At 48.4% G+C, this 72,089-nt stretch overlaps 1 long non-coding RNA gene across 1 annotated transcript; it reads right to left on the reverse strand.

The window, feature by feature from the left end:
- Positions 1 to 38,224: 38,224 nt before the first annotated feature.
- Positions 38,225 to 52,309, reverse strand: LOC140427507 (uncharacterized). Its single transcript, XR_011948532.1, has 3 exons — positions 52,199 to 52,309; positions 49,049 to 49,168; positions 38,225 to 40,120 (listed from the first exon to the last, which is right to left on the reverse strand). It is a non-coding gene; the product is annotated as an uncharacterized lncRNA (long non-coding RNA).
- Positions 52,310 to 72,089: the final 19,780 nt, after the last annotated feature.

Consider the following 72,089-nt stretch of genomic DNA (forward strand, 5'->3'; position numbering starts at 1 on the left):
GGCGTGGCCAACAAAATCCAGCCCTCAGTGTCGTTTGATAGCGGTGGGGAAGCCAGCAGAGATCACGGGAAACTCCCTGAAAAACACAGCAATGTTTCCATTAAACTCCACCCTAAGCCTCTATTTATAAAAGGCCACAATCTACCCGTGTGTTTTCTGAATCCACATTCGCAAGCTGCCCTGCCACCTTCAACAATTTGTACACGTAAACCCCACTTCTCTCAGTTCCTGCACCCCCTGCAGTTTAATACTGTCTCTCCTCGTTCTCCCCAACAAAGTGTATCACGTCATTCTTCCTGCATCAAATTCCATCTGCCGTACATTTTCCCGTTCTAACAGCTTGTCTATTTTCTCTTGAAGTTGACCGCTATCCTCCTCACAGTTCATCAATTTTTGTGGCTTGTGTATATTATGTGGAGAACAGAATGTTCTGTGTAGAATGATGTTTTAATTATCAGTAGGAGTTAGCATCGGGAAACTTGAACGGCGATTGATGGACGTCAAATGCACAACCCCTCTGATTATTTCAACTGTGGCCCAGGCCTTGGGCGGGATTCTCTGACCCCCCGCCAGGACGGAGAATCGCTGGGGGCTGGCATGAATCCCGCACCCGCCGTGTCCCGAATTCTCCGCCACCAGAAATTCGGCGGGGGCGGGCGGGAATTACGTCGCGCCAGTCGGCGGGGGCGGGAATCGCGCCGTGCACGCATGCATGGACTTCTGCCGATCGGCGAAGACCTTTCAGTCCCGGCTGGCGTGGCGCCAAGGGCCTTTCCCGCCATCTGGCGGCGCGCCAACCACTCCGGCGCGGGCCTAGCCCCTCAAGGTGAGGGCTTGGCCCTTAAAGGTGCGGAGACTCCCGACACCAGAGTGATTCCCGCCACTCCATCCTGTCGGGACCCCCCCGCCCCGCCGGGTAGGGGAGAATCCCGCCCCAGATTACTGGGTGATGGTAGAAAACGTTATGAAGAGTTCTTATTGTATTGAGCACTGGCCCAAGAAAACATTTTCATCGAAGGAGGCCACTTGGCACATCGTGCCAATGTTTGCTCTGTGAAAGCGCGAATCAATCAGTCCTCTCTCCCTTTCTTTCCCCATAAGGCAGCTCAATAAATAAATTATTATTTTAAAAACAAGTTCTTTTCTAAGGCCCTGGAAACATTTTCCCACTTCATGTATTTATTCAATTCCCTTTTGGGAGTCACTATTGAACCTGCTTCCACAGCCCTTTCAGGCGTCGCCTTCCAGACCACAGCTCGGTGCATTTCCGCCCCTCATTCCTTCGTGACCGATTGCCTTGCGTCTGTGCCCGCGAGATTACCAACTAATCTGCCACTGCAAATAGATTCCCTTAATTTGCTCCACCAAAACCATCAACCACTTGAATACCTCCACTAAATCTCCCATTAACCACAGCATTCTAAAGCGAACTATCCAAGTTTGTCTTGTCTCTCTACTTAACTGAAATACCTCAGCCGTGGTATAGTTCTGGTAAATGTTATACAGAACGTTCTTTCAGCTCGTGGGTTGATCATCTGTATTGTAATTAAAATGGGGACTCAGAGAAGCACTTGGATTACATAATTTATATAATAATTTATGTGGTCTGTTAAGGTTCTTAACTGAAGGAGATTTGCTGATCTTCCCCAGGCCAAGCTCTATGTGACTCCAGTCCACACCAATGTGGCTGATTCTTAACCGCGCTCTGAAATGGTTCAGCAAAATGTCTCACTTATGAAAGGGTATCTAGAGGGGTGTAGTAAATATCGGTGAGGTGTGGTGACCCTCAGGTTAAATCACCACCAGTCAGCTCTCCCCCTCAAACGGGAAAGCAGCCTATGGTCATCTGGGACTGTGGCGACTTTACTTGAGTACAATCCTTCACAATGAATTACAAATACAAAATTTTTTTTAAAGCCTTGAAACCCTTTAGCTCCCACAGTCTGAATTTCTCCTACAATCCACAGACATTTAAAACTTATTGGTGAACCATTACTTCGTGATTGTTTTTGTCTTTTTCCTTATTTTTTGATCATCAGTGATGTCCTGCTCCATTGAGGTATCTCAATGAATTAATTATTTGTTTTACAAAACAACTTATTTCCTCAGGCCCTAGCCGGGATTCTCCGATTAAGCGCCGGGTCGGAGAATCGCCGGGGGGGGATCACGCGAATCCCACCACGCCGCTCCGAGGCCGGGCCGCCGATTCTCCGCCGACCGATTTCAGCGGGAGAAGAGCTGGTTAGTCAATTTCAGCGGGAGCAGTGCGGAAGTGATTGCTGGGAGGTAAGTCTCTCCTTTAAAAACACTTGTCTTTGCAGGGGCAGGCCAGTCGATTTCAGCGGGAGAAGAGCTGGTTAGTCAATTTCAGCGGGGGCAGTGCGGAAGTGATTGCTGGGAGGTAAGTCTCTCCTTTAAAAACACTTGTCTTTGCAGGGGCAGGCCAGTCGATTTCAGCGGGAGAAGAGCTGGTTAGTCAATTTCAGCGGAGGCAGTGCGGAAGTGATTGCTGGGAGGTAAGTCTCTCCTTTAAAAACACTTACCTGGCCCCGTTTTCGGTCCCTCTTTTCTGTTTTTTTTAAATTTCAGTATTTAAGGCGGGAACAGGAAGTTCGACCCGCGGACGTCTGGGAAGACCCTCACCAATAAATTCTGGTGGAGATTTATTTTTATATATATTTTTTTAAAATTAAATTTTAATTTTAATTAATTGACGCAATGTCAGTTAGAGGGGTGCAGTGCTCTGACTGTGAGATGTGGCAGGTCCGGGAGGCTTCCAGCGTCCCGGATGGCTTCATCTGCAGAAAGTGCACCCAACTGGAGCTCCTCACAGACCGCATGGTTCGGTTGGAGCAGCAATTGGATGCATTTAGGAGCATGCAGGTGGCAGAAAGCGTCATAGGTCGCAGTTATGTAAATGTGGTCACACCCAAGGTGCAGGCAGAGAAATGGGTGACCACCAGAAAGGGCAGGCAGTCAGAGCAGGAATCCCCTGTGGTTGTCCCCCTCTCGAGCAGATATACCCCTTTGGATACTGTCGGGGGGGATAGCCTATCAGGGGAAAACAGCAGCAGCCAGAGCAGTGGCACCACGGCTGGCTCTGATGTTCAGCAGGGAAGGTCAAAGCGCAGAAGAGTAATAGTAATAGGGGACTCTATAGTCAGGGGCACAGATAGGCGCTTCTGTGGACGTGAAAGAGACTCCAGGATGGTATGTTGCCTCCCTGGTGCCAGGGTCCAGGATGTCTCCGAACGGGTAGAGGGTATCCTGAAGGGGGAGGGCAAACAGGCAGAGGTCGTTGTACATATTGGCACTAACGAGATAGGCAGGAAGGGGCATGAGGTCCTGCAGCAGGAGTTCAGGGAGCTAGGCAGAAAGTTAAAAGACAGGACCTCGAGGGTTGTAATCTCGGGATTACTCCCTGTGCCACGTGCCAGTGAGGCTAGAAATAGGAAGATAGAGCAGCTAAACACGTGGCTAAACAGCTGGTGTAGGAGGGAGGGTTTCCATTATCTGGACCACAGGGAGCTCTTCCGGGGCAGGTGTGACCTGTATAAGAAGGACGGGTTGCATCTAAACCGGAGAGGCATAAATATCCTGGCCGCGAGGTTTGCTAGTGTCACACGGGAGGGTTTAAACTAGTATGGCAGGGGGGTGGGCACGGGAGCAATAGGTCAGAAGGTGAGGGCATTGAGGGAGAACTAGGGAATAGGGACAGTGTGGCTCTGAGGCAGAGCAGACAGGGAGAAGTTGCTGAACACAGCGGGTCTGGTGGCCTGAAGTGCATATGTTTTAATGCAAGAAGTATTACGGGTAAGGCAGATGAACTAAGAGCTTGGATTAGTACTTGGAACTATGATGTTGTTGCCATTACAGAGACCTGGTTGAGGGAAGGGCAGGATTGGCAGCTAAACGTTCCAGGATTTAGATGTTTCAGGCGGGATAGAGGGGGATGTAAAAGGGGAGACGGAGTTGCGCTACTGGTTCGGGAGAATATCACAGCTGTACTGCGGGAGGACACCTCAGAGGGCAGTGAGGCTATATGGGTAGAGATCAGGAATAATAAGGGTGCAGTCACAATGTTGGGGGTTTACTACAGGCCACCCAACAGCCAGCGGGAGATAGAGGAGCAGATAGGTAGACAGATTTTGGAAAAGAGTAAACACAACAGGGTTGTGGTGATGGGAGACTTCAACTTCCGCAATATTGACTGGGACTCACTTAGTGCCAGGGGCTTAGACGGGGCGGAGTTTGTAAGGAGCATCCAGGAGGGCTTCTTAAAACAATATGTAGACAGTCCAACTAGGGAAGGGGCGGTACTGGACCTGGTATTGGGGAATGAGCCCGGCCAGGTGGTAGATGTTTCAGTCGGGGAGCATTTTGGTAACAGTGACCACAATTCAGTAAGTTTTAAAGTACTGGTGGACAAGGAGAAGAGTGGTCCTAGGATGAATGTGCTAAATTGGGGGAAGGCTAATTATAACAATATTAGGCTGGAACTGAAGAACATAGATTGGGGGCGGATGTTTGAGGGCAAATCAACATCTGACATGTGGGAGGCTTTCAAGTGGCAGTTGAAATGAATTCAGGACCGGCATGTTCCTGTGAGGAAGAAGGCTAAATACGGCAATTTTCGGGAACCTTGGATGACGAGAGATATTGTAGGCCTCGTCAAAAAGAAAAAGGAGGCATTTGTCAGGGCTAAAAGGCTGGGAACAGACGAAGCCTGCGTGGAATATAAGGAAAGTAGGAAGGAACTTAAGCAAGGAGTCAGGAGGGCTAGAAGGGGTCACGAAAAGTCATTGGCAAATAGGGTGAAGGAAAATCCCAAGGCTTTTTACACGTACATAAAAAGCAAGAGGGTAGCCAGGGAAAGGGTTGGCCCACTGAAGGATAGGCAAGGGAATCTATGTGTGGAGCCAGAGGAAATGGGCGAGGTACTAAATGAATACTTTGCATCAGTATTCACCAAAGAGAAGAAATTGGTAGATGTTGAGTCTGGCGAAGGGTGTGTAGATAGCCTGGGTCACATTGAGATCCAAAAAGACGAGGTGTTGGGTGTCTTAAAAAATATTAAGGTAGATAAGTCCCCAGGGCCTGATGGGATCTACCCCAGAATACTGAAGGAGGCTGGAGAGGAAATTGCTGAGGCCTTGACAGAAATCTTTGGATCCTTGCTGTCTTCAGGGGATGTCCCGGAAGATTGGAGAATAGCCAATGTTGTTCCTCTGTTTAAGAAGGGTAGCAAGGATAATCCCGGGAACTACAGGCCGGTGAGCCTTACTTCAGTGGTAGGGAAATTACTGGAGAGAGTTCTTCGAGACAGGATCTACTCCCATTTGGAAGCAAATGGACGTATTAGTGAGAGGCAGCACGGTTTTGTGAAGGGGAGGTCGTGTCTCACTAACTTGATAGAGTTTTTCGAGGAGGTCACTAAGATGATTGATGCAGGTAGGGCAGTGGATGTTGTCTATATGGACTTCAGTAAGGCCTTTGACAAGGTCCCCCATGGTAGACTAGTACAAAAGGTGAAGTCACACGGGATCAGGGGTGAGCTAGCAAGGTGGATACAGAACTGGCTAGGCCATAGAAGGCAGAGAGTAGCAATGGAAGGATGCTTTTCTAATTGGAGGGCTGTGACCAGTGGTGTTCCACAGGGATCAGTGCTGGGACCTTTGCTCTTTGTAGTATATATAAATGATTTGGAGGAAAATGTAACTGGTCTGATTAGTAAGTTTGCAGACGACACAAAGGTTGGTGGAATTGCGGATAGCGATGAGGACTGTCGGAGGATACAGCAGGATTTAGATTGTTTGGAGACTTGGGCGGAGAGATGGCAGATGGAGTTTAATCCGGACAAATGTGAGGTAATGCATTTTGGAAGGTCTAATGTAGGTAGGGAATATACAGTGAATGGTAGAACCCTCAAGAGTATTGAAAGTCAAAGAGATCTAGGAGTACAGGTCCACAGGTCATTGAAAGGGGCAACACAGGTGGAGAAGGTAGTCAAGAAGGCATACGGCATGCTTGCCTTCATTGGCCGGGGCATTGAGTATAAGAATTGGCAAGTCATGTTGCAGCTGTATAGAACCTTAGTTAGGCCACACTTGGAGTATAGTGTTCAATTCTGGTCGCCACACTACCAGAAGGATGTGGAGGCTTTAGAGAGGGTGCAGAAGAGATTTACCAGAATGTTGCCTGGTATGGAGGGCATTAGCTATGAGGAGCGGTTGAATAAACTCGGTTTGTTCTCACTGGAACGAAGGAGGTTGAGGGGAGACCTGATAGAGGTATACAAAATTATGAGGGGCATAGACAGAGTGGATAGTCAGAGGCTTTTCCCCCGGGTAGAGGGGTCAATTACTAGGGGGCATAGGTTTAAGGTGAGAGGGGCAAGGTTTAGAGTAGATGTACGAGGCAAGTTTTTTACGCAGAGGGTAGTGGGTGCCTGGAACTCGCTACCGGAGGAGGTGGTGGAAGCAGGGACGATCGTGACATTTAAGGGGCATCTTGACAAATACATGAATAGGATGGGAATAGAGGGATACGGTCCCAGGAAGTGTAGAAGATTGTAGTTTAGTCGGGCAGCATGGTCGGCACGGGCTTGGAGGGCCGAAGGGCCTGTTCCTGTGCTGTACATTTCTTTGTTCTTTGTTCTTTGTTTGTTGACCGGAGAATCGGCAACAATCGTGCCGGTGCGGTCTCCATGGCTCCGATCGGGGGGGGGGGGGGGGGGGGGCGGTACAACGCGGCCCCCGCGGCGATTCTCTGTGCTCGAAGGGCCGGGTTCCGCCGGCGTCATTCGCGTATGGTCCTACCTGGCGGGATCTCCGCATTCTGGCTGCGGAGGCCATCCTGGGGCGGGGGTGGGGGGGAGCCGATTCCAGGGGGGCTTCCAGTGGCCACGGGGGCCAACGATCGGCGGCGCGCTAATTCCAGGGGAGGCCTATGTTCCTCCACGCCGGGCCCCTGTACGGATCCACCATGTTGCCCGGGGGCCGACGCGGGTCCGCGCATGTGCACCACGGCCGTCTCCGCGCCGGCCCCCGGGCAATAGGGCCCGCGTGCGCGGACCCGCGCCGGCCGTGGTAGGCCGGGTTTCGACACCAGAGCAGCGCCAGCACTCCGGCGCCGTTCTAGCCCCTGAGGAACAGGTGAATGCCTGGGCCCGGAGGCCCTTTGACGCCACAGCAACAGTTGGCCGGGATTTCGGAGAATCCCGGCCCCTGTCTTCAAACCCAGCCAACAGATTTCCTGCAATAAGAGGTCAGGGTGAGTGTGGAGTTGGGGAAAGTGATGCTGGAGCGGAGGGAATTTAATAAGAACGTAAAAGGGACTAGGAGCAGGAGTCGGCCATCTGGCCCCTCGAGACTGCTCCACCATTCAATGAGATCATGGCTGGTCTTTTGTGAACTCAGCTCCACTTTCCGAACACCATAACCCTTTATTCCATTATTCTTCAAAAAACTATCTATCTTTATCTTGTAAAGCTTTATTTAGAAAACAAGATGAGGTGAGTGAAATCAGGGGTCATTAACGGATAGAACGGCAGGAAAACAATCGTGGGGTGTGGCAGATTCACCTGCAGCGGACTGCCTGACATTCTCAACATTTTCCAATCTCTTTATAAATGCTGATAATTAACAATGAGCAAGCAGTTACTTCTGGGGTGACACGGTAGCACAGTGGTTATCACTGTTGCTTCACAGCGCCAGGGTCCCAGGGTCGATTCCCGGCTTGGGTCACTGTCTGTGCGGAGTCTGCACATTCTCCCCATGTCTGCGTGGGTTTCCACCAGGTGCTCCGGTTTCCTCCCACAAGTCCCGAAAGACGTGCTTGTTAGGTGAATTGTGTGGTGATATACATCACTGTAGATACACAAGGGGTTAATGTTAATACACATAGACTAGCTAGACACTAGAGGGAGCACCAGAGACATGACGCACAGACATTCAACCAATAGGTCAGTAAGATAGGACACGACCAATGGGCAGTCACGATACACACAGAGGTGACACTACCACAGGAGGGCCTTACCCCAACCCATATAAAAGAACACATCACACATGCTCAGTCTCTTTCCAGTGGAAACACTCAGTGAGTACAGACACAGGGCTGATTGAATATCACACCCATCACGTGGATTGTAGCAGACTGGTTCGTCAGTCTGAGTAGCTATAGCAGGATTAACAGTAGCGTCAAATCCAAGTAGGAGAATTGTTAATAGTTTAATAAACCTGTTAAAGCTATCTCCAGGTCTGAACCTTCCTTTGTCAGGGTACACATCAAGGAAGCAGCTTATGCTATGTCAAGAGCATAACAAAACAAATTGGACATTCTGAATTCTTCCTCAGTGTACAAAGAACAAAGAATAAAGAATAAAGAAAAGTACAGCACAGGAACAGGCCCTTCGGCCCTCCAAGCCCGTGCCAACCATGCTGCCCGACTAAACTACAATCTTCTACACTTCCTGGGTCTGTATCCCTCTATTCCCATCCTATTCATGTATTTGTCAAGATGCCCCTGAAATGTCACTATCGTCCCTGCTTCCACCACCTCCTCCGGTAGCGAGTTCCAGGCACCCACTACCCTCTGCGTAAAAAACTTGCCTCGTACATCTACTCTAAACCTTGCCCCTCTCACTTTAAACCTATGCCCCCGAGTAATTGACCCTTCTACCCTGGGGAAAAGCCTCTGACTATCCACTCTGTCTATGCCCCTCATAATTTTGTAGACCTCTATCAGGTCGCCCCTCAACCTCCATCATTCCAGTGAGAACAAACCGAGTTTATTCAACCGCTCCTCATAGCTAATGCCCTCCATACCAGGCATTCTGGTAAATCTCTTCTGCACCCTCTCTAAAGCCTCCACATCCTTCTGGTAGTGTGGCGACCAGAATTGAACACTATACTCCAAGTGTGGCCTAACTAAGGTTCTATACAGCTGCAACATGACTTGCCAATTATTATACTCAATGCCCCGGCCAATGAAGGCAAGCGTGCCATAAGACCATAAGACATAGGAGTGGAAGTAAGGTCATTCAGCCCATCGAGTCCACTCCACCATTCAATCATGGCTGATTTCAACTCCATTGACCCGCTCTCTCTCCATAGCCCTTAATTCTCGAGAAAACAAGAATTTATCAACTTCTGTCTTAAAGACACTCAACGTCCCGGCCTCCACCGCCCTCTGTGGCAATGAATTCCACAGACCCACCACTCTCTGGCTGAGGAAATGTCTCCTCATTTCTGTTCTAAAGTGACTCCCTTTTATTCTAAGGCTGTGCCCCCGGGTCCTAGTCTCCCCTGCTAATGGAAACAACTTCCCTACATCCACCCTATCTAAGCCATTCATTATCTAGTAAGTTTCTATTAGATCTCCCCTCAGCCTCCAACTCCAATGAATATAATCCCAGGACCTCAGACGTTCATCGTATGTTAGGCCTACCATTCCTGGGATCATCCGTGTGAATCTCCGCTGGACCCGCTCCAGTGCCAGTATGTCCTTCCTGAGGTGTGGGGCCCAAGGTTGCTCACAGTATTCTAAATGGGGCCTAACTAATGCTTTATAAAGCTTCAGAAGTATATCCCTGCTTTTATATTCCAAGCCTCTTGAGATGAATGCCAACATTGCATTTGCTTTCTTAATTACGGACTCAAGCTGCAAGTTTACCTTTAGAGAATCCTGGACTAGGACTCCCAAGTCCCTTTGCACTTCAGCATTATGAATTTTGTCACCGTTTAGAAAATAGTCCATGCCTCTATTCTTTTTTCCAAAGTGCAAGACCTCACACTTGCCCACGTTGAATTTCATCAGCCATTTCTTGGACCACTCTCCTAAACTGTCTGAATCTTTCTGCAGCCTCCCCACCTCCTCCATACTACCTGCCCCTCCACCTATCTTTGTATCATCGGCAAACTTAGCCAGAATGCCCCCAGTCCCGTCATCTAGATCGTTAATATATAAAGAGAACAGCTGTGGCCCCAACACTGAACCCTGCGGGACACCACTCGTCACCGGTTGCCATTCCGAAAAAGAACCTTTTATCCCAACTCTCTGCCTTCTGCCTGACAGCCAATCGTCAATCCATGTTAGTACCTTGCCTCGAATACCATGGGCCCTTATTTTACTCAGCAGTCTCCCGTGAGGCACCTTATCAAAGGCCTTTTGGAAATCAAGATAGATAACATCCATTGGCTCTCCTTGGTCTAACCTATTTGTTATCTCTTCAAAGAACTCTAACAGGTTTGTCAGGCACAACCTCCCCTTACTAAATCCATGGTGACTTGTCCTAATCCGACCCTGCACTTCCAAGAATTTAGAAATCTCATCCTTAACAATGGATTCTAGAATCTTGCCAACAACCGAGGTTAGGCTAATTGGCCTATAATTTTCCATCTTTTTCCTTGTTCCCTTCTTGAACAGGGGGGTTACAACAGCGATTTTCCAATCCTCTGGGACTTTCCCTGACTCCAGTGACTTTTGAAAGGTCATAACTAACGCCTCCACTATTTCGTCAGCTATCTCCTTTAGAACTCTAGGATGTAGCCCATCTGGGCCCGGAGATTTATCAATTTTTAGACCTCTTAGTTTCTCTAGCACTTTCTCCTTTGTGATGGCTACCACATTCAACTCTGCCCCCTGACTCTTTGGAATTGTCGGGATATTACTCATGTCTTCTACTGTGAAGACTGACGCAAAGTACTTATTTAGTTCCTCAGCTATTTCCTTCTCTCCCATCACAAAATTACCAGCGTCATTTTGGAGCGGCCCAATGTCAACTTTTGCCTCCCGTTTGTTTTTAATGTATTTAAAGAAACTTTTACTATCATTCCTAATGTTACTGGCTAGCCTACCTTCATATTTGATCCTCTCTTTCCTTATTTCTCTCTTTGTTATCCTTTGTTTGTTTTTGTAGCCTTCCCAATCTTCTGAATTCCCACTACTCTTTGACACATTCTAGGCTTTCTCTATTACTTTGATGCATTCCCTAACTTCCTTTGTCAGCCATGGCTGCCTAATCCCCCCTCTGATAACCTTTCTTTTCTTTGGGATGAACCTCTGTACTGTGTCCTCAATTACTCCCAGAAACTCCTGCCATTGCTGTTCTACTGTCTTTCCCACTAGGCTCTGCTCCCAGTCGATTTTCGTCAGTTCCTCCCTCATGCCCCTGTAGTTACCTTTATTTAACTGTAACACCTTTACATCTGATTCTACCTTCTTTCTTTCAAATTGGAGATTGAATTCTACCATATTATGATCACTGCCTCCTAAGTGCTCCCTTACTTTAAGATCCTTAATCAAGTCTGACTCATTACATAACACTAAGTCCAGAATGGCCTGTTCCCTCGTGGGCTCCATCACAAGCTGTTCCAAAAAGCCCTCCTGTAAACATTCAATGAATTCCCTTTCCTTGGGTCCACTGGCAGCATTATTTACCCAGTCCACCTGCATATTGAAGTCCCCCATGATCACTGTGACCTTGCCTTTCTGACATGCACTTTCTATTTCGTGGTGCCTTTTTGCCCCCGGTCCTGACCACTGTTAGGAGGCCTGTACATAACTCCCATCATGGTTTTTTTGCCTTTGTGGTTCCTCAACTCTACCCACACAGACTCCACATCATCTGACCCTATGTCGTTTAGTGCTATTAATTTAATTTCATTCCTAATTAACAAGGCAACCCCGCCCCCTCTGCCCACCTCTCTGTCTTTTCGATAGGTTGTGAATCCCTGGATGTTTAAATGCCAGTCCTGAACCCCCTGCAACCATGTCTCTGTGATGCCTACCACATCATACCTGCCAGTCACAATCTGGGCCACAAGCTCATCTTGCCGTATGGCTTCATGACTACCTTCTCCACCTGTGTACCCAAACAGGCGGCAGAATATGGCGACTCGGGCTTTTCACAGTAACTTCATTGCGGTGTTAATGTAAGCCTACTTGTGACACTAATAAAGATTCTAAAATATAATAAAGATTATATTATATTTTTGGCGTGAGTCTGGGTGTGTACACTGTGCGGTTACTTTGAGATGCTTCATTTAACCTGAGATAGGCGTGTATATATTATAAGTGAAGACAAAGAGATCTGGTGGAGCAGTGGATAGTGATCCTGCCTCTGATCGAGGACCTTTGCGTTCAAGCCAGACCCCAGGACTTAACGACCAAGGAAAGTGCATTGATAATGCAGCCAAGCAAGTTGAGTATCAAGTTGCAAATCTTTCCAGCGCAGGATGATACCTGGTGGTATAAGCAGGGGAGATTCCTGTTCAGCCGTATGATGGACAGAGACTGGCTCCTCTGCCGTCACTATCCACAGCTGCAGGTCACAAAAATGCATGTGAAAGTGTATGTTGCCATAGTAATTCGGACTTCTTGGCGGGGGCTGGGTGGCTGGTGTAGATCAGATTGGGCTGAACAGCACTGGGTTCAATCCCTGTTCCAGCTGGGGGTCAGACCTGCCTTCGGACAGAGAACTGAAGAAGAAGTGAAGATAGCATTTTTGTTCCTGCAAAAGGAAATAAATTATAATGGAGACGTTTAGAGGAATGATGAATGCATTCCCACCAGATTCCTCTCACTGTCATTGTCCACATCGATTAGTTCCTCAACTAAAATGATGGAGAGAACAATTTGTTAAAAACACATTAAATGTGTGCATCATAATCTCACCCTCAGACATTTCCAGCTTCGTATAAGATTTGTGATTGTTGACCTGTGATTCCCCTTAGTATCACTGAGTAAATTCTTTGTGATTCAAGCATTTTCTTAGTACAGTTTAGCTCTGGTTTGTGGTAAGGCGGCTGGTTCGTGATGCAGGGCGAGGCCAGCAGCGTGGGTTCAGATCCCCGTACCGGCTGAGGTTATTCACAAAGGCCCCGCCTTCTCAACCTTCCCCATCGCCTGAGGTCTCGCGACCCACAGATTAATCATCACCCGTCAGCTCCCCTCCTCAAAGGGGAAAGCAACCAATGGTCACCTGGGACTGTGGTGACTTTACTTTAGTACAATCCTCTGTTGCTTCACAGCAAGAGAAGATTTGATAGAAATTTGTAAATCATGAAGAGTTTAGACAGAGAGGTCATTTCGAATGGCTGAAGTGTTGATAGTCAAAGAGCACAGATATGAGGTGACAGGCAAAGTAACACAGGCAACAGGAGAAACAGCCGGCGTGATTCTCCGTTCCGGAGACTATGGGCAGGATTCTTCATTGCCCGGTGCCGATATCGTAATCTGCAATCAGGCGGAGAGTTACAACAGGATCGGGGGCGTCGCCTGTTTTCGGATGCTCCGCCCCCTCCAAAATGGCATCTTCGAGGAGTACGCTACACTCGGTTGGGACGGCCTCCAGACGTTACCTGAAGGCCCGCCCCTGATGCTCCGCCCCCGAAGCTCCACCCCTGATGCTCCGTCCCCGATGGGCCGAATTCCCGACGGCGCAGGACAGGTGTGCTCTCAGTTTTCGTGAACCCGGCGTGGTAGCTGCGGACTGGTGGGGGGGGGGGGGGGGGAAGAGCCATGCTGCTGGCCGGGGGGGGGGGCTTCGGCGAGGGCTGGGGGGACAGGTGGGGAGTGGCCAGCGGGTGGCGAGGGGTGTCCACGGGGACACTATCTGGCAGGTGAGGTCTGCGCGCGGCCGGCACCATGTTATATGGCGCGACCGCTGCAGGTCGTCGCCGTGCACATTCCCGATCATGGATCCGGCCATTCTCCAGGCGTTTATATCGGGAAGGCCGTGTGTTTTACGTGAAGCGGCTGCTAGCCCCTCACTGGTCAGAGGATCGATGCTGGGGCCCCGCTGAATTTTTCATCGTAAAACCAGTCATAGCCTCAAAATCGGAGTCTCCAGCCCGATGGGTAGCACGGTGGTCAGCACTGTTGCTTCACAGCGCCAGGGTCCCAGGTTCGATTCCCGGCTGGGTCACTGTCTGTGCTGAGTCAGCACGTTCTCCCCGTGTCTGCGTGGGTTTCCTCCGGGTGCTCCGGTTTCCTCCCACAAGTCCCGAAAGACGTGCTGTTAGGTGAATTGGACATTCTGAATTCTCTCTCCGTGTACCCAAACATGCGCCAGAATGTGGCGACGAGGGGATTTTCACAGTAACTTCATTGCAGTGGTAATGTAAGCCTACTTGTGATAATAACGATTATTATTATTAAGTGTTGACATCGGGGCGGGATTCATCGACTTCCATGATAGCAAAACTGGTGCTGCACCTGGACCGATTCCACAACCATTGAGGAACTAGCACCAGCGCTGTATGGAACTCAATCGATTCCAATGTGAAACAGTGCAGGATTCGCTGGGTCCGTGTGTGGTATTATCAGGTATTGCAGTACCCGAGAGGCTGTAGGCCATTGGTTAACCGAGGAGTTTACCATTGGCTGTCTGTATGTAGCTCCGCCCTGACAGGCTACAGGTGGGCTACATCCTAGAGTTCTGAAGGAGATAGCTGAAGAAATAGTGGAGGCGTTGGTGATGACCTTTCAACAGTCACTGGATTCAGGGAAAGTACCAGAGGATTGGAAAATCGCTGTTGTAACCCCCCTGTTCAAGAAGGGAACAAGGAAAAAGATGGAAAATTATAGGCCAATTAGCCTAACCTCGGTTGTTGGCAAGATTCTAGAATCCATTGTTAAGGATGAGATTTCTAAATTCTTGGAAGTGCAGGGTCGGATTAGGACAAGTCAGCATGGATTTAGTAAGGGGAGGTCGTGCCTGACAAACCTGTTAGAGTTCTTTGAAGAGATAACAAATAGGTTAGACCAAGGAGAGCCAATGGATGTTATCTATCTTGACTTCCAAAAGGCCTTTGATAAGGTGCCTCACGGGAGACTGCTGAGTAAAATAAGTGCCCATGGTATTCGAGGCAAGGTACTAACATGGATTGACGATTGGCTGTCAGGCAGAAGGCAGAGAGTTGGGACAAAAGGTTCTTTTTCGGAATGGCAACCGGTGACGAGTGGTGTCCAGCAGGGTTCAGTGTTGGGGCCACAGCTGTTCTCTTTATATATTAACGATCTAGATGACGGGACTGAGGGCATTCTGGCTAAGTTTGCCGATGATACGAAGATAGGTGGAGGGGCAGGTAGTATGGAGGAGGTGGGGAGGTTTCAGAAAGATTTAGACAGTTTCGGAGAGTGGTCCAAGAAATGACTGATGAAATTCAACGTGGGCAAGTGCGAGGTCTTGCACTTTGGAAAAAAGAATAGAGGCGTGGACTATTTTCTAAACGGTGACAAAATTCATAATGCTGAAGTGCAAAGGGACTTGGGAGTCCTAGTCCAGGATTCTCTAAAGGTAAACTTGCAGGTTGAGTCCGTAATTAAGACAGCAAATGCAATGTTGTCATTCATCTCAAGAGGCTTGGAATATAAAAGCAGGGATGTACTTCTGAAGCTTTATACAGCATTAGTTAGGCCCCATTTAGAATACTGTGAGCAATTTTGGGCCCCACACCTCAGGAAGGACATACTGGCACTGGAGCGGGTCCAGCGGAGATTCACACGGATGATCCCAGGAATGGTAGGCCTAACATACGATGAGCGACTGAGGATCATGGGATTATATTCATTGGAGTTTATGAGGTTGAGGGGAGATCTGATAGAAACTTACAAGATAATGAATGGCTTAGATAGGGTGAACGTAGGGAAGTTGTTTCCATTAGCAGGGGAGACTAGGACCCGGGGGCACAGCCTTAGAATAAAAGGGAGTCACTTTAGAACAGAGATGAGGAGAAATTTCTTCAGCCAGAGAGTGGTGGGTCTGTGGAATTCATTGCCACAGAGAGCGGTGGAGGCCGGGACGTTGAGTGTCTTTAAGACAGAAGTTGATAAATTCTTGATTTCTCAAGGAATTAAGGGCTATGGAGAGAGAGCGGGTAAATGGAGTTGAAATCAGCCATGATTGAATGGTGGAGTGGACTCCATGGGCCGAATGGCCTTACTTCCGCTCCTATGTCTTATGGTCTTATGGTCTTATGGACAGGCGGGGTATAAGAACCGGTGCCGTCCCAGCAGTCCTCATTCTGTACCGAAGCTGCTGGGGAACAGTTCTAGTCTATTAAAGCCTTCAGTTATGTTACTACCTCGTCTTTAATAGTAATTGATCGTGCATCAATTTAATAGACTACAACTTAAGCTGAAAGGATGGATCACCAAATCAAGCCAGAGTGTCTACAACTCAGCCCCCCCGCGGAGAACTCGGCGGCGATATTTAAGCACTGGCTGGCGTGCTTTAAAGGCTACCTCGAGACGGCTGGAGGCACCCCCTCTGGAGAACGTAAACTGCATCTCCTGCACTCAAGGGTAAGCCCTGGGATATACACCCTCATCGAGGAGGCGGAGGACTTCAATGCTGCGATTGAACTGTTGAAAGGACATTATATCCGCCCTGTAAATCAGGTCTACGCATGTCACCTGCTTGCAACTAGATGGCAAAGCCTCGGGGAATCATTGGAGGAGTTCTACCGTGCGCTACTGGTGCTGGGCAGAAACTGTGGCTGCCCGCAAGTTTCGGGGAGCGAGCACACGGAACGTCTAATCCGGGATGCCTTCGTAGCAGGTATGAGCTCCTCAGATATCCGCCAGCGACTCTTAGAAAAAGACACTCTGGGACTTAGAGAGGCACGGGCCCTGGCAGGGTCCATGGACGTTGCCTGCAGAAACGCGCAATCCTATGCTCCCGACCACGCGGCGGCCCCCTGGGCAGTGTGGCATCCCGCAGCGGCAGCCCGACAAACTTTCCCCGTGTCCCCGCAGGCCTGCGCTGTAAGGCGGCCCGCTAACTCCGTCGGGCCCCGCTGTTTCTTCTGCGGGCAGGCGAGGCACCCCCACCAGCGCTGCCCGGGCCGCACCTCCACCTGCAAAGGGTGCGGCAAGAAGGGCCGTTTTGTGGGGGTCTGCCAGGCACGAGCTGTGGCCGTGGTCTCCAGCGACTCCGGACCGCCGTGGCAACCTTCTCTTCGGGCCCCAGGGGGCCAGCACTTACTGCCACCCCCCTATCCTAGAGCCATGTGCGACCCACGGGCACGGCCATCTTGCTCCTCGGACACCACGCTGGATGGATGGGTGCCGCCATTTTGTCCATCCCCGCCGCCATTTTGTCCATCCCCGACCACCATGTGAGACCCATGGGAGACGCCATCTTGGATGGGGCCCCAGGACCCCAGCACGGCCGACTACACGCTGCCCGATCGAAACCCGCAACTACTTCATCTGGCCTCGGTGACTCTGGACCAAAATCGACCTCGGACACTCGCAACAGCAACGACGACGATCTTCATCAACGGCCACGAGACGTCTTGCCTGATCAACTCTGGGAGCATGGAGAGCTTTATACACCCCAACACGGTAAGGCGCTGTTCACTTGTTACCCACCCTGTAAACCAAAGAATCTCCTTGGCCTCCGGGTCACACTCGGTGGAGATAAAGGGGTTCTGCCTAGCAAACCTCACTGTCCAAGGGAGGAAATTCAACAATTTCCGCCTTTATGTCCTGCCGCACCTCTGCGCGGCTACACGCCTGGGGTTGGACTTCCAATGTAACTTGCAAAGCCTAACCTTCTAATTCGGTGGCCCTATACCCCCCTTACTGTCTGCAGCCTAGCGACCCTTAAGGTCGACCCGCCTTCCCTGTTTGTGAACCTCACCCAGGATTGCAAACCCGTCGCCACCAGGAGCAGACAGTACAGTGCCCAGAACCGGACCTTCATCAGGTCAGAGGTCCAAAGGCTACTGAAGGAAGGTCTCATTGAAGCTAGCAACAGTCCCTGGAGAGCTCAAGTAGTGGTGGTAAAGACCGGGGAGAAACATAGGATGGTCATTGACGACAGTCAGACCATCAACAGGTTTATGCAGCTGGATGCGTACCCTCTCCCCCGCATATCCAACCTGGTAAACAGGATGGCGCAATACAAGGTCTTCTCCACGGTGGATCTCAAGTCCGCCTACCATCAGCTACCCCTCCGTACTAGTGACCGCAAATACACTGCCTTCGAAGCAGATGGGTGGCTCTATCATTTTTTAAGGGTTCCCTATGGTGTCACTAACGGGGTCTCGGTCTTCCAACGCGAGATGGACCGAATGGTTGACCGGTACGGCTTACGCGCAACGTTTCCGTATCTTGATAACGTCACCATCTGCGGCCATGACCAGCAGGACCATGACACCAACCTCCGAAAATTTCTCCAGACCGCGAAAATCCTGAACTTAACATAGAAGGATAAATGCGTATTTAGCACCGACCGTCTCGCCATTCTCGGCTACGTAGTGCGAAATGGAGTGCTAGGCCCTGACCCTGAACGCATGCGCCCCCTTATGGAGTTCCCCGTCCCTCACTGCCCCAAGGCCCTGAAGCGCTGCCTCGGGTTTTTCAGTTATTACGCCCAGTGGTTCCCTAACTACGCAGAAAAAGCCCGTCCCCTAATCCAGACCACAACCTTCCCCCTGTCGACGGAGGCCCGCCACGGGCAGACCCGTGGCCTTCTTCTCCCGTACCCTCCATGCTTCCGTAAAAGAGGCACAAGCCATAGTAGAAGCTGTGCGACATTGGAGGCATTACCTGGCCATCAGGAGATTCACTCTCCTCACTGACCAATGGTCGGTGGCCTTTATTTTCGATAATGCACAGCGGGGCAAGATTAAAAATGACAAGATCTTGCGGTGGAGGATAGAACTCTCCACCTTCAACGACGAGATCTTGTACCATCCCGGGAAGCTAAATGAGCCTCCTGCCACCGCACAGGTGGACCGCCTCTGAGCCCTCCACGAGGACCTCTGCCACCCGGGGGTCACTAGTTCTTTCCACTTCATTAAGACCCGCAACCTGCCCTACTCCATCAACGAGGTCAGGACAGCCACCAGGGACCGCAAAATCTGTGCGGAGTGTAAACCGCACTTCTACCGGCCAGAGAGGGCGCACCTGATAAAGGCTTCACGCCCCTTTGAACGCCTCAGCATGGACTTCAAGGGCCCCCTCCCCTCAACAAGGTCCCCGCAACACGTACTTCCTGAACGTGATTGATGAGTACTCCCGGTTCCCATTCACCATCCCCTGCCCAGACATGACCGCAACCACCATCACCAAGGCCCTCCAGGGTATCTTTACACTGTTTGGTTTACCCGCGTACATACACAGTGATAGGGGGTCCTCCTTTATGAGCGACGAACTGCATCAATTCCTGCTCAACAGGGGCATCGCCTCAAGCAGGACGACCAGTTACAACCCCTGGGGAAATGGGAAGGTAGAGAGGGAGAACGGAACGGTCTGGAAGACCGTCCTACTGGCCCTACGGTCCAGGAATCTCCCAGTCTCCCACTGGCAAGAAGTCCTCCCGGAGGCCCTATGCTCCATCCGGTCACTGCTCTGTACAACCACCAATCAGACACCTCATGAATGTCTCCTTGTCTTCCCCAGGAAGTCCTCCTCCGGGACCTCGCTCCCGACTTAGCTAGCAACACCCGGACTCATCCTGCTCCGAAAACACGTGCGGGCGCACAAGTCGGACCCGTTGGTCGAGAGGGTCCACCTGCTGCACGCTAACCCCCAGTATGCCTATGTGGCATTCCCTGACGGCCGGCAAGATACGGTCTCCCTTCGGGACCTGGCGCCCGCCGGAATCCCACGCGAGCCCGATCAGCTACCCCCCCCCTTCCACAGCACGTCACAGGAGGGTCAGTCCTCCGGCCGTTCCTGCCTAGTCCCTCCCACCCACTGGCACCCCCTACAGGCGCCCCCTCTCTTGTCAACCGTTTGCCCCACCAACGCCGTCTAGGGGTGACGAAGCTGCCATGGAGGCCGAAGCCACGCTCCTGGAGTCACAGACGCCCCGGCCCCCACCAGAATCACCACCAAAGCTCAGACGATCCAGGAGGACTACCAGGCCACCCGACTGATTGCTTCAGTATAACCGAACTGTAAATAAACGCTGAATGTATATATCTTCCACGCTTGTAAATATCCTCGACAACCCTGTAAGGAGGTATCACGGTACCTCCATGTCTGATTATACCATGTTAAGTGCAATTGAAACCACTGGCCACCACCCCCGCCGGACTCTTTTTTAACAGGGGGTGAATGTGGTATTATCAGGTATTGCAGTACCCGATAAGCTGAAGACCATTGGTTAAACCTAGGAGTTTACCATTAGCTGTTTGTATGTAGCTCCGCCCTGACAGGCGGTGTATAAGAACCGGTGCCAACCCAGCAGCCCTCATTCTGTACCGAAGCTGCTGGGGAACAGTTCTAGTCTATTAAAGCCTTCAGTTATGTTACTACCTCGTCTTTAATAGTAATTGATCGTGCATCACCGTGATTGACACTCAGGAAGCTGACAAGCTGCAGCCGCACATACACAATACATTCCCCACACACACTCATCCCAGCCAACAAGATGGCACTGGTTGTGCTGGAGCGCGCCCATATGGCTGATGGGTTGGCTGGGACCAGAGGGCACCCTGGGGGTTAGACTGGCAGGACAGCCACATGACCTGTGCTGCCCACACTACTGCCCCCAGCCCTGGCAGAAGCCCCTCAACCAGCGACACAACTGCGTCAGCAAACTATGGCGATGCTGGATGCTTTCCCTACCTCCTCTCTCCCTCTTCAGCCACGACAGCAATTTCACAATTTTTTAAGGCACAAGTGAACCTCGCCGTCGGGAATTCGCCCCGGTGGAGACGGAGAATCGCGGAGGCCCCAGAGAATACCGGGTCAGATCCACTAATGATATGTAAACGGCGTTTAATGTACATGCGTTCTGGAACGCATGGACGCCGCTGTTGAGGCGACGGAGAATTGCGATTTGGCGTGAAACCGACACCCGCCATGATTTCGGCGTCAAAATCGATTGTCTGCCCAATCGCGTTTGCCGATTCCTGCATCAGCTGATGGAGAATCCTGCCCAACATTTTTATTCAGAGAGGTTAAGGTTAAGCAACTCACAACTTGATAAGGTGGTGGAAATAGATTCAATAACACTTGATAAAAGAACTTGGATAAATACTTGAAGGAGAAAACATTGCCTCGGTTTGCTGAAAGAGGAAGTGAGTGGAACTCATTGGACTGCATTTCAAAAGGACCAGCACAGACTTGTTGGGACAAATAGCCATCTTATGTGCTGTACTGTTCTATAATTTTATGCTTAGTCGCTGCTAAAGAATTCACATGTTTGCTGGAGAACTACAAATTGAAAAATGTGAATTCCAACTTGGCACGACAAAAATGACGGCTTGACAAAAATGGCGGCTATTTTGAATTGTTGCCCATATGCAAATAATGTCTCCTTCAGACTTTGTGTGGTAAACCACTGTATTGTACTGTTGTATTGTTACATGCCTGGGCTTCTCCCTGCTGGCTCTGAACCACTGTGGTATATAATATGTGTATTGTGGTAAACTGCCACTGTATTACATGCAATGTGGTAAACCACTGCCTGATGGCTTCGTCTCCCCTCGGGCTCGGTATAAAGGTGGCTGGTCTCCGCCGCTGCCCCAGTTCGGGATCAGGGGCCAGGAGGCTTTCTGTTTAGTTTATTAAAGCCTCAGTTACGTTCACTACTCGTCTCATGTTCATCGATGGCACACCACTTTGTAAATTGGGAAGCAACCAGATTAGACACCTCCCTTTCCAGAGTCTGAAACATCATGAATGGAAACTTTATGATTCAAGGTCGCTCTGATAGAAATGATGTTTTTCAGAAACACAATACACAATCAAAGTTGTTTAAAATTCAGCTGGAATTGCTATTGAAAAGGCTCTCCTTTGGACACAAGGACATGAGGTCCATTGTTGAAATTCCACTCCCTGGGTTCCCTTCCCTCTCAGCCTGAAATATATTTTGTGTGACAAATTGTTGATAATAACGCTGATTGTGGGTCCTCTGCAACATTGGTAAAGAGCAGGAGTAACAGTGTTCGTAGATGCCCTCCAGTGCTAGTCGGCCCATCGAGTCTGCACCGACCCTTTGAAAGAGCAGACTCCCTAGGCCCACTCCCCCACCCTATCCGTCTAATCCCACATAACCTGCACATCTTTGGACACTGAGGGGGAATTTATCATGGCCGGTCCACCTAATGTGCACTTCTTTAGACTGTGGGAAGAAACCGGAGCACCCGGAGGAAACACACGCAGACACGGGGAGAAAGTGCAAACTCCACACAGTCACCCAAGTCAGAGATGAACCCGAGTCTCTTGTGCTGTTAGGCAGCAGTGCTAACCACTGTGCTACCGTATCGCCATGCCATCCTTTCTTTAAATATCATGATTTCAGAATTAAGAAAGGAACAGCAATAACAAATAAGGAAATAGGCAAGTTGGACACAAATTAGACACTGAAGTAAAGAGAGAGAAAGAAAGGTTGAATTAAAAGAGTGTTATGGGCCAGGGTTTAGAGAACCCCAAAGTGTATCATGGAGTTCATCTGACCCACAACTTTTAATAGATTGTGGTATGGGGAGCACACAGTCCACTCTACAGGTGTGGGACAGTGGAAAATGGAAAAGTATTTTTAAAGCAAAACAATGTTTATTCTATGAACTCAAGTTGACCTTTTTAAAACATACAGTGAACATCTTAGCAACCATTAATTCAAATCTAACCCCCAAAGAATACAACACTAGGTAATGCCTAATAACTTCCCAAACAACGTCCAGAAGACAAAATAAATACCTTTTAACAGAAGCACATTAGGTTTACATTCACTACTGAGAACATTTATAATTCTGAATTCACCAAATGATCAAGAGATAGTCTTTTCATTGCAGAGAGATCAACAGTGCACCTGCTCTGTCTGGCTTCAGCTCCAACACTGAAAACAAAACTAAAACACACCGTGCAGCAAGCAGCCTAAAATGAAAGTAAAAAGCTGACAGACAGCCCAGCTCCACCCACACTCTGACATCACTGATAAACACCCATTTCGTAAAGGTATATTTCTTAAACACCCGTTTCTTAAAGGGACTCTCACATGACAAGAGGGAAAGAGAGAGAAAAGGACAGATAAGAAAAGTAAGAAAAAAACTGGGAAAGCCAGAGTTTGGGCATGTCTCCTCGGAACCGGGGACTGGCACGGCCAGTAGATCCCGCCAGAGACCTTCCCTGGGTTTCCTGATGGCTATTACGTCTCATGAGATATGGTTATGGGCGGCTCTCAACCTCAAATGGGCAGGGCACACCCTGGCCCGATACTGGCATGGGTAAAATGCCAGCCTGGCACCCTGGCAGTGTCACCCAGGTGCGGCCCTGAGTGCCGTCAGGCGGTCCGACACCATAAGACCATACGATATCGGAGCACCATTCGGCCAACGGGTTTTCTCCTCCGAGACTGATGTGGTCCTGATCCCCATTCTCCTGTCTTTTCCCCATAACCCAAAATTCTCTTATTAATCATGAATTCCCTTTATTAAATCAAGAACACCAGATTTGAGCTTGAGGTGTTGTTATTTACAGGGCTACAGACCAAAAGCTGGAAAGTGGAATTAGACAGAATAGCTATTTCTTAGAACTTAAGAACTAGGAGCAGGAGGCGGCAATTTAGCCTCTCGAGCCTGCTCCACCATTCAATATGATCATAACTGATCTCATCCTGGCCTCAACTCCACCGTCCTGCCCGTTCCCCATAACCCTTCAACCCATTGCCAATTAAAAATCTAACTCCTCCTTGTATTTGTTCACTGTCCCAGCATGCACCGCACTCTGGAGTAACAAATTCCACAGATTCACAACCCTTTGGGAGTAGTTTCTCCTCATCTCTGTTTTAAGTTTGCTACCCTTTACCCTGAGACTATGACCTCTCGTTCCAGAATGCCCCACAAGAGGAGACATCCATGCCACACCTACTTTACCCATGCATTTTGCCATCTTGTATAAGTCAATTTGATCTCCCCTCATTCTTCTAAACTCTATAGAGTTTAGGCCAAAACTACTCAATCTCTCCTCATATGACAAACCCCTTGTCACTGGAATCAAGTGAACCTCCGCTGAACTGCCTCCAATGCCACTACATCTTTCCTCAAATAAGGGGACCAAAAGTGTGCACAGTGCTCCCGGTGTGGTCTCACCAATGCCTTGTACAGTTGCAACAACATTTCTTACCGTCATACTCAATTCCTTCAGCTATAAATACCAACATTCCATTTGCTTTCCTTATTACCGGCTGTACCTGCACGCTCGTTTTCTGTGACTGATGCACGAGGACACCCTGATCCCTCTGCATTGGAGCTCCCCGAAGTCTCTCCCCATTTCGATAATAAGCTGCCTTTGCATTATCCTGACCAAAATGGATGACCTCACACTTACCCACGTTAAACTCCATCTGCCACATTTTGGCTCCCTCTCCTCACCTATCTATATTGATTGCAACTTACTATGCCACCTATTTTAATGTTATCTGCAAATTTGGCTATAGAACCTTCTATCCCTGTAACCAATGTCACTAATATAGATTGTAAATAGTTGGGGCCCAAGGACCGAACCCTGGGGCACCCCACTAGTTACATCTTGCCATCCAGAAAAAGACCCATTTATCCCGACTATCTGCCTTCTGTCCATCAGCCAGCCTTCTATCCAAGCTAATAAATTACCCCTAACACCATGTGATCTCACCTTGTGAATTAACCTTCTGTGCGGCACCTTATCAAACGCCTCATGGAAGTCCAGATATACTACATCTACAGGATCTCCATTATCCACTTAACTTGTTACATCTTCGAAGAACTCTGGTAAATTAGTCAAACATGATTTGCCCTCCATAAGACCATGCTGACTTTGATGGATAGCGCTTTGACTTTCCAAATGCCCTGACATTACTTCCTTAATAATGCATTTCAATAATTTCCCAACAACAGATGTTCAACTAACTGCTCTGTAATTTCCCACATTCTGCCTTCCTCCCTTTTTGAATAAGGGTGCTACGTTCGCATTTTTCCAATCTACTGGAACCTTTGCTGTGCCCAGGGAATTTTGGAATATTATAACCCATCGATCCACGATCTCTGCTGCCACTTCCTTTAGTACCCTAGCCCTGGGGTCTTGCCTGCCTTCAATAGTTTGTTGAGTGTCATTTCCCAATTGATGCTGATTGTTCTAAGTTCCTCCCTTTCTCTTACCTCTGAATTACCCGTTCCCACAGGGATGGTACTAGTGTCCTCCACAGTGGAAACTCAGAAAAAGTAATGATTTAGCATTTCCTCCATTTCTGTGTTCCCCTCTGTTAACTTTCTGGTTTTATCTTCCAAGGGACCAACACATTCACTTTAGTGACTCTCTTCCCTTTTATGATCTTCCTGAGGCTTTTTGCTATCGTTTTTTATATCTTGCGTTCGCCGGAGCTCAGTGCAGGAAATGATGCTGAGTGTGGCCTTGGGGAGGGGCGGGGGTGATGTTCCCCACCAGGGCAATAGAAAGCTCCCCGCCGGACTCTTAGATAGCAGACTCATTCCCAGAGCCCTATTTTTTTTAGTTAGATCGTATCCTCAATTCTTTCCTTTCTGGGTAATCATGGGTGGTGGTGAGGGACTAATTGGTGATTAATCATCCTTGGGCTACAAATTGGCTTGAGGAGGGACTAATTTATGGCTATCGTCAAGCATATTTTGCCTCCTTCCCACCATAAATTGATTCCCCAATATATAACTGCAAGTGCCATTAAACAAGCTTTTAATTTGTGGTCAGGTTCTAACTTAATTACTTGTTGAGGGTTGAGGGCCCATTTTCCACCTCTTCTTCATCATATATTGTTAGTTTGAGCACTATCAGGTGAAACATTGAAGGACCTGTAGCCATCTAAAATGGCCACCTGCAAAGGACGAGATTTGTGGTCAATTTGGACAAAGACAAGCACACAGCCTCTGTGTATTGTGCAAAGAAACCAGACCTGACCAAAACTTGCACCCATTAAAAGTCAATCACCATTTCACCCAGAACAATAGAGTTTGAATCAAGGAGCTACAACAGTAGCAGACTAACCAGCGCCACTTCCCCTTGTTTGGAAAGGCCTACGTACCTAGGACAATGATAGCTGGGACCCGTCCAGCCACCGAGGTATCCGGCCCCTAATTGGCCAGGATCAATGAGGGTGATCAAAACCCTATTGATCCATAGGAGCTGGAGATAGGACCGCCCATAAGGGCGCAAAAGAGAAGAAGGATAAGAAGTCCTGCACACTAGGCATCGGCCTCTTTTGGACCGGCCTGTGTGCGACCAATAGCAGCGTATCAACCAGCCAAGTTCAAGGACCCGTGATCATTACCTGAAGGACGAACCCAGCCGAGACGAACCTGAAGACTTCCAAGCGACCCACGTGGACACAGATGAAGGCCTTATCTCGCGCACAGAGCCAGTCACCCCGAAGTTAAGTAAAGGTCATCTCAATTATTAAGTCTAGTTTAGTGCATAGTCGGGTGTATCATTGCATATAGAAATAAGCCTTGTGTTATTAATAAACTGTCTTTGAACTAATACACTAGTTCTGTGGTCATTCGGTCAATATAAGAAACAGCTTGTGGTTCACATAGAAATAAAGAAGTCAACAGACCTTCCATGGAACATGTGAAGAATGTGACTACAAACGGCAGAATAGAAGTCCTACAAAGAATCCCCGCAATATTCCACCAAAACCTTTCCAGAGGGTCAACGGAACATTGAGGAAAAGCAGTAGGACATTATGAGAATCTCCAATAGCAGTTCAAAATGGTGGAGTGGTGGAACAACAATCTCTGCCTCAAAATTAAAGAGCTGGTCATTGACTTCAGGAAGCAAAGTATTGTACACACCCCTATCTGCATCAACGGGGCCGAGTTGGAGATGATTGTCAGCTTCAAATTCCTGGGTGTGCACATCACCAACAATCAGTCCTGGTCCACCCACGTCGACGCTACGGCCAAGAAAGCACAACAGCCCATATACTTTCTCAGGAAACTAAGGAAATTCAGCATGTCCACATTGACTCTTACTAACTTTTACAGATGCACCATAGAAAGCATCCTATCAGGCTGCATCACAGCCTGGTATGGCAACTGCTTGGCCCAAGACAGGAAGAAACTTCAGAGAGTCGTGAACACCGCCCAGTCCATCACACAAACCTGCCTCCCATCCATTGACTCTGTGTACACCTCCTGTTGCCTGGGGAAAGCGAGCAGCATAATCAAAGACCCCTCCCACCCGGCTTACTCACTCTTCCAACTTCTTCCATCGGGCAGGAGATACAAAAGTCTGAGAACACGCACGAACAGACTCAGAAACAGTTTCTCCCTCATTGTTACCAGACTCCTAACTGACCCTCTTATTGACTGATCTGATCTCTTCACACATCCCCTCTACTGAGTAGTACTACACACCTGTATGCTTCACCTAATGCCTGTGTCTATGTATTTACATTGTGCATTTTATATTTGCTCTCTGTATTTTTTTCATGTACGGAATTATCTGTCTGGACTGCATGCAAAACAATATTTTTCACTGTACCTCGGTACACGTGACAATAAACAAATCCAATCCAATCCAATCTAATCCAATATGTGTAGAATCTTGAATGGAGTACACATGGAGAATAGGCAACTGCTTCAGTCTCCATTTTGGATAGTAAAGCAGTGGGGTCGGGACAAAAGTAATTTTGAAGGATTATATCAAAACTGAAAGAAAAGATTGATCAGGCTGGGACTCATCACTCTGGAATAGACTCACGGCGAACTAACAGAGGTCTTTCAAAATCCTGAATTAGGAGTCAATGTATTAGATAGTCACGTGGGGATAGTCATATGGGGCTGGTTTAGCACAGGGCTAAATCGTTGGCTCTGAAAGCAGACCAAGGCAGGCCAGCAGCATGGTTCAATTCCCATAACAGCCTCCCCGAACAGGTGCTGGAATGTGGCGACTAGGGGCTTTTCACAGTAACTTCATTGAAGCCTACTTGTGATAATAAGCGATTTTCATTTCATTTCATTTCAGATAGTCACTAAGAAATCCAGGAAAGAATTTAGGAGATTCCTTGGGTGGAATTCTCTGATAATGTCCCCACGCCTGTGGGAAAACGGGTACGAATCACTGGAATTTTTTCTGGACAGTCCGGAGTGATTCTCCGTTTTGAAGGAGGCTTGCAGGGCCCCGGAGTAGTCCACGCAGTAAAAGAAGAGGTAAAAGAAGAACCCAGGTTGAAGATATGTAAAGAGCTGTACTGAAGTGTAATGGGTGCTCAAAACACAATGCATGATGGTTAATTTAGTCAAGTGAAAGCCTCACTGGAATCAGTAGATTCTACAAAGTGACTTAAACTGTAAAGGGGTCCATACCAGGGAGGCTGTGCCATCTGCTCCCAGCTCTGGAGATTGGTAATGGTGTTGGAGATAACAGTGCGGAGTCAAGCTGGCTAGGGTACCTCAAATGTGACCTTCGAAGGAGACCTAGCCAGGGGACACCTAGTGAAAGCATGGAGATGTGTGGTGATTTCATTAAAAAACAATTCTCCACAATAGTCCTCAACACCGGCGCCCCGCAAGGCTGCGTACTTAGCCCCCTACTCTACTCCCTGTACACACACGACTGCGTGGCAAAACTTGGTTCCAACTCCATCTACACGTTTGCTGACGATACGACCATAGTGGGCCGGATCTCGAATAACGATGAGTCCGAATACAGGAGGTAGATAGAGAACCTAGTGGAGTGGTGTAGCGACAACAATCTCTCCCTCAATGCCAGCAAAACTAAAGAGCTGGTAATTGACTTCAGGAAGCAAAGTACTGCACACCCCAGTCAGCATCAACGGGGCCGAGGTGGAGATGGTTCGCAGTTTCAAATTCCTAGGGGTGCACATCTCCAAAAATCTGTCCTGGTCCAACCACGTCGACGCTACCACCAAGAAAGCACAACAGCGCCTATACTTCCTCAGGAAACTAAGGAAATTCGGCATGTCCACATTGACTCTTACCAACTTTTACAGATGCACCATAGAAAGCATCCTATCAGGCTGCATCACAGCCTGGTATGGCAACTGCTCGGCCCAGGACCGCAAGAAACTTCAGAGAGTCGTGAACACCGTCCAGTCCATCACACAAACCTGCCTCCCATCCATTGACTCCATCTACACCTCCCGCTGCCTGGGGAAAGCAGGCAGTATAATCAAAGATCCCTCCCACCCGGCGGACTCACTCTTCCAACTTCTTCCATCGGGCAGGAGATACAGAAGTCTGAGAACATGCATGAACAGACTCAAAAACAGCTTCTTCCCCACTGTCACCAGACTCCTAAATGACCCTCTTATAGACTGACTTAATTAACACTACACCCTGTATGCTTCATCCGATGCCAGTGCTTATGTAGTTACATTGTATATGTTGTGTTGCCCTATTATGTATTTTCTTTTCTTCCCATGTACTTAATGATCTGTTGAGCTGCTCGCAGAAAAATACTTTTCACTGTACCTCGGTACACGTGACAATAAACAAATTCATCCATCCATCCAAATGGACTAAAACCAGACATGAGGCAGGGTCACAGCAAAGAATGGTAGCAATAGAAAATTCTCAGAACCACCTTTGCTGCTGTGAGTGTAAGGAGGTTGGTCAGTTGCTCACATACTGACCACCAAGAAGAACTCTGGCTTTCATGGGAATGCGTAACCAGTATTGTCGTGAGTTTGTACTATTGATTAATGATTCAATAAAGGTGTCTCAACTTTTGAGAAATGTCATTCTGTACTGTAAATTCTATGATTCCTACAGTGCAGAAAGAGGCCATCCAACCCATCCCATCTGCACCGACCCTCTGAAAGATCACCCTCCTTCGGCCCAAGCCCCCATCCTATACCCATATCCCCACCTAACCTGCACATCTTTGAAAACTAAGGACAATTTACAGTTGAGGGGCGCAGAGGTGTACAAAATTATGAGGGACACGGACAGAGTGGATAGTCAGAAGCTTTTTCCCAAGGTGGAAGATTCAATTACCAGGGGGCATAGGTTTAAGGTGCGAGGGGGAAAGCTTAGAGGAGATGTGCAAGGGAAGCTTTTTACACAGAGGGTGGTGAGTGCCTGGAACATATTAAAATCAGTAAATTGAAAATGGGACGCTGATATGTTTTTGTCTGTTTGTAATCGTAGAATGATACAGCACAAGAGGAGCCCAATGAGACAATCATTCCTGTGCTGGCTTTTTGAAAGAGCTGTCCAATTTTTCCCAATCCTTTCACTTTGCCCATGGCCCTGTAAGTATTGATCAAAGTCTCTGAAAGCTATTATTGAATCTGCTTTCACAACAAATGGAATAAATCCTGATCATGGCCACTCGCTGCTGGAATCTTCCTCTTGATGTTGCCTTCAGTTCCTTTGCCAGTCACCTTAAATCTGTGACCTCTGGCACCTTCTGCCACGCAAGGTAGTTTCTCCTAATTTACTCCATCAAAACTGCCCGCGGCTTTGAACACCGCCATCAAATCTAACTTACATTTAATATTATCGCACAAAGTCAAAATTATCCCCCTGATCCCTGTGACTGATAGGAAACATCACTTTGAAAGGCCGTTAGCTTAGACAGTAAGTACCAGTTCAGGGAGGTGAGATTGAATTGAAGCAATACAATAGACCAACAGATTTGGACAAATTATAGTCATCCACAAGATCGACACTGGAGCAATAAAAGCTATAAACACTCCATCGTTCTCTTTTGGTAGCTTGGCACCAAGGAGCAGGTATTCAGTGTGCAAGGGTGTAAAACTGCCATCATAATTTGGCTGTCCATTAGAAGAGTGGATGGGAAGTTGAAAAGCTATCAGTGTGATGTGGATGCTGATGTGTTTTACTTGAGAAGGGAATAATAGCAAGGAGAATTTTGAGGCTGCTTATCATGACACCAGAATTCCTGGTTAATTGACCTGCCGATCACATTTAAAAACCACATTGCTGTATTGACTGGGATTCATTCTACTGTAACATGCACATGAGCGATACCCAGGGGTGTCTTTAGAACATAGGACATACAGTGCAGAAGGAGGCCATTCGGCCCATCGAGTCTGCACCGACCCACTTAAGCCCTCACTTCCACCCTATCCCTGTAACCCAATAACCCCTCCAAACCTTTTTGGTCACGAAGGGCAATTGATCATGGCCAATCCATCTAACCTGCACGTCTTTGGACCGTGGGAGGAAACCGGAGCACCCGGAGGAAACCCACGCAGACACGGGGAGAACGTGCAGACTCCGCACAGACAGTGACCCAACGGGGAATCGAATCTGGGACCCTGGCACTGTGAAGCCACAGTGCTATCCACTTGTGCTACCTTGTTGCCCAAATTTATTTGCGGGTTTCCTTATTTCTAGAATGATCATTAGATGGGACAAAGATCCAATATTCGGCTTTTCCTCCTGCAATGCTCCAACATTTTCTTGCCCTTTCCCAGAATTATGTCTAACCCTAGAGACCTGTCAGCTGGCTATAAAACCTGTTGATTTTTCCATTCGCAGGGGCTTCCTAGCTTCTTCCTGTTCTATGGCGCTTTGCATCCTGATTCTGTCATTTGCCGTGTTCTGCACAAGACGAGGTGTTGGAGTTCAATGCCAGTCAGCCTGTGGAGCGAGGATCTTTAAAGTGCTGTAGTCACCCTTTCGGACCCACTTCATTCTCTCCTTCAGTTGTTCATGTTTGAAGTGCCGTGGTGCGAAGGGTGGTGAACAGGGATCTGTCATCAGCTCACTGCTCCTGGCTGCCTCTCAGCCCTATTTTAGGGTATTTCTGAAGTTTTGGCCATGTGGTGCTCTGATGAGATGACGTTTGACCATGTCATGTTGGATCTCGAGAGGTCATAGAAACTAGGAGCAGGAGGAGGCCATTCAGCCCTTCGATCCTGCTCTGCCATTCAGTATGATCATGGCTGATCCTCTATCCAAATGCCATATTCCTGCTTTCCCCCCATACCCCTTGATGCCATTAAAGTCTAAAACAATTATCTATCTCTTTCTTGAATACATCCAGGACTTGGCCTCCGCAGCTTGCTGTGGTCGAAAATTCTCCAGGTTCACTACCCTTCGAGTGAAGCAATGTTTCCTCATCTCAGGCTGAAATGACCCTATCCCGTATTGAGTGACACCAAATCATATCACTTCTCGGATATTATTGGATTTGCTGTATTGTGTCCTGCTCCTTGTATGTCAGAGGCTTTTATTTTTTTGTCTCATACCGGTGGTGGCTGCTGTGTGAAAAGCTCCAAGAGCCGGGGCGTCACCAAAGAGGAGGTGACAAAGGCGAAACCAAGAGAAGTTAACGAAGATAGCAAGGACAGGGGAAAGCGGAATCTATCTCCAGATCACCCCCTTCACTCAAACTGACTCCCCCACCGTTCCCTTCTCTGTATCCTGCACCAGTCATCCTTAGATATAGCAGTTGGGGGTCAAAGGATTTGGGGCGGTAGAGGGGAGGAGGCAGGATTGGGCTATTCAGTTGGATATCATGATGATATTGAATGGTGGAGAAGGCTCGAAGGGCCGAATGGCCTCCTCCTGCTCCTATTTTCTGTGTTTCTATCACTTCGCCCTCCAATTTCTGAATGCTCTGCAATTCCAGGTGCCTCACTGCCTCCCACTTTAAACTCTATGAATTACAGCAAACAAAACTCATGACCAATCTGCACCGGCCTCACTGACAAAAGCATGGTTATTGCTTCAGGAAAATTACAGTGAAACCCGGACTAACAACACCCCATAAAACGGGCACCTGGCATTTACTGACAATCACAAGTTTCTAATAGACACAAGATGGGCCCTGCGACCATAAAAATTGCAAACTAGGAACTAAAAGCATCTTTCAGCACAATAAATCTGTTTATTGCTTAAAACATGGGACTAGCAGATAAAGAGGAGGAATCATTGGGCAAATGATATCAGATTTTGTAGACCTCTTCATCCACAGAAACAGATGAATTATTTTATATCTGGGACCGTGTGACTGGGCTGCTCTGTCCCAGGGATCATAGTTTTGTTTCTGCTACAGTTGTGAAGTCAAAATCTCCCCTTTCCAAAAATCTGGAAGCTGCTAAGACCATAAGAACTTGGAGCAGAATGAGGCCAGTCGGCCCATCAAGTCTGCTCCGCCATTCAATTGTGGTTGATACTTTTCTCATCCCCATTCTCCTGCCTTCTCCCCATAACCCCTGATCCCTTTATTGATCAAAAGCCTATCTATCTCTGTCTTAAAGACACTCAGTGATTTGGCCTCCACAGCCTTCTGCGGCAAAGATCGTCGCAGATTCACTACCCTCTGGCTGAAGAAATTCCTCCTCATCTCTGTTTTAAATGATTGTCCCATTAGTCTGAGATTGTGTCCTCTGCTTCTAGTTTTTCCTAAAATTGGAAACATCCTCTCCACGTCCACCCTATCCAGGCCACGCAGTGTCCTGTAAGTTTCAATAAAATCCCCCCCTCATCCTTCTAAACTCCAGCGATAACAGACCCAGAATTCTCAACCATTCCTCATATGACAAGCTCTTCATTCCAGGGATCATTCTTGTGAACGCCCTCTGGACCCTCTCCAAGGCCAGCACATCCTTCCTTAGATACAGGGCCCAAAACTGCTCACAATACTCCAAATGGGGTCTGACCAGAGCCATATATAGCCTCAGAAGTACATCCCTGATCTTGTATTCTAGCCCTCTCGACATGAATGCTAACATTGCATTTGCCTTCCTAACTGCCGACTGAAGCTGCACGTTAACCTTAAGACAATCGTGAACAAGGACTCCCAAGTCCCTTTGTGCTTCTGATTTCCTAGGCATCAAATAGTCTATGCCTCCATTTCTCCTTCCAAAGTGCATAACCTCACACTTTTCCACATTGTATTCCATCTGCCACTTCTTTGCCCACTCTCTAAGAGTTGGGACTTTCAAAATGAGACCCCTTGAACTCTCCTTAATCTATGTCTTTGTTGTCTCCAAACTTGACTATTCCAACGCTCCCCTGACCAGATTCTCATCTTCCACCCTCCATAAGCTTAAACACATCTGAAGCTCTGTTTCCCGTATCGTTGCATCAGCCCAGTTCCTCCATCACCCTCCTGCTCGCTAGCCTACGTTGTCCCAGACCCGACAATGGTTTGATTCAACAATTCTCATCCTTGCTGAACGATCCCAGCCGATGTTCATCCTGAACTAGTCAGATTCCAGGGTGGAGCCTGGCTTGATAGACCCTCACTTTATTTTTAGAAACCGCGAAGGAAAGTTACTGAACAATTTCACAGGAGTCTGCTGATTAACTTTTAAGATAAATAATAAAATATTTATTAAATCAAGAAAGAAGAACCAGCCAAAAAGATTGGAAACATCTCACTCCCAACACAAGAAGACAATTCAATTTCCCAATAGTCCTTCACCCAGCAATATCTTTACAGACACAAAATACAGTGAAGATTTTACACAGTGCGTAAAAGAAAATTCTCTAACTCCACTAGCTTGACAGAAAGGCTTCTCTGCTTGGGACTGGCACAAATGCACGTGGCTTTCTTCTGGTGACTTATTTCCTCTATTGGTCAAAAATCTGCCCATCACAGAATCATAGACTTGTTATAGTGCAGAAGGAGACCATTTGGTACATCATGTCTGCACCGGCTCTCCGAGTGAGCATCGTGACTTAGAGCTGTTCCCCTGCCTTTTCCCCAGACCTCTGCACATTGTTTCCATTCAAATAATCATCTCACGCTCTTTTGAATGCCTCAATTGAACCTGCCTCCACCACACTTCCAGGCCATGCATTCCAGACCCCAACCACTCGCTTTGTGAAAAAGTTTATTCTCACATCAGAGCCTTGAATATATTCAAAGGCCAGCTCTCAGAGGTAGAGAATTCCAAAGACTCATAACTCTCTGAGAGGAATGAATTCTCCTGGTTTCTGTCATAAGTAGAAAGGCCCCTTATTCTGAAACTATGCCCTCTGGCTCTAGATTTATTCATGGGGAGAAACACTCTCTCAGAATGTACCCAGTCAAGATCCTTCAGAATCTCATATGACTCAATAAAATCACCTCTCATCTAGACTCCAATGAATATTGGCTCAACTTGCTCAATGTTTCCTCACAGGACAACCCCTTCACCCTTGGAGCTAACCCAGCGAACCTCCTCTGAACTGCTTCCAGTGTACCCAGTACTCCTGATATGTCCTGACCAAAGCTCTGTACAGTTGTAGTTAATTCATTCTGAACCAAGTCCTATTAGAAATAAAAATAGAAATTGATGGAATTACTTAACAGGTCTGGGGGCATCCATAGAGAAATAAACAGAGTTAAAGTTCTAGGTCAACAACCTTACTTGAGAAATGTTTGCTCCGTTCAAACCCTTCTTGATGTCTTGATGACGGGCCCCAGTCCATTTGTCGATCTCCTGCTTTAAAAAAAGGTGAAGTTTTCCACCTGTGGCTTTTGCTTCATGTCCTTTGCTGCGTCAAATGCCTCAACTAAAATCCACGAGGGCGGCATGGTGGCGCAGTGGTTAGCACTGCCTCACGGCGCCGAGGACCCGGGTCCAATCCCGGCCCCGGGTCACTGTCCGTCTGGAGTTTGCCCATTCTCCCCGTGTCTGCGTGTGTCTCACTCCCACAACCCAAAAAGATGTGCAGGGTAGGTGGATTGGCCAGACTAAATTGGCCCTTAATTGGAATTTATTTTTTAAACCCATAAATCTGCTCCTGCTGCTGTTTGACAGGACGAATGAAAAACTCTGCAGTGTTATTCTTTGTCGGATGCAGCATACAACTAATTATTCACAAATCTCCCTAAAGTTAGATTATGATTTACCAGCTCGAGTAATTGAACGTGCATTTTTTATATGTTCAAGTGAGATCGCTATTTGTCCTCTTAGAACCACGGAATACTTACAGTGCAGAAGGGGTCCATCTGGCCCATCAAGTCACCGACCCCCTGAAAGAGATCCCACCTAGATCCACTCCCCCACTCTATCCCCATAACCCCACCTAACCTGAAAATCTTTGGACACTAAGGGGCAATTGTTCATGGCTACCTAACGTGCACAACCTTGGACTGTGGGAGGAAACCGGAGCACCCGGAGGAAACACACGCAGACACGGGGAGAAGGTAAAAACTCTACACAGACAATGGCTGGGCCCAAGGCTGGAATCGAACCCGGGTTCCTGGCGCTGTGAGTGACACTCTGCCACCCTTGCAGGGTTTTGATACAACGTCATAACTTACATGGGAGAATACCAACAACCACATGCATTTCGACACACTTTAAACTGAGCAAAACATTCAGAGTCACTTCACAAGGGCAACATCAAATGAAATTTAACACTCATGCAAAGAAGGACAGATCAGGGCAGGTGGCTGACAGCTTGGTCAAAGAGGAAGATGTTAATGAGCGTCTTAAAGGAGAGGCAGAGAGATTAAGGGAGGAAATGTCAGTGTTTGGACCCAGGCAGCTGACGTTCCTTCCTGGAAGGTTCCAGACTTCCATTTGCCACCAATCAGCCCATCTGACCAGCCCTTCCATATCGTCCTGTCGAAGGCTATCCTCCTCACTATTTACCACCCCACCAATGTTTGTATCAGCCACAAACCAAACTTACTGACCAACCCTCCTATATTCATTTCTAAATCATTTATAGAAACCACAAACAGCAAGGGCACCAACACTGATCCCTGCGGGACCCCACTGGACACAGGCTTCCAGTCAGAAAAACACCCCTCGACCATCACCCTCTGCTTCTTGCCACTCAGCCAATTCCGGATCCAATTTGCCAAATTGACAAATTTCCTTGGATCTCATGGGCTGTTACCTTCATGATCAATCGCCCATGTGAGACCTTATCCAAAGCCTTGCTGAAGTCCAAGTAGATCTCATCAAATGCATTGCCCTCATTTACACACCTCGTCACGTCTTCGAAAAATTCAATCAAGTTGGTCAGACATGACCTCCCCTAAACAAAACCATGCTGACTGTTCCTGATTAATCCCTGCCTCTCCAAATGGGAATTAATTCTGTCCCTCAGAATTGTTTCCAATAGTTTCTCTACCACTGAGGTTAGACTGACAGACCTGTAAATTCCTGTCACTGGCCATGAAGGGACTGTCACGCCTCATTTGTTGTCTCAAGATTGTTCCAGAGATCCAGAGGATCTGCTTTGCATCTATTGGTCTGACACACAAATGTATCAAGGCGTTGATGCCCTCGACAGCAAGGAACATCACTATGTGAAGTTTACACTCGATGAAGATAGCCAGGTTGCACGATTCACTGGCTTTGCTGCTATCTTAAGCTTCCGAAGAGTGCAGGGTGCATTCGACTGCACCCAGATGACCTTAAGAGCGTCATTGCAACACCCCTAATGTTTATCATTCCATCAATGTATAACTGGTGTATGATCATCAGAAGCACATATTGCACCTTTGTGCACGACACCCTGCGAGTTTCCATGACTCCTTCACTCCCAGGAGTCTCAGATATTGGAAGAAGCTGAGCATTTGCAGGGATGGTTGCTTGGCGATAAGGGGTATCCACTGAAACAGTAGCTTCTGACACCCATGTGTCAGCCTCAATGGGAAGAGAGGTACAAACAGCTCACTGCCCCGCACAGTTGTTACCTCAGTAGATCATTGGCATTCTCAAGATGTGCTTCTGTTGCTTGGACCACTCAGGTGGGGGCACCGCATTATCCCCCCAATAGGGTTTCCAACCTGTTATGTGTTGAGCCCTTCACAACCTGGTGCTGATCACTGGACAGAGGGAGAACTGGAGGAGGATGCAAACTCATCAGAGGGTGAAGTGCAGGAGGACCAGGAACATGATGAGGGTGATGAGGGTCAGCTCCCACAGGCACAATGCTGTCGAGGAAACTCGACGTGAAAGAAGTGCCTCTGCCACTTTCCTTACTCCCAGATACCAGGAGTAAGGGGAAGGCAATGGGAGATGGCCACATTGCTCCTATCCCTTAATGCCATCATTGCATTAAAAGTGATGCCCAACCCGCCACGTGGGCAGCAAGTTCAGCATTCAGACTGGAGTCTGCCAACCTCATGATTCAGTAGGTCATGCTCTCCAAGAAGATCAACGGTGCACCCTGTTACATGCCAGGGTTTAAAAATCCCCAAGTTTATGATGGAGTTCACCTGACCGATAACATTATGTTGAATGTGGCTAGGATGAGCACAAGAGCCTTCACTTGAGGTGTGATTCAACAGTCTCCCGAGACACTTTAATCAAAACAGGCTTTATTCTAAGAACTTAGTTAATATTTATATAAACACACAGCAAGATTTTTTATCAATTACAAACATAAAGATACCCCACAACTACAGTAATCTATGTATAACATTTAATGAATTCCCTCTTAACTGTTCCAATTCAAAAACAAAATCCCAGAAACCAAAAACCCCTTTTTCAAGGAAATGGCCCAGCACTCTGCATTCTCACTTGAATAAGATTGGCTTTTCCTGAGATTCTGACCCCATCTCACCAGCAGGTTTAAACCCTTCCGGAAAGCAAACTGTATCTCAAGCCACCAACAAGGTGATTTTTACTGGAACAGATATTTTAAATGAAACTAGAGAGAGACAGGTCAAAAGACATCATTCTCCCTGTCTGAGTCCACAGCAGCCAAATGTGAAAGCGAAAGCAAAAACAGCTCACCGATCCACAGCCCAGCTCCACCCACACAATAAGATCACTGAAACCATGTGATAAGACAAAAACCTTTCTTGGATTGGATTTGTTTATTGTCACGTGTACCGAGGTACAGTGAACAGTACTTTTCTGCGAGCAGCTCAACAGATCATTAAGTACATGAGAAGAAAAGGGAATAAAAGAAAATACATAATAGGGCAACACAACATATACAATGTAACTACATAAGCACTGGCATCGGATGAAGCATACAGGGTGTAGTGTTAATGAAGTCAGTCCATAAGAGGGTCATTTAGGAGTCTGGTGACAGTGGGGAAGAAGCTGTTTTTGAGTCTGTTCGTGCGTGTTCTCAGACTTCTGTATCTCCTGCCCGATGGAAGAAGTTGGAAGAGTGAGTAAGCCGGGTGGGAGGGATCTTTGATTATACTGCCCACTTTCCCCAGGCAGCGGGAGGTGTAGATGGAGTCAATGGATGGTAGGCAGGTTTGTGTGATGGACTGGACGGTGTTCACGACTCTCTGAAGTTTCTTGCGGTCCTGGGCCGAGCAGTTGCCATACCAGGCTGTGATGCAGCCTGATAGGATGCTTTCTATGGTGCATCTGTAAAAGTTGGTAAGAGTCAATGTGGTCATGCTGAATTTCCTTAGTTTCCTGAGGAGGTATAGGCGCTGTTGTGCTTTCTTGATGGTAGGAACACTCTTAAACACTTCTTAAAGGAACACTCACATGACAACCCTGATGAGCTTGCTCTGGGAAGTGAAAGTTGAAACAACAACTTGAATGCTGCAATACCCTGGCCATATTTATCAGAAACGACGCTGGTCAGTGAGATGGGGACATGTTTGGGGATTTCATCCTCCCATCTATGTTTTGTCCTCCGATGCCAATACTGAGGAGACACAACTGCCGCTGATCCCTCAAGGCTGCTGAGCTGTCCTCATGCAACGGGGTGGCATTAAAGAGTTATAAGCACTTTTTTCACACATTTCTAATGTGATGGTAACAATTCTCCATGACTATCTTCAATGAAGCTGACATCACATGGATGTGAATCTCACAAAGGGAGACTATCACTGAATGGGTTAATGGCTAAACCTCGAAATAAGAGGATTCCTGTGTCTAGAGTCACAACGCTGTCAGTCGAACAAGCCATTCACAGAAACATCAAATATATGAATAAAAGTGAAACATTTTTATAGTGTTTGTCCGCAAATGACCCAAAAGTAATTTCAATATTTCCTAGTTATCCTAACCCTACTGCTACACCAGCAGCCCTGAGAGTGCCGGGGACCTGGACTGTCCCTGCCTCTGACTGCTGTGGGGACGTGTCAGCGAGGTGCCCTCCAGCAGGTGACCCCGAGCCTAATGTACAGCTATGGTGCACTGGGCTATGTGGCTCTGCGTTGGTGGAATGTGCAGATGAATGCTTTCGCAGTTCTTCTTCGGAGGCTTCCTCATCCCAACATGGTCCGGGGGTGGGGCTTATGTTGGGCGTTCTTGTCCACCTGGATATGCCTGTAAGAGGGAGAAGAGAGTTTTAGTTCATGAGTAGGCAGAACACAAGATTGATTGTCACCCACAGTGAATGTGGACTCATGGAGGTGTCATCCATACTCGGTTGCAGGGAAAGGCCAATTTCCCCTGTCCCACAGGAGCGAGCCTGTCCTCCTCAGCCAACTCCCAGGCATCCTCCTCGAACTGGGAGAGGGGAGTAATGTTGATTAGTACTTTTCCCGATCTGGGCTCTTTCACGCTTGTTGTGGGCCACAATGCCCTGGATGAAGATATGGGCCGCATTCCCACAGCGGGTTTCCCAGCGGCGTGGCCTGGTTTCAATGGGAAATCCAGCCGTTAGCGAATGGTGCGCGGCTGAGACACACGCGGCTGGGAGACCATGATGAGAAGGGATGAAGCCGAGGCGAGGAAACATGCATATCCCCTGTGTGTGGTAGTCCTCCCCAGATGGGGCTGAAGATGGAGTGTGAGCAACATGATAGATGGGTAGTTGGTCGCAAAATCTTCCATAAGACAATCAGTGCTGGTATGTGTCCCCACAAATGTTGTGTGAGATCCCTGAAGGGAGTACCCCTTTGCATACACAGAGCCATACTGTGAGCTTGACATTGGAGGGAGTTGAATGTTGACTTATCCTGGCAGAGAAGACGAGGTCATTCATCCTCTTCCTGTACTGGATGACATTGTGGGTGTGGTGGCCAGCCACACTGATCTCCTCTGCAATAGGCTGCCAGGGCAGCGTTGTGGGGCTGGTTTACTTGCAGCAACCATCACTCAGCTGCAGCACATCTCTGTGCTGCCATGCTCCATGAATCAAGGCGTTGAGGGTGTCGGGGCTAAAATGGAGTGGAGACTTTTTCTCCTGGCTTGAAGCCTTCCACCTCTGGTCGCGACGCATCTCTGTGCATGTTCTGGAGACAGCTGAGCTGGAGAGGGGCAAATGTCTGTGCTTGGGTGGCGTTTGAATGCGGCACCCTGAACTTCAACCTTGCCAGGTAACGCCGAGGGAGCCGAATCAGCTCCCGACCCACCAGGTGATTTGGAGAGTTACCCACCAGTGTATAATTAATGAGCTGCCGAGTGCTGAATCTGGGGCAATTTCCCACCATTCCAACCAATGAACTGTGAAATCCACCACCACCATACTTAACTCAAAGATCGAATATCCTGCCCTATGAAACAACTGGACTGTCACAAAATCCCATCCAGTTTACCAACGTCCTTCATGCAAGGAAATCTGTTGTCCTTACCCACTCAATGAGTTCAGATCCACACTCCTTACTGCTGACCCTGTAATTCCCACTCACCTGACCCAATCCCGTCAGTTAAGGGCAATTAGGGAATGGTGACAAATGTTGAATTTGCCAGCAACACCCATATCCTGGGGATGAATAAACAAATAGGTCTGACTTTTGGCTTTGACATTAAGCTTAATAATAATCTATATTGTCACAAGTAGGCTTAACACTGTAATAAGAACTAGGAACAGGAGTGGGCCATCTGGCCCCTCGAGCCTGCTCCGCCATTTAATGAGATCATGGCTGATCTTTGTGGACTCAGCTCCACTCTCCGGCCCGTACACCATATCCCCGAATTCCTTTATTGTTTAGAAAGGTATCTATCTTTTTCTTAAAAACGTTTAAAGAAGGAGCCTCAACTGCTTCACTGGGCAAGGAATTCCAGAGATTCACAACCCTTTGGGCGTAGAAGTTCCTCCTACACTCCGTCCTAAATCTACTTCCCCTTACTTTGAGGCTATGCCCCCTAGTTCTGCTTTCCCCGACCAGTGGAAACAACCTGCCCGCATCTATCCCATCTATTCCCCTCATAATTTTATATGTTTCAATAAGATCCCCCCGCATCCTTCTAAACTCCAATGAGTACAGTCCCAGTCTACTCAACCTCGCGTCATAATCTAATCCCCTCAACTCTGGGATCAACCCAGTGAATCTCCTCTGCACTCCCTCCAGTGCCAATATGTCCTTTCTCATGTAAGGAGACCAAAACTGAACACAATACTCCAGATGCGGCCTCACCAACACCCTGTTACTGTGGAAAGCTCCTCGTCGCCACTATCCAGCGCCTGTTCGGGTACGCAGAGGGAGAATTCAGAAAGTCCAAATTACCTAACAGCACATCTTTCGGAACTTATGGGAGGAAACCGGAGCACCCGGAGGAAACCCACGCAGACATGGGGAGAACGTGCAGACTCCGCACAGACAGTGACCCAAGCCAGGAATCGAACCTGGGACCCTGGCGCTTTGAAGCCATAGTGCAAAGTGCTAACCACTGTGCTACCGTGCTGCCTACTGAGGACACATCTGCTCTCGCAGATGAATATAAACGATCCCATTGCATTATTATGGAGAAGAGGAAGTGAATTATTCCTGTTGTCCAATGTTTCTCCACCAACTCACATCATTATCTGTCCAGTGACCTCAGGACTGTTTTTTTGGGACTACACTTCAAAACTCTTCCATTTGCTGCAATGTGCTTTGGGATGTCCTGAGAAATGAAAAGTGCAACATAAACTAAGGGGGGGGAATCGCCGTCCCGCCGCACACATTTTCTGCTGCAGCGCGCCCCCGCCAACAGCGGGATCCTCCGTCCCGGCAACCGGCCAATGGGGATTTCCATTGTGGAAACTCCACAATGTCGGGAAATCCACGGGCATGAGTGCACTACCGGCGAAGCGGAGGATCCCGCCGACGGAGAATCCAGCCCAAGTTATTTCCAACTCCATCGACAAGTTTGCTGACAATGCGACCATAGTGGGCCGGATCTCGAATAACGACGAGTCAGAATACAGGAGGGAGATAGAGAACCTAGTGGAGTGGTGCAGCGACAACAATCTCTCCCTCAATGCCAGCAAAACTAAAGAGCTGGTCATTGACTTCAGGAAGCAAAGTACTGCACACACCCCTGTCAGCATCAACGGGGCCGAAGTGGAGATGGTTAGCAGTTTCAAATTCCTCAGGGTGCACATCTCCAAAATTCTGACCTGTCACGTTGACGCTACCAAGAAAACACAACAGCACGTATACTTCCTCACGAATCTAAGGAAATTCGGCATGTCCACATTGACTCTTACCAACTTTTACAGATACACCATAGAAAGCATCCTATCTGACTGTATCACAGCCTGGTATGGCAACTGCTCGGCCCAAGACTGCAAGAAACTTCAGAGAGTCGTGAACACCCCCCAGTCCATTACACGAACCTGCCTCCCATCCATTGACTCCCGCTGCCTGGGGAAAGCAGGCAGCATAATCAAAGACCCCTCCCACCCGGCTTACTCACTCTTCCAACTTCTTCCATTGGGCAGGAGATACAGAAGTCTGAGAACACACACAAACAGATTTAAAAACTGTTTCTTTCCCGCTGTTACCAGACTCCTAACTGACCCTCTTATGGACTGACCTCATTCACCATACACTCCTGTATGTTTCACCCGATGCCGGTGTCTATTGTACCGATGTCGATACATTGTGTACCTTGTGTTGCCCTATTCTGTATTTTCTTTTTCTTTTCTTTTCATGTTTGAGCTGCTCGCAGAAAAATACTTTTCACTGTACTCAATACCCGTGACAATAAACAAAATCCAATCCAATCTCTCCTGTCTGCAAGACACATGAAATGGCTCTTCCCTGCTCTGTCAGGCTTCTTTGGTCAGAAAACTGCATCACAGAATTCCCAAGTCAGGACAACGTAGAATGAGGCCATTCCTCTCTCATGACTACGCCCACTCTCCATCGGAGATATTTCCCAAGTGCCACTCCCTTTGCCTTCCCCTCATACCCCTGCACACTCTTCCTTTTCGACCAACAGTTAAATGTTTCACTAGAAGCTGCCTCGGCTATACTCCCAGGCAGTGCATTCCAGACCGTAACCACTTGCTGGGTGAAAAAGCTTTTCCTCTTGCCTCCATTGCTTCTTTTGCCAATTACCTTAAATCTATTTGGACAGGTCATCAGAATAAAACCAACAGCTTGAAATGCAGTTGCAAAGAATACCATTGTAAATTTTTAAAAAGCCTGTCTGGCTTTGTACTATCATCTTGGAGACTTATTCCAACAGATGTTTCATTCTAAATGACGTAGAGGCAAAGTGAGCAATAGCCCGTGCCTTTCTGAAGCGGTGGCTGAACGATGTACAAAGTGTGGGAGCAGCAATCACTTTAAGTGGGAGTTGTGTCATATCAATAGCGGTTGTTATCAATCTACCCACATGAGTCTGGCAGTATCTGCTGAGTGCATCTAAGCCTCTGGAAATCAAAGCACGTCAAACCAATCAATACAACAGGCTTGTTGCCCCAAAGAGCTGTTACAGATCCATGGTGCTGCTGTGGTGACGTCAGGAGTGATCATTCAACATTGTGCAGCCTGCAATCTAGCCGAAATGTAAATCATCCTTGCAGACTGCTTTACTTATGTCGTGTTGTTTGTCACATTAGAAAAACTGACCGCTTAATGCCAGCAGGTTTATCCTGAGAATAATAAAGTAATCTCAAAGTATGATGTCGCGACTCACAACAACTGCCTTCACTGATACTGGACCTGTAGCAAAATATCCCAAGATGCTTCAGAAGTGTGTTTTTCAGACAATATTCGACACCGTGTGGCGTCGGGCGATATTAGGGCAGATGTTCAAAAAAGCTTGGTCAAAGAGGTATGGATATTAAGAAGCCTCTGAAAGGGGGAGGAACTATTTGATAATGGACGCATTCAGCCGAAAAGTGCATAATTTTGCCTGGTCCATTCACGGCCTTTTGGTGGCTCGAAGGAGAGGCGTTTACGCTTCCAGAGTGTGTGGAATGCAAAGATTAACACATCACATAAAGTCATCTAATAGGACACCATCTTCTGGACATTTCCTTGGGGTTTCTCCTGCTGTCAGTGGAATGCAGTGGAAACCATTTTGATGTCTAACATAGGAACAAAGGTGCATTGTCATTACGAGCAGGAGGCAATTCAGCCCCTCGGAGCATTCAACCCGATCATGGCTGATCCCTTCCTGGTCTCAAATCGAACTTCCTGCCTGTTTCCCATTTCCCTTTAACCCATCTTTTTTATCAGAAATATATCTATCTCCTTCTTGAAATCATTTAATAACTCAGACTCCATCGCACTATGGGGCAGCGAGTTCCACAAATTCACCACCCTCTGCGAGAAGTAGTTCCTCCTCATCTCAGGCTTGAAACTACCACCTCTCAACCTATACCTGTGACCTCTCGTTCTAACAAAGTTATGGTGCTAATTCTCCCTCTGTGTACCCGAACAGGCTGAAACTGAGTTTCAGTTTTATCCGGTTAGAGAATGTGGGCGACACTATCTAAAGACGTAGTGGGCTCTCTGTGGGTTACCAGTGGGCATGAACAAGATGTAATTTTTAATGAATAATCTTTAATGTCACAAGTAGGCTTAATTAACACTGCAATGAAGTTACTGTGAAAATCTCTTAGCCACCACACTCCGGCGCCTGTTCGGGTACACTGAGGGAGAATTCAGAATGTCCAATTCACCTAATAGCACGTCTTTCGGGCCTTGTGGGAAGAAACCGGAACACCCGGAGGAAACCCACGTAGACACGGGAAGAACGTGCAGACTCCGCACAGACAGTGACCCAAGCCGGGAATCGAGCCTGGGGCCCTGCCGCTGTGAAGCAACAGTGCTAACCACTCTGCTGCTGTGCTGCCCATATTGATGAGCCAGGTCATTCGAATTTGCTTGCCTGATTTCCCACTTTCTCCTACCCTAATCTTCCACTTCCTTCCTCCACCAAGGTCTACCTGAGTACCTCGACTGGCACTGCAGAAGCCTGAAGTTAAAGTCCTCACAGTCAGCTACCTAGTGATGCCCAACAGACTTCAGTGACACAGCTATAAATGAGGCGCAAGGCCCAATATTGGGTGTGCCTCAGGCTTATTATTGATCCTTGTGCCCGGTTTGCACTGGCGAGACTCAAATCCCAGTGTGTTCTGCAGCAGCGGAGGTGCTCATCATTGGCAAGTGACATTGGCGGGACCAGAAGATCACGCCAGCCGGAGCGGCTGGAAAATCCCACCCATTACTTTCTGAGACCCATCAATGTGATTTGAGTGAACCAATATTAACTGCTTCTGCCATCTCCGGCAGGGGTCTGACCTAAAGAGTGACCACAGGGGTCATGCTTCTGCAGATTAGCCAGGCCCACCACCACCACGCCCCGGCCTTCAAGTACAGGCAGTGTCTGCCGATTCCAATATTTTGGACAATGTTTCTCAGCTTTTTCATGGTTTAATACTTTGCTCGCTTTTCTTTTTTGGTTTCCTTGTGTCAGGCTCCCAACGGTGCAAAAAGGTTTGTTGGCAAATGAAGAAAACAACATGGTGCACGGTATGATGAACGGTAGAGCGATGTTTGGTCTAAATGGGAGCTAAGCAGACAGAAAAGATGCCCTGAGATTAGCGGGCTGTCCTGTGAGGAGACGTTGAGTAGACTGGGCCAAGAAGGATGAGATGTACCCTCATGGAAATGACAGAGACTAGGCATTGGTCAAGTTCCCAACTCCACAAACACATCTCCATTAAGGATGCCTCTGCCCACCGTATGCTCATTCCGGGGAGACAGGGACCCATATCCCCAATGCCCCCTCATTTTTCCTATGCCTCCTCCATCCCAATTTAGATTTACCGTGCACACTCTTTGCCTTCTCATATTCCCATACCCCCTCCATGTCCTCATCCCTTCCATACCCCTGTATCTCCCATGCCCCCTCTATTCCCCCTCAAACCCCCATTCCTTTTCGAGCACCCCAATGCGCCTTCATATCCTACCTCCGAGTATCCTCTATGTAGAGAACTATTTTGCCATTACGAATTCTGGCAAACCTTGGAAATAATCCTGAAAATGTTACAGTAAACATGTTTTTGAAATAAATGATCCAATTTATAATCTGCGGTGGCACAGTGGTTAGCACTGTTGCTTCACCGCGCCAGGGACCCAGGTTCGATTCCTGGCTTGGGTCACTGTCTGTGTGGAGTCTGCACGTTCCCCCCGTGTCTGCGTGGGTTTCCTCCGGGTGCTCCGGTTTCCTCCCACAAGTCCCGAAAGACGTGCTTTTTAGGTGATTTGAACATTCTGAATTCTCCCTCCGTGTACCCGAACAGGCGCCGGAGTGTGGCGACTAGGGGCTTTATGCAGTAACTTCATTGCAGTGTTACTGTAAGCCTACTTGTGACACTAATAAAGATTAGTATTTCTTAAACGTGTCGATCAACAGCATTCATGGTATTAATGACAGAAGCTTTTATCTTTGCCAGACCGCTTACTCTGGAGCAAACAAGCACACAAACAGTGAAAATAACTGGGTAAGGCGTTGGCACAGTGCTATTGACACTGGAGTAATAATTACTTAATGATCTGTTGAGCTGCTCGCAGAAAAATACTTTTCACTGTACCTCGGTACATGTGACAATAAACAAGTCCAATCCAATCCAGTCCACGGACCCAGGGTAATGATCTGGGCTTCAAATCCCATCATTGTAGATAGTGAAATTTGAATCTGAATAAAATCTGAAACTAAACATCTAATAATGACCGTTGTCGATTGACATTAAAAAACAATCATCTGGGGCGAAATTCTCCGGAAACGGCGCGATGTCCGCCGACTGGCGCCCAAAACGGCGCAAATCAGACGGGCATCGCGCCGCCCCAAAGGTGCAGAATGCTCTGCATCTTTGGGGGCCGAGCCCCAACATTGAGGGGCTAGGACGGCGCCGGACGAATTTCCGCCCCGCCAGCTGGCGGAAAAGGCCTTTTGTGCCCCGCCAGCTGGCGCGGAAATGACATCTCCGGGCGGCGCATGCGCGGGGGCGTTAGCGGCCGCTGACAGTTTCCCACGCATGCGCAGTGGAGGGAGTCTCTTCCGCCTCCGCCATGGTGGAGACCGTGGCGGAGGCGGAAGGGAAAGAGTGCCCCCACGGCACAGGCCCGCCCGCGGATCAGTGGGCCCCGATCGCGGGCCAGGCCACCGTGGGGGCAACCCCCCGGGGCCAGATTGCCCCGCGCCCCCCCCTGGACCCCGGAGCCCGCCCGTGCCGCCTTCTCCCGCCGGTAAGGTAGGTGGTTTAATTTACGCCGGCGGGACAGGCATTTTAGCTGCGGGACTTCGGCCCATTCGGGCCGGAGAATTGAGCTTGGGGGCCCGCCAACCGGCGCGGCGCAATTCCCGCCCCCGCCGAATCTCAGGTGCCGGAGACTTCGGCAACCGGCGGGGGCGGGATTCATGCCAGCCCCCGGCGATTCTCCGACCCGGTGGGGGGTCGGAGAATTTCACCCCTGGTTCACCAATGTCCTTTAGGAAAGGAAATCTGCCGTCCTTACCTGGGCTGGCCTACATGTGACTCCAGACCCACAGCAATGTGGTTGGCTCTTAAAATTCCCTCTGTTCAAGGACAATTAGGGATGGGCAATAAATCCTGGACCCACCTGATGTTGCCAAGATCCCATGAATAAATTAAAAGAAAACTCTTCAAAGAAAAAACAAATTGCAACAAGGTGATAGCGATGTACATCAAACCAATAAACATTCCTGCTGAGATCGAAGTGTGGACACCATTTTTGGAGCTTGAGTTCTCCTTTGGTTCACGACTGTTCCACTAAATGCATGTTGCGGGGGCAAGGGGGGAGGGGGGTAGGAGGGGTGAGGGGTGAAATGAGGTTGAAAAGTCCAATCCCGCAATGGTGCCAGGGAGGGCGGCAGTTGTTCTGCATGCTGATGGACTACCAGTGGTTAAAGTAGTCAGTCTAACTCCAAGATAACCCACACCTTCCAGTCTGAGGGAACCAAGGGAGAGGGGGAACAGGGTAGGAGGAAAAGTCAGTTGAGGTCATTGATCAACCAGGACCTCATTGAGTGACAGAGCAGCCCCAAGACTCTGTGACTTACCCCTGCTTCGCTTCCCTATGTTCCATGGACGCCCCTCATTGCCTCTCTCATTGTAATGACATTTTTTTGTCTGTTCCTCATCATGTTCGAGGTGACTTGCTGATTAAATAGAGGAGATCCCTAATACAGAAAAAATAATGTTCAATTACACCGGAAAGCAAGTCATGGAAAAGAAAATCAATGGAATCAGCTGACAATGTTAATCTGTACCAATATAAATTGTTTTATTAATCAACTGTGTCCATCTCCTGATGATTCGGTTGGTCATCATCCTGTCCAGTGTGAAAGCTAAGCCATAGCGATTAAGATGAAACTAGCTTCAATTTACAGCTTGTGCTGTATTGAGCAAACTGAAATTGACCTCAATGTCGACACAGCAGCTCCCTGCCCCTCAATCTCTCCAAAGTTCCATTTTTAATTATCAACCACTTAAGATGTGAAATAATACAATTAGAACACTTTCAATGTAGCCCACATCAATAGTCTCAAATTATATTGTTGGTGGCTATGATAATTTAGTGGGAGAGTTACTGGACTAGCTAATTGTTAACTGTGGCTCAATAGGTAGCATTCCCACTGTTTAATTAGAAGGTTTATGGGTTCAAACCTCACCCCAGGATGTCCAGGCTGACAGTCTCTGAAATATTGAGGGATCTGTACTTTTGGCAATGCCGGCTTTCAAATAGGAAACAAATCTGCTCTCTCAGTTGGATGTAAAAGATAGTTGGCGACGCAGTGGCACTGCTCCCTAACAGCGCCAGGGACCCGGGTTCAATTTCAGCCTCGGGTGCACTTTCTGCGTGGGTTTCCTCCGGGTGCTCCAGTTAGAAGCACAGTTTAGGCGGATTGGCCATGATAAATTGCCCCTTAGTGTGCTGGGATGTGTAGGTTAGGCAAAGGAGTTATTGGGATAGGGCAGGGAAGTGGGCTTGAGTGGAGTGGAGGGTCGGTGCAGACCTGATGGGCTGAATGGTCTTGTTCTGCACTGTAGGGGTTCTATGATCCCAGGGTGCTGTTTTGAATTTGAACAGGAGAATTCTCCCCGGTGCCTCGACTGATATTCATCCTTCAATCAACATCACAAGAGCAGGCGGGATTCACTCAGCCCGGGGCTGGGCGGGAGAATCGCCGCGACCGGCGCGAATCGCACCATGCCACCCCAACGCCAGGGCATGATTCTCTGCTCTGCGGAGAATCAGCCCCATTGGCGCCGGTGTGGTCGGCGCGGCGCTGGTTGGGGGCCGCTCTATGGGGCCCCCAGACGATTCTCGGCCCGGGATGGGCCGAGCGGCCGTAACAGAAAACCCGTGTCCCGCCGGCGCCGTCCACACCTGCTCTCAGCCGGCGGGACACCAGCATTGAAGGATCTGGGGGCGGCCTTGAGGGGGGGGTCCGAACCGGGGGGGGGGGCCTCTGCTGTGGCCTGGCCCGCGATAGTGGCCCACCGATCGACGGGCCAGCCTCTCGGGCTGGGGGCTTCCTTTCGTCCACGCCGGCCCCTGTAGCCCTATGCCATGTTGCGTTGGGGCCGGTGCGGAGTAGTGAGTCACTGTGCATGCGCGCGTTGGCGCCGGTGCCTCTCCACAGGCGCGCGTTGGCGCAAGTGCCACTGCGCATGCGCCGACCCCGCGGTGCCCAGTTGATGCCGGGATCGGCAGCTGGAGCGGCGAAGGTTGCTCCAGTGCTGTGCTGGCCCCCAGTAGGGGCCAGAATTGCTGATCCTGAGGCCATGTTGACGCCGTCGGGAAACGTGGCGGCGTTTACGACGGCGTCACCACTTAGCCACAGGATCAGAGAATCCCGCCCAGGATATCTGGTCATTGCCGTTGTGGGAGCTTGCTGTGCACATATTGGCTGATGTATTTCCGACATCACAACAGTGACTGCGCTTCAAAAAATAGTTAATTAGCTGCAAACTGCTTTGGGATGTCCAAAAGTGAAAGTTACCGATAAAGAATGACAGGCTGGAGCTTAATTTACTTTAAAATAAATCATTTAGATTTTTTGCCCTAGTTTAGTACGTGAGAGCTTTGAAACGCTTTTCATAGATTTCATAGAATTTACAGTGCAGAAAGAGGCCATTCGGCCCATCGAGTCTGCACCGGCTCTTGGAAAGAGCATCCTACCCAAGCCCACATTTCCACCCTATTCCCATAACCCAGTAACCCTACCCAACACTAAGGGCAATTTTGGACACTAAGGGCAATTTAGCATGGTCAATCCACCTAACCTGCACATCTTTGGACTGTGGGAGGAAACCGGAGCACCCGGAGGAAACCCACGCAGACACGGGGAGAACGTGCAGACTCCGCACAGACAGTGACCCAAGCCGGGAATCGAACCTGGGACCCTGGAGCTGTGAAGCAATTGTGCTAACCACTCTGCTACCGTGCTGCCCTGAATTAAATGAATTCATTTTATGATGAATTCTGTCACCATCAATGTCAAGGGTGTGATGTGAAAATATTAATTGCCCCTGTGGTGGGTATTAGATAGGCAATAAAATCTGTCAAGATTCATCTTTACTTGACTACCAGAAGCAACCTGCAACTGAAGTATCAATCCGTAGAGACGGTTATATATAGTACATCCTGACTAATAAGTCTTCCTGTGCTTTTATTCACTCAGAGCTAATGACAACACACAGCACCGAGTTCACACGTGTTGACAAAGGCTACCAAAGATAACCTCAATAAAAAGAGAAAAGGCTGCAGATGTTCAGCCCTTGCTCATGCATTGAGAAAGCACATTACAAACCTCTGGATACAACAACAGTCGTGTTCATTGGGGCCATGGGCTGGATTCTCTGCTGAAGGAAGGCTTCCTGCAAACCCCCCCACTCCCCTCAGCCAGCTCACCCCACTTTCATTTTCCAGACGACTGTCCCCGGATGAGTGTGTGGCGGGAATCCCATCCACCTCCAGGTGGAGGACCCGCCTCACAGAGCTGCTGGACAATTGGTGGCCCTGTGGCGCGCTAGTTTTGGTGAGTGCTGCTGGGATTGCAGGAGACCCGGGAGGCAGGGGAGTCATAGATGCCCCCTTTTGTAGGCCACAGACGAGTCCGAATTGGGTAGGTGAAAGAAAAGTAGGTTTATTGCGGAGCTATTATAGCCGGCCTCACCACTTTGCGACTCTGTCGGTCCCATACCTGGCTGTCTTTACATGGAACTTTATCCTGAATGTTCTCGAGCTCCCCGCCCCATTAGTGGGGTAGGCTGATTGCTCCAGCTCCGTAGGTCTCGAGCAGATTATAACAGCCCTCCCCAAAGTCTGAAGCCACTTCAGAAGATTGCGGAGGAAGGGTGCGCCGGACTCTCTTCGCCCGTGGCTGTGCTTCCTGCATGTGTGGCGCTGGATCAGGCGGCGTACATGTGGACCACAAACACCCCTTCGGTGCGGAACGCTGTGGTGGATCTGCTGCTTGAGGCTGCTGCACTGCTTGGTCCCCGTCGGAAACCTCCGACGCCTGGGTCTCCATTTCAGAACCTGTATCTATGACCTCTCTCATTTTGGCGTCTTGACCCCCTCGAGGTGATGCTCTAGCCTTGACTGGCATCGGAGTTGATTTGACTGTAATTTTCCTCTCCCGAGGAATTTTTCGTAAAACTGGTCTTCTGGGCCTTATGTAGCTGGCGTGTTTTTTCATGATGCGACCTTGTGTCTGAACCTGATATTATACCGGCCTCATCTAGCGGGCGATTGTTCCTGAAATTCACTGGGCGCTGTCTGCAAAGTTGCGAACATACACTTCGTGACCTTGTAGAAACGTTCTGTGAGATTCTTGTCTAACTGGGCCACCCTCTTGCTGCTCCTGGCTGCCGTGTTCTTGCCTGCCAATATCAAGGAAGGTAAGACTAATACAGGTTTGTAGCCTCTGGCCCAGTAGCAATTCAGCCGCTGCTACCCCGGCCGTGGCATGCGGAGGGTCCGATAGCACAACAAGAATCAGGCCAGTCATGTGTCCATTGACCCCAATGTCTGCTTGTTCACACTTGTTTGAATGTCTGTACTACCCTGTTTGCCAGCCCGTTGGAAACTGGGTGATCGGGGGCCATACGGATGTGCCATATCACATTTGCCTTCGTGAATCCTGGGATTTCTTCACTGGTAAAATACATTCTATTGTCGGTAGCTAATAAAAGTCTAGAACCCATGAGTACAATCTCAGGGTCAGAGCACTGAGATGAGAAGGAATTTCTTCACTCAGAAGGTTGTGAATCTTTGGAATTCCCTATCCCAGGTATCTGAGGACATTCATGAAAAAAGCAGATGGCTCAAAACCTGGGGCTGGATTCTTCATCCCGCCGTGTCAGCGGGATACTCTGTTTCGCCGGCTGGTCGATGGGGTTTCCCATTGTGGGGCAGCCCCATGCCGTCGGGAAACCCCCGGGCTGCCGGGAAAACAGAGCATCCCGCCGGCGGAGAATACAGCCCGCTTTTTCTTCCCGATTTTCTGCCTGTGAGAATTCTTCAACTTGATTGGCCGCTTAGTCCGCCTGTCGACATTGCTGACAATGAACGTCAGAGTTCCCACGTGGCTGGTGTTGCAATGGCGTTAGAATGGAAAACGCAAAGTCCATATCACGGAACCTGTCATCTCTTTGTCGGCAGCTTGCATCCAAGTCAGGAGGAAGCAGTGTCAAATCACGGCCGACCGCAAAGTCATTGAGACCTTTAGTTTCTACTCACGTGCAAGTTGCAAAGAAAAATATGTTGGCATGAAGATTGCTGAAGAGATGGTGAAAGCAAATTTTCAAAAGGAAATTGTTAAATATTTGAAAGGGAAAGTTTTGCAGGGCCATGGGGAAGCAGCAGGGGGACAGTGTGACTAATTGGATAGCTCTTTCAAACGACAAGCATTGATACAATGGGTCCAATAATGTCCTGCTGTGCTGTAGCATTGTATGATTTTGTAATTCTGAGACAGAATGCAGAAGAATTGCCTGCCAATTGTATATGATGTAATCTTAACTTCCAAGCGACAGCTCCGAAGGAGATGAATGTCGACAAACCTTTTCCTTGGAGAAGTGACTGACCTATGGATGATTGTTTACATCAATGGTTTTTCCCAGTTTATTTTCCCAATAGGACGTGATCACTCAGCTTATCCACAATTATGGTGCAGTGGTTAGCACTGCTGCCTCATGACGCTGAGGACCCGGGTTCGATCGCGGCCACGGGTCACTGTCCGTGCGCAGTTTGCAAATTCTCCCCGTGGCTGTGTGGGTCTCACCCCCACAACCCAAAGATCTGCAGGGTGGGTGGATTGGCCACGCTAAATTGTTCCTTAACTGGAAAGAAAAATTGGTTACTCTAAATGTCAAAAATGCTCATCCTGAATTATAACTGGGGATGTTTCGTCCTTTCAAAAAGATGGTTCCAATGATCAGCTGAGGGATTCTCCACCGGCGGGATCCTCCGCCCCGTTGGCAGCGCACCCACGCCGGGCATTTCACTACGGTGTGGGGTGGCTCACAATGGAGAAACCCCATTGGCCTGCTGTGGGAACAGAGAATCCCGCTGGCAGGGAGGGTGGGCCGCACAGGAAAATAAGGCTGGCAGAACGGAGAATTCCATTGTCTTTGAAAGGAAATCAGCTTGCTTTGGAACACCGAAATCAGCGACTGTCTCCTTAAATTTGTCTTTAAATGCCAAGAAGCAGCAGAGAACGTGGTGATTTTTTGTGCAGCAGATGGACGTTCTCCAGACAAACGTAATGGGATCACTTCCAATAGAATCAGGTTTTATGTTCGTGCACATATTGTGTAGAGTGTAAAACAAATACACTGATGTCTCGGGGCCTGTGAGCAAGTCAATTACTCGATCATGAGTGGATATGAATGAAGACTGATCCAGAACGTAATGAGATGCAATGCAGACGGGTACAGGATGTACTACGATCCAAAGGCCCAGGAAAAAATATTTGCAGTCTTGCTCACCATAGCCATCAAAACATCTCTCAAAACACTTCAGTACTTGGTGTAGCACTGTTACAGTGGCTGTCGATGTGTTGACAGTTATGTTAGTACCAGTGACTGGGGTGTGAGGAATGAATGAACACCACCAAGTGCTTCACGACCATGACTTTCTGAGAGTGATCATGTTATGTAAGCAGACATGGCAACTTGCCATAGAATTCCTACAGAGGCCATTCAGCCCATCGAGTCTGCACCGACTCTCTGAAAGAGCACCCTGCCCACGCCGACTCACCTGCTCATAATCCTTTCACCCCACCTAACTGTTGGACACTAAAGGGCAAATTAGCATAGCCAATACATCTAATCTGCACATCTTTGGACTGTGGGCGGAAACCGGAGCACCCGGAGGAAACCCACGCAGAGAAACTGCAAACTCCACACACACACACACACAGTCGCCCAATGCCAGAATTGAACCCGGGTCTCTGGTGCTGTGAAGCAGAAGTGCTAACCACTATTCCACTGTGCCGCCCTTAACTGAGCAAGAAAATATACAGTTAGGAATGGGTTAATCAGGCTGACTTGAAGAGTGTTATTGTAGTCACTGACAAAGTAGTAATTAAAAGTTTCACCTGGCGAAATAGCAATGAGTATAAAAACCATCCATGAGATAGCCATGTAGGGAAATGTGATTGACCTCTTAAATGTGGGATCGAGAATTATGATTAACATAATTTTGCAGGAGTAAAGACTCTATGGGCACGAAAATCTACTTTGATGAAGGTAGAAATTTCAGATGTATTGTATTATTGGTATGTGGTGCAGTAAGGGTTAAAAAGCTGAATCAGAGTGTGTTTGACTGCTGCAGTCACGTTTATAAAAAAAAATCCTGGTTCAAAAGGCCACTCTTTTTAACAAGCTGGAGGTGCAATTAAAACATTGGAACTTGGATTTTTGTTTGTATTAAGAGGGTTCCTGTGGAATAGATAATTAGATACCTTTGTGTTCAGTTAGTAAGCTGACGTAACTATTGGAAGGAGGTGGAGCACCAGGCATTTTAGCAGAGAACCAGAGATTGTTTAGTTGGTTCCTGGAAATCTAACCATGAAACAAGTTTCTGAAGACTTTTGCTAGAGATCCTGCATTGTTCGCACAAGAGTCAGGTCTATCTCTTATCTCAAAGAACATGTCTTAAGCAAATATGTCTGGGTCTGCTAAGCGGATTTGAAAGGGGATTAAGAGTGGAGGTGATTTTGCTGTTTGAGTGAGAATAAAGATAACAGTTCAGGGTTATTGCGTAGTATTGGGTATTGAGCAGTATTGTTTAAGGGGTAATTGTAAGCTATTTCTTGTCTGACGTTAAAGATATTTTAGTACTGTGTTAAGAATAATATTAGAATCGGTTATTAAGGAGAGAATAGTAGTGCATTTGGAAAGTCAGAATCTGTTCAAGTAGAGTCAGCCTGAAGTGGAAATCATGTCTGACATATGAACTGGAGTTCTTTAAGAAGGTATCCTCCAGATAGATAGGGGCGAACCAGTCGATGTTGTATATTCGGACTTTCAAAAAATTTAGGTGCTGCACAAAAGGCTATTACGCAATGGAAGATCATGGTGTTAGAGGTAATATTCTGGCAGGGAGAGAGAATTGGTTAACTAACAGGAAGCAGTGAGTAGCGATAAGGGTCTTTCTCAGATTGGAGGGCAGTAATTAGTGGAGTGCCACAGAGATCAGTGCTGCGACCAAACCAACAGTGTACCCTATGGCCAAATTTGTGTATGATACAAAGGTGGGAGGAAGGCACGCTGTGAAGAGCATATAAATAGTTTCCAGAGAGGTACTGACAGGTTAGGTGAGTGGGCAGAAAATTGACAAATGGAATTCAATGTGGGAAAATGTTCATTCTGGAAGAAAGAAGAAGAAGGTGGATTATTATTTAAATGGAGAGAGGGTGCAGAAAGCTGGAGCACAAAGTGACTTGGGGGTCCTTGTTCACGAAACCCAGAAAGTTGGCACACAGGTGCAGAAGGTCATAGAACATAGAACATAGAAAAATACAGCACAGAACAGGCCCTTCGGCCCACGATGTTGTGCCGAACCTTTGTCCTAGATTAACATAGAATTTACAATGCAGAAGGAGGCCATTCGGCCCATCGAGCCTCCACCGGCTCTTGGAAAGAGCACCTACCCAAAGTCAACACCTCCACCCTATCCCCATAACCCAGTAACCCCACCCAATACTAAGGGCAATTTTAGGCACTGAGGGCAATTTATCATGGCCAATCCACCTAACCTGCACATCTTTGGACTGTGGGAGGAAACCGCAGCACCCGGAGGAAACCCACGCACACACGGGGAGGACGTGCAGACTCCGCACAGACAGTGACCCAAGCCGGAATCGAACCTGGGACCCTGGAGCTGTGAAGCAATTGTGCTATCCACAATGCTACTGTGCTGCCCTTAAGAACAAATTAATCTACACTATATCATTCTACCGTAAAACAGTGATAGGAATAGTGAAGATAAATGGAAAGCTGGCTTTTGTTCAAAGGGGGCTGGAGTATAAAAGTAAAGGGTGTTCATGGAAAGGTTCAAGTTACTAGTGAGGCCACATTTATAATATTGTGTTGTTTTGGTTTCCTTATTTAAGGAAAGATGTATTATCATTGGGGGCAGTGCAGAGAAGATTTACGAGGATGATCCTGGGTATGGAGGGACTGCCATATGAGGAAAGATTAAGCAGGGTGAGCTTGTGTTCCTTGGAGTTCAGGAGAAAGAGAGGTGACATGATTGAAACATACAAGATTCTTAGGGGGTTAGACTGGTTAAATGTTGGGGGGATGTTTCCACTCATGGGAGAGTGTCGGACCAGAGGACATAGACACAGAATAATCCATAGAATCCCTACATTGTAGAATGAGGACATTCACCCCATCAAGTCTGCACCGACACTCTGAAAGAGCACCCTACCTCGGCTCACTCCCTCACCCCATCCCTGCAACTCCCTAACCCCACCTTACCTGCACATCTTTGGACACGAAGGGACAATTTTGTAGCATGTCCAATCCACCTAACCTGCACATCTTTGGACTGTGGGAGGAAACTGGAGCACCCGGAGGAAACCCACGCGCACACACAGGAGAAAGTGCAAACTCCACACAGACAGTCACCCAAGGCCGGAATTGAACCCGCGTCCAGGGCACTGTGAGGCAGCAGTGCTAACCACTGTGCTGCTGAGCAAGAATTTCTTCTTTCAAAGAGTGGTGCATCTTTGGAATTCTTTACCACAGCAAGTTGTGGAAGCTGAGTCCTTGAACGTTTTCAAGGCTGAGATCAATAGGTTTTTAATCTGTTGGGGAATTTAGGGTCGTGTGAGAAGGTAGGAAAGTGATTTAGTGAGTGTTGGATCAGCCATGATCCTATTAAATGGCGGAGCAGGCTCAATGGGCTGAATGGCCTCCTCCTGTTCCTATTTGTTTTACTCTTCTGGTCAGTAAACCAAACACCTTTATTGAGATTGTTGAACAATTTCAATTAAATCATCCAGTTCCCCCTCAGGTGGTTGACCTGAGGTGACGACAGATTGCTTCAGAGTGATTATTGACTGAGATCTTCCTGATTGGTTCACTGGGAGTCTTCCTGTTGGTAGACACCTGATGTCTTCTTCCTTGAGCATTTCCCATTGAATAATATCTTCTGACTTTCCCGAGTGCTCCTGTGTGAAACGTTTCAGGAATTTACACAAATAATATAGTTTGTGAAAGAGCTTATGCATAATCTTTTTCTGGGCGCTGATTGGTTCGTTAGATGCATGATCAGCTGTTGGTTGATCAGTAGATTCCCAAGTTGTCTTCCATTGGTTGAGCCATATAAAGACTTCTTCCTGTCTTACTGTGATTATCTGCCTGGCTTTGATCAGCCCGCATTCTCTGATTAACTGTTCCATTCAATCAAAAGTGGTCTTTCACTTAAACAGTGCTGCAGCAATTAAAAAGTATTAGAACATAGAACATACAGTGCAGAAGGAGGCCATTCGGCCCATCGAGTCTGCACCGACCCACTTAAGCCTCACTTCCACCCTATTCCCGTAACCCAATAACCCCTCCTAATCTTTTTGGACACTAAGGGCAATTTAGCATGACAAATCCACCTAACCTGCACGTCTTTGGACGTGCCAATCTCCTCTTGGCCTTCTTCTCACCAAGTAGAACAATCCCAACTTCTCCAAACTATCTGCACAACTGAGGTTTCTCTCCCAGGAACTATTTTTGGAAGAAAAAAGGAAAAGGAGTATTGCTGTAATTTGTAAGGATCGTACCTAACTGGTTTACACGTACCAAACACTGCTGTAAACTCAGAGCCAGCCAGTTAATCCTTTCCTTACAAAATTGAACTTCAAAAACATTTAATTGGTTGCAAGGCGCTTTGGGACATCATGAGGTCGCTGTGAGGTCATGAGGTCATGTAACTGTGATGATGTCTGGCGGACGGGTACCGGCACCATGTTCTGCACAGTTTTTTTTTTTCTTAAGTTTTATACATTTAGAGTACCCAATTATATTTTTTCCCAATTAAGGGGCAATTTAGCATGGCCAATTCACCTCCCCTGCATATCTTTGGGTTGTGGGGGTGAAACCCACGCAGACATGGGGAGAATGTGCAAACTCCAGGGCCGGGATTCGAACCTGGGTCCTCAGCGCCGTAGTCCCAGTGCTAACCACTGCGCCACATGCCGCCCCTTTGTTCTGCACAGTTGGCACGAACCAGTTACTTGGTGTGAGAGTGGCGGCTTGAGCAGGGGGGGCAGCGACGCTGCTCCTTCTGAATAATGTGGAGTTCGATGACGGCGAAGTCAGAGCGGGTTGCTGGAGCTCCCCTTGGAGGAACGGGCTGGAATGACCATGCTTGAAAATTCACCAGCCTTGACCTCGTGCACCTGCGCGGAAAAAAGGGAGTACAAATCCGCAATAGTGTGTGAGGTGCGGAGTGAAAATGTGACCAGGCTTGCACGGGTGCAGACAGTCTGGCACAGTCAGAGAAGGAAAACCATGAAGGCTGAATCCGGGAGAGGGAATAAGCAAATATATGGTGCTGGATTCTCCATTATTGGGACTATGACCCCACGCCGGCGTTAAAACGATGGAGTTTTACACCTGAAAATCCAGGATTAAAAGGACACGGATTCCCAGCCCTGCAGGGGGCGAGCAGGGACCCGGAGTAAATCACGCAGCTTTTGCTGCAGATAAGGTCCCCTGTACTTCCGGGTCGGAGACCGCGCATGTGCATTGCGACGGCTTTCAGCGGCCGCGCGGTGATCCATGGCGGACTCGGACCGCGGAGGTAGACCCACAAAGGAGACCCCCGAACAGCCGGGCGCTCGGCCCTCAACCCCCGCACGAATATACCACGGCCGTCTATAAGGCCCCCCGGCCTCCGATCGGCCCGCCCCCGACCAGGGCAGCCGCGGACTGAGCCTGCAGCCGCCACGCGAGCATCACGACCGGCAGGACCAGGTCAGTTCCACGCTCTCGGGGCTTCGGCCGGGGGCGGAGGGTGTTGGAGCGGGCCGCTGGCAGTGGCCCCAGGTGGCGCGGTGTACTCCCCAGTTACGCCGCTTTTCGATGCCCGGAGAATTGACAAACCGGTGCCGGTCCCAATTTTGGTGTCAAACCGTATTCTCTGCCCTTGCGCCAGCCGCGATTTTGGCGTCGGGTGCGGAGAATCCAGCCCACGGTTTCTGTCGCGCAAACTTACCATTGACTGTTCAGATTAGGGTGATTCTAACGGATTCATTTAACCAATATCAACAGGATCAGGGCAAGAATGTTCAGGGGACCTGTGCATTTAGTTGAAGATCGTACTATTGGAACTTGAGTTGAGTGGGAATTTCATAGAATCCTTACAGTGCAGAAGGAGGCCATTCAGCCCATCAAGTCAACACCGACCCTCCGAAAGAGCACCCTAACTAGCCCTGCTCCCCCACCCTATCCCTGGAACCCCATATCCCCACCTAACGTTTGAACGCTACGGGCCCAATCCACCTAACCTGCACATCTGTGGGTGGAAACCGGAGCACCCGGAGGAAACTCACCTTGTAAAAGGGAGAACGTACAAACTCCACACAGTTTTCCAAGGCTGGAATTGAACCCACGCCCCTGGTGCTGTGAGGCAGCAGTGCTAACCACTGTGCCACCGTGCCGCCCCTGTTGAATTGCTGTTGGTTGAGAATCGGTCACCATATCCTTGAAGGAAGGGAGCTGGGATGGTACCTGGGACGGGGTGGAGTCTTCAAGGGCTTTATGACTGAAAAGGACGGCACACATGCCGAATGGGCTGCTGATAAACTTGTGATATCTGTCTTTGTTGTATGTGCTGTTTAATATGTAATATATAAGTTAGATTGAGTGGGATTTGCCTCTTAGTTCATGTTTAATTCATTTTGATTCTGGTTTGCTGGTTACAATAAAGTAAATTTCAGTTTGATGATTACTATAAGTGAATCAGAACAAAGTGGAGGGGATATAAATGCAAAGAGGTTCTTTTAAAGTTGTAACATCTTAGAATGGTTCGTGATCACAGACACAAGAATTCCTTTTTAATCATTAATTAGAAAGAAAAGCTTGAGAGTTAATACCTGCTTGAGAAAGACCAGCGTCTGCCTCGATCTGGAACGTTACAATGAGGGGGCGAGCAGGGGGTGGAGCGGTGATTCACATCCCCAGGGAAAAGGAGATGGAAACTGAAAGGTCTTCAGGCGTAGCTACAAGGTCACAACACAGTCGCATCAGCTGTGAACGATACAAATTGGGAAACTTGTGGAGAGGGGACTCTGCGTTTCAGAGACTCGGGAGGACGCTCCGTCGGCAGGTTTTCCGATCCGCCGGCAGCGCACCCACGCCCCCGGTTTCCTGGCTCTGTGGGGTGGCCACAATGGGGGAAACCCATTGGCGGGTGGCGGAAAGGAAGAATCCAGCTTCCGGCGCAGGCGCGCAGCCCAGGAAAATGCGGTTGGCAGAGCGGAGAATCCCGGCATGAGCATTGGCGCCGGGTGCTGAATCGGTGGACTAAATTGGCGCTGGTCCCGGAGCAATTCGTGGTCTGATAATGGGCTAGCACCGGTGCCACGTGTAACTCGAGAGGTTCAAAAGGAAAATGGTGTCCAATTCGTCGGGGATAGGATTGCCGGCCAACAGGCTGACAAGCTGCAGCCGCATACCAGCACTCCACTCCCCAAAGACACTCATTCCAGCCAACAGCATGGCAGCGGAAAGAATGGCACCCTGGCTTGCGAGCGCAGAGCTTCCGATCCTGCTGGATGCCGCAGAGGAGATGCAGGCCATCCTGTATGACGTACACCGAGGGGTGGGGTGTGTGTGCAGGAAGGGTGGTCATGGGAAGGGGGTGGGGAGGGCGTGTGGAGGTGGGATGGGATGTTCGTGCCGTCAGCCCGGCCCCCTAGGTAGTAACAGTGGGGGTTTCAACTTCCCCAATATTAACTGGGGTAGTCATAGTTTGAAAGGTTTAGAGGATGCGCAATTCTTAAATGCATGGTGGGGGCTTAGACGTGCGCGGCTACAGCTTGCCAGCCCTGCGCATGCACGGCCCGGGACCCGGAGATTCTCCAGCCATTCTCCGCGCGATCCACGGGTGTTCCACGTGGCACCGCTGCTAGCGTCTCACCGGTACCGGAATCAGTCAGGGATTCGCATTGATTTTCCCTTTGTGGAACATAAGAACACAACGGAATCACCGTTTGCACCGGCACTGAGCCGCAGAAACGGAGAATCCAGCCCCCATATCCTGAAATATTGAACTGCCAATCCAGCCCCTCTCTCAACCATGTCTCAGTGACAGCAATGGCATCATACCCCATGTTTAACTTGTGCTTTGAATTCATCTGCCCTGTTTGTCAGACTCCTCGCATTCAAACAAATACCCTCCAATCTTGCCAAACTCCATTGTGATTAACTGATCGAGACATTCTATGCTTTCCTGACGCACTTGATGTCTCCTATCATTTAGTCTGTGCATCTATCCCTGCTGGACCTTCTCTCAGGATCCCACAATCCCAGTGAACAGTTTGTTTCTGCGTAAGTGCCATTTGATTGCGCTGTGATCACATCTTCCATGACTTCACTGCTGATGGAGAGTTAACTGATGGGGTGGTAATTGGCCAGATTGGATGTGTCCTCTTTCTTGTGTACAGTGCATACGTGGGCAATTTTCCACATTGTTGCATGCAGACCAATGTTGCAGCTGTACTGGAACAGATTGACCAGGGGCGTGGCAAGTTCTGGAGCACAAGTCTTCAATATTATTGCTGGAATATTGTCAGGGCCTATAAGCCATGTAGTATCCAGTGCCTTCAGGCTTTTCTTTATATCCCATCCTCTGATCTGGAAGGGGGCTATGTAAATGCAAGATCTTTCTGATTCACCAGTGACACACTACGTTTTGTGCTTAAACGCTAATATGGTTCTTGATCAGATAACCTTCTGGCCCAGAGGGATTGAGTACAATCAGCTGAGTCAAGCTGGCACCACTTGTGACAGCAAACATGTTACTCGGTAAAGAGATGAACAACAAGGCAAAGCAATATATTCATCCAGTAATGGGTTTTCATTCATTAATTTACCCGATGGAGCCAATATTCTTCGTCTTAGTGCATCAGGTAATGAATTGCGCTGTCTTTGACATGTGATTAACTGAAGCAGAGGATTGTAAACAACAAGTAAAGAGGACAACTTGTCTGGAGTGTGCTGCATCTCTGCTCACCGAATGACTTTAAAGCATTCTTAACAGTTACTAATCAGACCTCATTTCAGAGAGTCATAGGATCGGTACTGGATCGGAGGAGGTCATTCAGCTCATGGGGTGAGAACATTGAACATGCCGTGCAGAAGGAGGCCCATCGAGTCTGCACCGACCCACTTAAGCCCTCACTTCCACCCTAGCCCCGTTACCCAATATCCCCGCCTAATCTTTTTGGATACTAAGGGCAATTTAGCATGGCCAATCCACCTAACCTGCACGTCTTTAGACTGTGGGAGGAAACCGGAGCACCCGGAGCAAACCCACGCAGACACAGGGAGAACGTGCAGACTCCGCACAGACAGTGCCCCAGCCGGGAATCGAACCTGGGACCCTGGCGCTGTGACGCCACAGTGCTCATCACTTGTGCTACCGTGCTGCCCTTTTTTTGCACAAGGGCATTCCATCACACGGGTTGAAACGTCCCCTCCCCCCATCAGTGGGATTTGTGCCATGTGGGGGTGAAGGAATATGTCAGGATGAGAAAAACTGTCAAGAAATGACGGTGTGAGCTTGCGGTCCTGACTGTCACGGCGAGCTAACGGCGGAATGCCTTTCCCACTGAGGGTCATTGGGAACTGGATTTTCCAGTCAATTAAATCTCCAACAGACCACAATCATCCCCCAATTGCCCCTATTGCCACATACAGGTGAGTACAGGAATAGGACAAGATCCTACATATGAGACCTAAAAAGAGTGCAAATACACATGGGACACAGGGTAACTTGATAAGATGGATTCAAAATTGGCTGAGTTGTTGGAGGCAGAGGGTGATGACAGGCAGGTGCGTTAGTAACTGGAAGCCAGTGTCCAGTGGGGTACCACAGGCATCTGAGCTGGCTCCCCTGTTATACGTCATTTATATAAACGAGATAGATAACTATGTGCGGGTAGGATCAGTAAGTTTGCGGATGACACGAAGATTGGCCGGGTGGTTAACAGTCAAATGGTCAAAGAGGCGGCGAAGCAACAGATGGAATTTAACCCTGAAATGTGTGAGGCGATACACTTTGGAAGGAGAAATTTGACAAGGATGTGATCAATGAACGGCATGACACGAGGAAGTTACAACAGGAGATAGCAATAGTCAGTGTTTTTTTTCCTAGAACAACTCTTTAAAATGAAAATAGAAAGACAGCAGCAAACCACGCCTTTCTCCCCGGGTCCACAGCAGTCAAATCTGAAAATGAAGCTAAGAAAAACCCACTGCCACATCTCTGTTCCACCCACAAAATTACATCACTGAAGCCAAGTGATAGAACAAAAATCTTTCTTAAAGGGGCATTCCCATGACAACGACATGTTACTGGGAAATTCTGAGGATCTGAGGACAGACCTGAGACGTTCAAGGCAGACGACCCTGACCTATACAAGAAATCCAGGTACGACCTCCGCAAAGCCATCCGGAATGCCAAGAGAGAATATCAAACCAAGCTAGAGTCACAGACAGACTCTCAGCGGTTGTGGCAATGACTAAACAACATAACGGGCTACAAAGCGAAGCCGAACAGTATCTCTGGCAGCAGCGCACCCCTCCCCGATGAACTCAATGCATTCTATGCTCGGTTCGAGCAGGTAAGCAACAATCCGCTGGCGAGTGCCCCAGCAGCCCATAATTCACCCATACCCACCATCACAGCTTCCGAAGTCAGATTGGCCTTCCGGAAAGTGAACCCTCGGAAGGCGACGGGCCCAGACGGGATCCCTGGTCGTGCACTCAGAGCCTGCGCGGACCAGCTGGCAGAGGTATTCAGGGACATCTTTAACCTGTCCTTACTCCACTCCGAGGTCCCCACCTGCTTCAAGAAGACCACCATCATACCGGTACCAAAGAAGAACCAGGCAACGTGCCTCAATGACTACTGACCAGTGGCCCTGACTTCAGTCGTAATGAAGTGCTTCGAGAGGTTGATCATGAAGCGCATCACCTCCATACTCCCAGAACGCCTTGATCCACTGCAATTCACATACCGCTGCAACCGGTCCACATCAGACACCATTTCCCTGGCCCTACACTCATCCCTAGAGCATCTAGAAAACAAGGACTCCTACATCAGACTCCTATTTATTGACTACAGCTCCGCCTTCAACACCATAATCCCAGCCAAGCTCATATCAAAGCTCCAAAACCTAGGACTTGGCTCCCCACTCTGCAACTGGATCCTCGATTTTCTGCCCAACAGACCACAATCAGTAAGAATGAACAACAACACCTCCCCCACAATAGTCCTCAGCACCGGGGCCCCGCAAGGCTGCGTACTAAGCCCCCTACTCTACTCCCTGTACACACACGACTGCGTGGCAAAACTTGGTTCCAATTCCATCTACAAGTTTGCTGACGATACGACCATAGTGGGCCGGATCTCGAATAACGATGAGTCTGAATACAGGAGGGAGATAGAGAACCTAGTGGACTGGTGTAGCGACAAAAATCTCTCCCTCAATGCCAGCAAAACTAAAGAGCTGGTAATTGACTTCAGGAAGCAAAGTACTGTACAGACCCCTGTCAGCATCAACGGGGCCGAGGTGGAGATGGTTAGCAGTTTCAAATTCTTAGGGGTGCACATCTCCAAAAATCTGTCCTGGTCCACCCACGTCGACGCTACCACCAAGAAAGCACAACAGCGCCTATACTTCCTCAGGAAACTAAGGAAATTCGGCATGTCCACATTGACTCTTACCAACTTTTACAGATGCACCATAGAAAGCATCCTATCAGGCTGCATCACAGCCTGGTATGGCAACTGCTCAGCCCAGGACGGCAAGAAACTTCAGAGAGTCGTGAACACCGCCCAGTCCATCACACAAACCTGCCTCCCATCCATTGACTCCATCTACACCTCCCCCTGCCTGGGGAAAGCGGGCAGTATAATCAAAGACCCCTCTCACCCGGCTTACTCACTCTTCCAACTTCTTCCATCGGGCAGGAGATGCAGAAGTCTGAGAGCACGCACGAACAGACTCAAAAACAGCTTCTTCCCCGCTGTCACCAGACTACTAAATGACCCTCTTATGGACTGACTTCATTAACACTACACCCTGTATGCTTCATCCGATGCCAGTGCTTATGTAGTTACATTGTATATGTTGTGTTGCCCTATTATGTATTTTCTTTTATTCCCTTTTCTTCTCATGTACTTAATGATCTGTTGAGCTGCTCGCAGAAAAATACTTTTCACTGTACATCGGTACACGTGACAATAAACAAATCCAATCCAATCCAATCCAAAGGAATTGGCATGTTTGTCCATAGATCTCTGAAGGTGGAAGGGCAGGTTAATTGGGTGGTGAAAAATACAGGTGGGACACTTGTCTTTATCAATCGAGGTTACCGAAGCAGAGAGATCATGTTGGACTTGTATAAAACTTTGGTGACGTCGCAGCTGGAGTACTGTGTGCAATTCCAGTCGCCACATTTTTGGAAGCATTTGATTGCACTGGAGGGGGTGCATAGGGGACTCGCCAGGATGTTGCCTGGGATGGGCTCGATAGGCTAGGTGTTTTCGCTGGAGCAGAGAAGACTGAGGGGCGACCTTATCGAGGTGTACAAGGTTATGAGGGGCATAGACAGGTTGGATAGGAGCAGCTGTTCGCCTTAGTTGAAGGGTCAGTTACGAGGGGACCCAAGTTCAACGTGAGGGGCATGGGGTTTAGGGAGGATGTGAGGAAAAACGGTTTTACCCAGATATTGGTGATGGTTTGGAACGCACTGCCTGAGAGGGTGGCAGAGGCGGGTTGCCTGGTATCCTTTTAAATGTACCTGGATGAGTAATTGGCACGCCATAACATTCACGCTAGGGGCCAAGTGCTGGCAAATGGGATTAGGTCGGCAGGTCAGGTGTTTATCATGTGTCTGGGTAGACTCGCTGCACTGTATTTTCTGTGATTCGCTGATTCTGTGCGGAGGATAAGGCAGATGAATGTGTGGTTGGAAATATGGTACAGGAGGGAGGTTAGATTGCTGGGACACTGGGACTGGCTTTGAGGGAGATGGCATCTGTACGAGCCAGATGGCTTGCACCTGAACAGAGTTGGAACTGAGTTCCTGAGGGATATTTTACTCGTGCTGTTAGGAGGGGGGGCTTTAAACTTTGGTGACTTCGGAAGGGGTGTGGGAACCAAGGTGGAATGTTAGAGATGAATGGCAGAATTCACAATACAGTGGGAGAGAGAGGTAGCACGAATATAGAGAACAGTAAGTTAATAAGTGAAGTTGGAGTAAGGGAGAAAGCAATGAGGCCTAAATCAGAGTTACTGTGCATGTTTGTGAATTCACGGAGTATAGCGAATTTGATTGGAGAGTTAAGAGCTCAGATCGAGTTGTGGAAATCTGATGTTGTGGCGATACCAGAGACTGGGCTCAAGGAAGGGCAGGACTGCAAGTTAAATATTCCTGGGTTGAAAGTGTTCAGGAAAGATGGGAAAGGAAGGAATGAAGGAGGGGTGGTGGTGTTGGTTTCGGAGAGCGCTGCAGTGCTGGAGAAAGAGGATGTCCCAGAGGATTCAAGAACAGAGTCAATTTGGCAAGAGTGAAGGAACAAAAAGGCGGCAATGACATTGCTGGGTGTAGTCTATAGACCACCAACGATTGGGAAGGATGTGGAGACACAAATCTGCAGGAAAATTACAGAGAGATGCCAACATTACCGAGTAGTTTTAATGAGGAACTTTAATTTCTTGAATGTAGACCGGGACAGAGGTATCGTAAAGGGTGAGAAAGGTCAAAAGTTCCGAGATTGTATTCAGGGAATCTTTCTTTAACAGTTTGCATCAAGTGCTGTACCTCGGTGCACGTGTCAATAAACAAATCCACTGCAATCCAAGAAAGGATACAGGGTTGGACCTGGTTCTTGGAAATTAATTGGCCAATTAAATCAAGTATCAATGGGGGAACATTTAGGAGACAATGATTATTGTTTTTGAGATTTAGGGTGATGGCTGTAAAGACAATGGGCGTTCCAGAGCAGGGTTAATGAACCGGAGTTGAGCTGACTTCAATGGAAGAAAAATGCAGCTGGGCCGGTTAGGTTGGAACGAGAGGTCGGTGAGGAAATCTGCAGCTGAACAGCAGCTGACCTTCAAAAAAAGAGAAGGGGCGGAATTCTCTGCCCCGCCGCGCCACATTTCTGCCCCGACCGGCCGGCGGGATTCTCCATTATGCGAGGCGGTCAATGGGGTTTCCCATTGTGGGGCAGCCCCGCGCCATCGGGAAACCCCCAGGTGGCGGCAAAACGCAGATTCACGCCGGCAGAGAATCCCGGCCACGGTTTGGGCACATAAAGACATAGAAATGTAGAAAAAAGGAGCAGGAGAAGGCCATTCGGCCCTTCGAGCTTGCTCTGCCATTCATTATGATCGTGGCTCATCATCCAACCCAATAGCTTAATCCCACTTTCCCCCCTTATCCTTTGATCCCCTTCGCTTCTTGAAAACATACAATCTGGGGCTGGTTTAGCACAGTGCTAAATCGCTGGCTTTGAAAGCAGACCAAGGCAGGCCAGCAGCACGGGTTCAATTCCCGTACCAGTCTCCCCGAACAGGCACCGGAATGTGGCGACTAGGGGCTTTTCACAGTAACTTCATTGAAGCCTACTTGTGACAATAAGCAATTTTCATTTCATTTTATGTTTTGGCCTCAATTCCACAGTCCGACAACTCTCTGGGTGAAGGAATTTCTCCTCATCTCTGTCCTAAATGGTCTACCCCGTAACCTCAGACTGAGCCCCCTGGTTCTGGACACACCCACCATCGGGAACATCCTTCCTGCATCTCCCCTAGTGTAGCCATCTGGGATGGCCACTTCAAATTAGGTACAGAGCAACTCGCAAAGACTGGCGGATAAAATTGACACGCCAAGAATCAGGCAGGCTCAGAGCCTGAAATGCATATTTGCCAGCAGAAGTCCAGACGGTATCGAAACTCCGTCCCATTAGCATGTTAATCAGGCCAATTAGCATTTGATGGCCCATCTTCACAAAAACAAAGGGCTGGTACTCCAGCAACCGGGACAGTCCTAGATACTTCGGCGTCACTCCCTGTCCAAGGGAAATGCAAACAACGGGGTCAGTGACTGCTTGGGATACGCCCAGCCATCCAGATCCCCGCCCACTTATTGGTTAGGAATCGAACGGAGTGATCAGGAATCACCCAATCAGTAAGGCCCAAATCAAAGGACTGCCCAAAAGAGCGTGAAGACCCCCCCCCCCCGAGTATAAGAAGAAGAGTTCGCCATATGTTCGCTCTCTCTTGGTCTTGGTACCCCGGTCACGGCCATCGCCAATCGCAGCAACACCAGAAGCGAGTCCAGGTTCAACGCCCGCTACCAGACGGATGAGCCCAGCTGAGCAGCAGTTACTCCTTCGAACCCAAGAGATCCAGAATTGAACAGCGGCCACTGTTTTCTGACCTAAGCCGGGTGCCCGAAGTTAAGTACAGGTTGTCTTAGTCGATACGTGTAGTTAACTAATAGTGTTTATGTTGCATGACTAATTGTGTGTAAATAAAGTACCCTTGACCTTGAACTAACTAACTGGTGTTTGGCTCTTTGATCGATAGCCGGTTGAAACTTGTGGTGGTATCATTCGATATCTGGTGATTCTAAGCATTCAGACACAGACAACATAGAAAGAAGGCAAATCCACTGATTGCCCTAATTGGAACAGAGCCACAGAAAAGACCAAGTAGAAAAGAAAAGAAAACGCACAACACTGTCCAGTCCTGTTAGAATTTTATAGGTTTCTATAAGATCCCCCCTCATTCTTCTGAAATCCAGCGAATACAATCCTAACCGATTCAATCTCTCCTCATTCATCAGTTCTGCTATCGCAGGTATTTGTCTGGTAAACCTTCGCTGCACTCCCTCTAGAGGAAGAACATTCTTCCACAGATAAGGAGACTAAAACTGCACACAATATTCCAGGTGTGGCCTCACCAAGGCCCTGTATAATTGCAACAAGACATTCCTGCTCCTGTACTCGAATCCTCGCACTATGGAGGCCAACATACCATTTGCCTGCTTTCCCCCTGCTGCACCTGCATGCTTACCTTCAGTGACTGGTGTACAAGGACACCCAGATATCGTTGTACATTCCCCTCTCCTAATTCATGGCCAATCAGATAATAGTCTGCCTTTTTGTTTTTGCTACCAAATTGGATACCCTTGCACATCACAGCCTGGTATGGCAACTGCTCGGCCCAAGACCGCAAGAAACTTCAGAGAGTCGTGAACACCGCCCAGTCCATCACATGAACCTGCCTCCCATCCATTGATTCCATCTACACCTCCCGCTGCCTGGGGAAAGTGGGCAACATAATCAAAGGTCCCTCCCACCCGGCTTACTCACTCTTCCAACTTCTTCCATCGGGCAGGAGATACAGAAGTCTGAGAACACGCACCAACAGATTCAAAGACAGCTTATTCCCTGCTGTTACCAGACTCCTAAACGACCCTCTTATGGACTGAGCGGATTAATGCTACACTCCTGTGTGCTTCACCCGATGTCGGTGTCTATGTATTTACTGGATAAAAGCACATTACTGCAGATGCTGGAATCTGAAACCAAAGAGAAAATGCTGGAAAATATCAGCAGGTATGGCAGCATCTGAAAGGAGAGAAAAGAGCTAATGCTTCGAGTCCAGATGACACTTTGTCAAAGCTTTGTCAAAGCGATGATACAAAGATAGGTGGAGGGGCAGGTAGTATGGAGGAGGTGGGGAGGCTGCAGAAAGATTTAGACAGTTTAGGAGAGTGGTCCAAGAAATGGCTGATGAAATTCAATGTGGGCAAGTGCGAGGTCTTGCACTTTGGAAAAAATAATAGAGGAATGGACTATTTTCTAAACGGTGACAAAATTCATAATGCTGAAGTGCAAAGGGACTTGGGAGTCCTAGTCCAGGATTCTCTAAAGGTAAACTTGCAGGTTGAGTCCGTAATTAAGACAGCAAATGCAATGTTGTCATTCATCTCAAGAGGCTTGGAATATAAAAGCAGGTATGTACTTCTGAAGCTTTATAAAGCATTAGTTAGGCCCCATTTAGAATACTGTGAGCAATTTTGGGCCCCACACCTCAGGAAGGACATACTGGCACTGGAGCGGGTCCAGCGGAGATTCACACGGATGATCCCAGGAATGGTAGGCCTAACATACGATGAACGTCTGAGGATCCTGGGATTATATTCATTGGAGTTTAGGAGGTTGAGGGGAGATCTAATAGAAACTTACAAGATAATGAATGGCTTAGATAGGGTGGACGTAGGGAAGTTTCCATTAGCAGGGGAGACTAGGACCCGGGGGCACAGCCTTAGAAT

The sequence above is a fragment of the Scyliorhinus torazame genome, chromosome 7 (assembly GCF_047496885.1).
Source record: "Scyliorhinus torazame isolate Kashiwa2021f chromosome 7, sScyTor2.1, whole genome shotgun sequence".
Lineage (NCBI taxonomy): Eukaryota > Metazoa > Chordata > Chondrichthyes > Carcharhiniformes > Scyliorhinidae > Scyliorhinus > Scyliorhinus torazame.